The sequence below is a fragment of the Phoxinus phoxinus genome, assembly GCF_949152265.1.
Source record: "Phoxinus phoxinus genome assembly, chromosome: 3".
Classification (NCBI taxonomy): Eukaryota; Metazoa; Chordata; class Actinopteri; order Cypriniformes; family Leuciscidae; genus Phoxinus; species Phoxinus phoxinus.
Window position 1 is genome coordinate 16871236 of NC_136878.1, and position 70775 is coordinate 16942010.

Here is a 70775-nt window from a genome sequence, read left to right on the forward strand (position 1 = left end):
TGTGGTCATGTGTGATACAAAACAGAACTTATGACCATACAAGAGTGGAGAAAGAAGAGAACAGAAAAGACTTTATTTTAGATATCACTGAGGATTAAACCATAAACACAGAATGAATCACACAGAGGTTCCTTCCTTGGCACATCAACTACCACAATTTGCAGAAGAAACCCACAGTGCCTTCACAGTAACGTCTCTAGCTCTGTGAAACAGAATCAGGAAGATCAGTGGCACTGAGACACCATGAGAAAGGCATACAAAGTTACGTAGAAAGTTTGATTATTAAAGCAACCTCTATGAAATGCAACCTCGGAAATAAAAAGTATACAAATCTTAAGTCAGCTGAAAAAAAAAAATCAGTCCTGGATTCCATAAATTATTATTTATGTGAGTTTTAATCTCAACGGTATGCAAAAACTTAAAAAATAGCACATTTCTAGTGTAGTGTATGCTTATCCAAAAAAAGTCAGAGTCAGTTAACATGTTATTTCTTACAGATAAAGGGGGGAGGGGGAGCCTTACCCACGTAAGGTCAAGCATTTCCTATTCACCACTTCAGCGTATGAATATGAGCCCAGGTCGAGTGAATGCAAACGGTAGGTTTCACACTCAAGAACAGGAAGGACACTTGTATAATTGCACAACCTAAAATGTGTGCACTACTACTATTAAATCATGTGACAGCAACTCAAAATAATATGTTTGTTTTGCACAAATCGCAAAGAATATTATTAATATGATTTACAATACAACACCCTGGCCACATGCAATGTTACCTAAAGCTATGTATAGAGAACATTTGTATAGAAGCAGTTATGCTACAGAGGCACATCACACCTGCAGAACTATTCACACAAGTACTTTGAAATCTCATTGGGGCAAAAAGCAAGCTGGGAAATCTACGGCGGTGAGATTTATTCATGTCAGGTTCTTAAGAGAGAGAGAGAGAGAGAGAGAGTGGGAGAGAGAGAGAAAGAGAGAGTGGGAGAGAGAGAGAGAGCGAGAGAGGAAAAACCGGAAGATCTTTCAAAACTCACACCCTCAGAGGATGCTGCCAAAGTGAAGGAGAACTTACCAAAGCCACAAATGAGCCCAAACACATTTTGAAACCATCCCAACAGGAAATAGTACATTTATTATCTATATAAATCTATAATATATATATTTATGATTCATATTTGTTATATCCACAGCTACACCAGTCGTAAAACTGTGTACACTGTATAGTTTATCTATTTATACTTAAACAATATACCACACTCACATTTATAACTGTCATATACTGCATCTCAATCAACAGATAAAAAGGTAAAGCAATACAACTAAAATGTTGGTCTACAAAGTAAACCAATAATTTACAATATGTTTTTTTTCTTCTCTATCAAAACATCTCATGCACAGAGAGGTTTTGATATCTGTGGGAACTGGTTTGAAAATAGGCTGGGTCCAGGTGCTTTGTTAGCATAAAGGCATCTTTAAAAAGCAGACCAAAAAGCTCACATGGAAGACATACTGTATACTAAAAGCCCTTATGTAGGAGTTATGCATTGTATATGTTTAGTAATTCCTTCTCTGGTTGCAAATAAACCAAAAGAAACAAATCTCATGGACAAAATGCACTGAACTGTCTGTCTATTAAGGACTAAGGCTATTTTAAAATGGCATTACAAATCACATTCCTCATTTTCTAGCACATTTACAGAATGCAAACCCCACAGTCTTTTTAGGATAAAGACGACAGGAATCACTGACTACGAGTTCTCAAACACCTGCTTGGTTTATACTGATCGACATGGTCAGAAGCAAGTCATATAGTTTTAATGGCATCCATGTTTGCCCAAAGCAACACAATATCAACAGAACACCCAAAAACACAGGAAAACACCAAAATGCTAACAAACATCAGCCTTTCCACGTCACAATAAAGCACATAAGAGTATCTGTCCTACTTGCACTACCTTTAGGCTAAAGGCTGCACCTTTTATTTGTGTATAACCATGTCGGCTGATGAGGCATTTGAGGTCCAAAGGAAAACTGGATGATTATAACACCAGCGTGATTTAGTCTTCAACAGCGATTTTACAATGAAACTGCCTTCACTTCTCAGGCTCAGGGTGTAAACCTGCCCTGCTGCTAACTTGAATGTATCTTCCACAGATCCAACATGCAAACTAATACATCAAAGAACACCGAAAATGGAAACGAAGGCCAAAAAACAGGTCACACCTTCACACACACACACACACAGACACACTCCTCAACTCACAAGCAGGTTATCAAAACCCAAATTCTGCGCTTTGGACTTTGGAAATTCAAGCAATGTCCACCACTACAAAGAACCAATGAAAACGAGAAACATTTGAGGCACACAATGCTAAAAGGGAATGTCAGAAGACTGTCGATGCGTATACTCAGAGTATGAAGCTAGTTAACTATGCAGTTGCAAAACAAACGCATCGACATCATTCGTTAGTGTGACTCCATGTCTGTCTACGCATGAAACATTCACTTACAAGTAGCTCAAACACTAAGGAAAGGAAAAAGCACCCAAATAGGGAGCGCGACACAAGCTCAGCACTTGGAAATTAAATGATGTCTGTCTTGTGGAGAAAGTCTTCTCAATCTCTATAAAAAGGCAAGGTGCCACATCTATGGCACAGGCAAGTAGTTACGTTACAATCACAGCTGACAGCGATCCCACTACGAGAGAGTGAGAGGTTCCCAAAGGGCAACTATTTTACAGTAGAACTGCACAAACTCTGGGAACAATTTTGGTACATAATGCAGAGTGGCATCATTCACGCCCAGCGCAGTATTGCACTGGGCACCGTAGTCTCTTTGGGCTCAGCCGAGCACGGCAAGGAGCTCAGACTGAGGGAACATGCCTCAGGAAAAAAAGTACTGCACGAGAACCACTACAGGCTGGAGAAAAGAGCATGGCGGAGCAGGGACATCAGACGCCTTAAAGGCCTGTGAGGTCAACAATGGCCTTGATGAAGATAGTGTCATCTCGGATGTAGGAGTTCTTGGAGTCTAGTTTGGAGAGAGGGCAGAAGAGAGGGCAGCCGCTGGCAATGTTCATGTCACTCACAGGCCTCTGGAAGGAGGAAGAGGAAATGTCTGGGCGGAAGGCATCAATGATGTGCTCCCTGTTGTTCTGATCCAGCAACATGAGGGTGACCTAAGGACCAAGGTGTTGGATAAACCAAAAAGGCCTTTAGACAGATATGGATAGATGCAAAACTGAAGCCAGTCATTCATGATTCAGTGAAAGAAACAGTAGGAAGAAAAAAAAAACAAAGGGATGAAAAATGGCCACGTTCACACATTATATGACGGTGAATGATATACTGTCCACAACAAAGAAAAGGAAATAATGCCTTAATCTAGTTTGTGCCAAGTTCTTAGAAATGTACTTGGTTGTATTCATGTTGGTTCCGTAAAACGTTTATACCATTTTTTTCTAAGAAAATAAATCTTCAAAATGGCATAAAACAAATTTAATGACTGTAAAAATGTCATGTGGTGGTAACCATCAAGTGAAAAGCACACATTTACACAACCGCTCATTGTTTTTAATAGAATGATTTCAGAAGTGTCATGTGACACTGGAGACTGGAATAATGCTGCTGAAAAGTGTGCTTTGCCATCATAGGAATAAATTACATTTGAAAATATATTCAAATAGAATTGCTGTTTTTACTGCATTATTAATTAAATGCCGTTATATAAGCATTAGAGACTTCTTTCTAAAACAGAAGAAAAACTTTTAGATGGGTAGTACATTTTCACCAGGATAGTTGAAAATGAAAATTGTGTCATCATTTACTCACCCACCAGTAGTTCAAAACCTGTATTAATTTATTTATTTTGCTCTGCTGAATACAAAAGAATATATTTTGAAGAATATGGGTAACCAAAAAGATGAGCCCCATTGACTTTCATAATATGGAGAAGTAGAAAAAAGTACTATGAAAGTCAATGGGTCCCATCAACTGTTTGGTTACAGATATTCTTCAAAATATCTTCTTTTGTACTCAGCAGAAGAAAGAAATGCATACAGGTTTAGAGTAAATGATCATAGAATGTTCATTTTTGGTTGAACTATCCCTTTAACATCGTAATAATTTTTTTTTATGTAAAAAGTTTTTTTTTTTTTTTTTTTACACAAATATCATGAATTATTAATTCAGGAAAGTGATTACGTTTTTGAGGAGTCATACCACAAATTGCATTTTTTTAATGCATGTTATAATAATAACTAAATTAATAGTACAAAAAAAGAAGCAGCACTTCATTTACTTAAATATCAATAAAAGTCTGTCAGGATTTCAGGAAATAAAAATGGTCAGACACACAATGTTATAAGCTGATCAGACTGACCTTCTGATTGAAAGGCCACTTGAGCAAGGCATCACTGTGTCCCCTCATCACCACGAAGAACAGAGACAAGTGAGTACCACGTCCCGTCCCGTCCCCATTCAGATAGATGCGCAAACACATCTTATAGCCATATTTGCTTGTATAAAATGCTGTAAAACACAACAGGGAGCCTTGGAGTGAGACACCATATGTCACGATGTTCATATCAAAGCTCTTTGAGCGGAAATCCCTCACAATATTCTTGATAATTATGAAACCGTGAAGAAAAATATACAAAATAAAACTACCAGGTGAGAACATAGCAGGCGCCCGTCCAGCTACAGCATCCTGTCTCTTCTTCGAGAAGTCGGAGATCTTCCATACAAAGACGCCATCATAGGTGGCAGCGGACATCTCCCTCATCTTTGCCTCCATCTCCACGATGGAGAGATCCCTAAGGCCTACCGTCCTCTCCAACTGCCGTACCTGCACAAAAATATAGTATTGAAGAAAAGAATATGGCTATAAAAAATAAAATAAAAATCTACTTCACATCAGACAAACAGTTTACCTTGTTGTTGAGTATCTCAATCTTGTCCTGGTCAAGCCGGTGTTGGCGGTTATAGGCCTCCATGGTGGTAGCGGAGCGCTCCATCTCACGGTTAAGCACACAGACGATGTTCTCAAAGGTGCTCACCTTCAGCTCCAGCTCCTGACAGCGGCGGCTGAGCTCCACCACTTTGGTCTTCTCGCTGTGTATCTGCAGCTCCAAGGCTGCCCCGACGGCAGTAGGGAGGGGGGTGAAAGACGTACCCAGCGTTGGAGCCGGCAGTGGAGGAAGCGGTGCACAGGCCCCCTGCACGGGAGCCACTGCTCCACTCAGCTGGCCCATCTTCAGCTCCAGCTCCCGCAGAGACTGATGCAGCTCGTGGATCTTATGGCCGGCCAGCTCCAAACTCTGAGGCTGCAGACTCTCCAAGTTCACCTTGATGCCCATGATGAAGTGCAGTAAAAGGTTTAAGTGCTCATAGGAACAGGCTTGCTCATGGTCGTGGATCTTCTCCTTTTCCACCTACAGGAAATCAAAAAAACATTAATGGAACGAAATGAATATGTCTGATGGATGCATGAAAAGGGGGTTTACCTACCGTCATATCACAGCCTACAACATGAAATCTGCAAGGTGTTCTGAATTTGGTGCACAGTTTAATGTGGTCCACATACTGTATAGGGAAAATAACAGTAAAAAAAAGTATTTATGTCTCCGTATTAAAAAAACATCACTTAACCACATAAACTTAATACAAAAGACCTTTGTTCTAGTCGACACAACAGTATGTAAACAGCCTAAATACTATTTACTTACTTTCTCTCTTGGAATTTTTTTCTTGGCACAACCTTCACAAATCATGGGGTATTTAGGGCATATCTCATCATGAGCCTAAAAAAACATGTTCTTTAATAGTCACAAAATATCCCAAACTCTGCTTTAAATTAAATGAAAGCCATATGAATGAATATTGGATTATTTTCATACTTGATTAATTATTTTCAACCATCAATGTTATGGTAGTAGGACAGTTGGCACACTTTTTTATATATATATATATATAATTGTATAGAAATTATTCAGTTTAATATTTTTGCTTTACTAATGTTTTTTACACCAAGTTTTTTCAAGAGATCAACCTTAGCAAAAAGGGCAGTGACAAATATCAGGTTGAGAAAAATAGCTCTGTGATTATACTTTTTAATGTAAATAAGAAAAAGTCTTACCTTAATGTTTTTAAAATGAAAAGGCTCCTTGCAGTATTTACAATTAAGAGTCCTTTCTGGGCATTCTCTCTCATTGTGACGTTCGACTTCATTGGCTCTCAGAAGCTCTTTGCAAGATGGACAGGGAAGGATCCTGAAGTCACACTTTCCTTCATGGTTTGCCTTTGAGAGATGAAGAGCCGTTCAGATGGTGAAATAATTTTTTTTTTACTCAGTGCATGTGAAATGCAATACAACCTTGTTGAAAAAAGAACAACCACCTGTGATGGTTTGCTGGTCTTAAGCCGGGTGCACACTGTACGATTTATAATGGTCATTTACGACTGTAGCTTGACAGACTGTACAAACATCATCCCTATAAGCCATGTCTCACTGTAGGATCTCAGTTGTCATTCATGTCAGACTGTACGGCAGTCAAGACGTGTTAAAAATGCAAGAAGACTCGTCTGGAGATTTACATCATCAATCTGTGACACGTTCAGTGACGTGAGCTGCATTTACATGTTGGATAGAAATGGTGGCTACAAAACAAAAAACTGTCTTGAAGTGGTGATTTGTTGTTGTCTCACTATTTGTGTCATCAGGTTCTGCGCACCAATTAGTTTTTGATTTGACGGTTGTCAAGAGATGGCACACTGCCACACTGAATTTCGTTGGAGGTAAAATATGACTGTGATGGTCATTATTCGGCTGTTCCCGAACATGTCAAACTAGCGATCAAAGACTTCAGATTTGACCTAGGATCAGAGGAATCTTTAAGGATTCTCAACATTTGCATTGGCCTGGTAAAGTAGGATTGTTGGTGGAGCCATGGGCGTCAGTTTGGTTTGAAATGTGCTGGGAACAGAGAAGTGCATTTTCGGAAGTGCATTTTCAGAAGTGCTGGGTACAATGATGCATTCATTTTTTTCCCTCTTTCGAGCCTGTCATGTTTTGAAAGACGATGCCCTGTAGCTTACCAATGTAAATAAATAAAAAAGTATACAAAAATGTGATGATGTCAGACTCGTTTTATGAAGAAGAAAGCCTTAAGTTTTCAAAAAGCATTAGACATGATATGACCCACTATTAGTGGGTCATATGTCTAATGCTTTTTCCACTATTCTGTGGAAGAACTTTCACCAAGCGTGTCAGAAGTTCTGGGTTCTAATCCGCACTTGTCTAGGTTTTTTTTTTCTCATATAGTCTTTTTTTCTCATCAAAATCGAATATGTTGATCAGAGGTTGTATATCAAAGCAGGGACACGTTTGTGTTGAGAGTCTCCGCAACGGATTGAAGCGCGCGTCCGATTTGTTCCGCGTGTGTGCGAGCCACAAGGGAAAACTGTATCCGCGCCACTGATCGCAGCGGCAACGAGCACTTTGATCACTTGATTTAAAAAAACAACACATTTCAGCGCTAGATCGTCTCTTATTTAACAAACGAATGAAATGAATGCTCTGCTAGTAAATTGGAGATGTTTTGTTTATTTGTATCTGTACATTCGTGCCGCGAGATGTTTTAAAAAGTGGTGGGGACAATATCGACCCTGGTGGGGACCAGTGATGCGCGGGTGATGCCTGCGGTCACCCGCGGTTACGAGTCATCCAAAAATATTTTTAATGATATTCGGGTCGCGGTCGGTCAGGTCGTTTGAAATAAAGATGCCAATTAAATCTTTGTAATTTATATAGTACTAGACACAATTTTCTATGAAATACATAGGCCTACGCTTTATTGTCTGAATAACTGGCGTGAAGATGACGCACAAGCTCAGTCTGCAGGCAGAGATGCAAGTGGGAAATCCTTATTTACCTTTTGAATGTTGAGCGCGTTATTAACTTTTGAATAAAAGCTGACGCGGGACAAAATGCCCGATTTCCCAACACGTTGAACTGAGCAATGCCATTGTGCAATTTTAATAGGCTACTTTTAAACGCATATAGCTCAGTAATGTCAGTTTTATGTATTTTCTGAGAGGGGGCGGGATTTTTGTTGGGAAAGTCGGGGGAGAGACGCACACTTCGATTAGACTGGATAAACATGCAGCATCTTAATTGTTAAGAAAATGAAACGAAATAAATGAATAAATCAAGCCTTTATTACATAACACTAGGCAATATCATACAGCATTCAGAAAAATGCTGCACCCGCACCCCTAGTTCCTACGTATATGGCCCAATGACGCTACGATGAGCATTTACAAGCTATTTTTTAAAAATGCGGGTCAGGAAGCGGGTCGGTGCGGGTTGTTTATACATTGACCCGCGCATCACTGGTGGGGACACGTCCCACCCGCAAATTACGCCTATGGGTGGAGCACCTTTTTAAGCTGGTCAAGCATCTAACCACCAGCTTGGAAAGACTGGTTTAACCTGTTTTTAAGCAGTGAAGGAACACACAGTACCTCATATTCTTTGATGGTGCCTGTCCAGCAGCATTCCTCATTGATGCAAACAGCTTCAAGAGCTTCAACTTCTCTCTTAGCAGCATTATCAGGAAAAGCCTAAAAGAAATTGCACATATTGAAAGTGAGATCTCCTTTTAACTTGTGTGCTTATCAATACTAGCAGTGAAAAAGGGGTAAAGTTCCGTTCACACCAAGAACGATTACTATAAAAAAATAACCATTACAATAAGAATATTATTACACTGCAGTTAAGCCATCTGCCTCTTTAAAAGCTGAAGAACTTTCTGATTAGCTGTCAATGTTTTTATCATTCATCAGCTGGGAAAAAAAATCATGATATTGTTATTTTGTGTGGTTTGGACTTCTCTATTCTCCAAAAATTATTATTAAAACTCTTAAGTCATCGTCCTTGGTACTATGAACAGGCCTTTAGTCTCCAATGCATATAATCAGACTACTACACTATAGGCCTATGTGCTACTAGTAAAAATATAAACTGGATTTTCCCCATATTTTCAAACAACTCTGTATTAGCCACCACGGTCACAAAGAAGTCAGAATAATACAAAATGACAAAGATTTATTGTGGTTTTACAGTAGTAACAATAATTTAGCAGCTGTGGCATTTTGGTGGAAACTACAATATGGTATTTTTTATTATAATTTATAGTTTCTTTTTGAAAGGGTAATAAGCACCAATAATATATATACCTTTACATTTTCTATAATTTAATTCTTACCGAGTAATAAAGCAAATACTTACACAGCCCTGTTTCAAAATTGATGTTGGTTCTTCAAATATGTCTTCTTTTATGCAGGCACTGCATTTCTGTGGTCCGGAGCTGCGATGAAAAATCAAATGTTTCATACACACAAGCGCAAAGAAATCGCTGATAAATACAAAAGCCATATACAGGTATAATAGGAGTTGATTTTGACAATAGCTGCAACAGTCTGTCTATTGTAGTTTACAGCTCGCCCAGCGAAACAAGAAGCCGAACACAACCTGACAGCCTGCATTTATTTATGTTCCCCGATATGAAGTAACGTTTACTATTTGTATACTCGTAAAATATACCATAAAAATGGCCCGGGAGGCCTGACAGGTCGTGTTCATCTTTTGTAGTGTCGTGTCAGATGGGCCATCTGGATTGAATGATGACGCTTACCTCACTGCTTTAGTAAAACAATATGAACAGAAACGGTGTCCGCACTGCGCCTGAAAAGGTCTCCTAAGGATTTTCAGACAGATATTGCACAGATGCTTGTCCTCCAGCTTGTTGGCGAGTATTTTCTTGGGGAAGCCAGGTTTGTTGCCTTCTAATGAAGATGGTGGTGAGGGTTCCTGTGCAGCCATTATTCCCGAGCGCGCATGTGACCAGGCTCCGGAGAAGAGACACGGATCTTTCTACACATTTCACTGAAAGGGGTTGTAAACACATTACTTTTCATTGTATCACATAAAATATTAACTTAATATGTGTTAAAAACATCTAAATACACACATTGTTTAATGTTTACATGTAAGTTAAGTCTTTATAAAATAAGGCCATCTTAATAAAGTTTTATAGTTGCACGGTGCATTAATGATATTGGGATCTATAGTGCTAATTATTTTCAGAACAACAATAAATGCTGTTACGTTTTAAAATCACATATGTAACGTTACTCCTACCATATTATGGTCCAACGAACATTATAAAATCTCCTGCAGTGCCGTGAAACATTGTATCAAATGCATTCAGCGTTCTTGCCGTGTGCATTTATAAGTATAATCATAATTTATTGTTATTATTTATATTATATTTATGAGTAACGTTAACGGTAGGCGTCGTGCTCTCTCCAGCTGATCATGGATGGTGGCGTCCACTAGGGGGCTCTGACTAAATACGTGAAGCTGGAAACTTCATTGTACTTAAAAATATAGAATAAAAGTCTTTTACCACTTCATCATTGCCATATGTGTGGGCAGCATGGTGGGCAGTCCTTTACATCGTAGGATGCATATTCAAAAATATATATAATATAATTAAAAAACAATTCGAATTTTAGAGATAATAGCGACTGATAAAATGTCCTATAATTCCTATAATAAATTGCTTTTAAAAAACGTATTGACTTTTCTTAACGATGCATTCTTTCTTATTTAATGAAACAATAATTAACTAAACGCTATAATTGCCTACACGGTTTATTAACACCAAAGAAAATACATAACGTTACATCTCTGCTGGTTTCAGTTCTTTCTGCTTTTTCACTTTTAAGAAAAAAATAGAACAGACTAAATAAACCTTCAAACATAGATTAATCATAATTTTCAATAGAGATACTTTCCCTCATTGTTTATTTATCGTTATTTGCTTGTTAATCGTTATTAGGTTTGACGCGCTTTTTCGTCTTTTATTTTGAAAATCGTAATAATAATATCTCCGTCACCATCTGTCAGCGAGCGTTGCTGTTTTCACGGATACCACAGCCTCTTGTTGATACTGTGTCAAGAAACGAAAGCTAAACTGATCATTGCTGTAGTTGACAGATATCTACCTCAGAGCAATAACGTTAACGTTACTAGTTTATTACTTGTTTCTGTGTATGTAGATTTAGAGTTCAATGACTCGACACTCGAGGCTCATGACACAGTAACGTTACTATAGTGAGCATTATAGCTGATCACCAGCAATGGACACTCTCTTCGAGATGGCAGCCCAGACATTTAACGTTAGATTAAACTAGACGTTAAAGCAGCAAACACCCTTGTGCCTATTCGGATGTGTGGACAGAACACTTCATATCCTTGAATAATTACTATGAAACATAACGTTACTCGTTCTAGGACCGAGAACAAGGACGAAAAGTAACGTTACTAGCGAATATAGTTTACCTCTATACCCAAACTGCAGTTTACAAGCTTCAGCGAAAGATAAGGCAAGTAATGTTAGTAACTTATACGTTATGTCTAATTCTAGCAGTTACTTGTCTGTTGGTAAGGATAGAGAAATATAATACAGTCTGTTCAATGTTAACACTCACTGAACGAAGATGTAACGTTAGCGTAAAACAGTCTTCATGTACGCGCTTAATGAGCTTTCTGTTCCTTCACACAGACAATGGCCGAGGAAAATACCCAGTTCTGCAGTAATTGGTAAGACAATAAATAAAATGAAATTTTGTCGTCATTTACTTACCCACATGCTTTTTTTCCGTACAGCACAAAAGGGGATTTTGGGCGGAATGACAGTCTCAGTCACCATTCACTTTCATTTCATCTTTTCCCATGCAAATGAATGCGAATGGTTACTGTTTCTGTCATTCTGCCTAACATTATCTTTAGTGTTATGCGGAAGAAAGACAGTCATGTTTGGAAGTAAATGAAGACCCAGTTTTTATTTTGGGATAACCCTTCCCTTTGAATAGAGAATATTGTTTTGTAGTTGCGTTTTATTAGACAGATTTTTCCTTTCACTTACTGTAGGTGTGTTCCCAGTCCCTCCCAACAACCCTTCTGACTGTACTGCAGTCGGTGTCCTCTCTTCTGATTATTATGACTACTGAGGAATTAAGACACGCTTTCATAAAAAAACAACTCATGCTATGATTTTTACAGATACATGCGTTTATATTATGGTGTTTATAGATCACTACTTTGAACCTATACAGTGTGCCCTGCCAACCAACTAACCATGATATGTTATCTGTCTTTAGCAAGCATGACATTCCAGAAGCCAACTTTACAACACATGAGATTCACTGTCGGCGGAATATTGCTCTCTGCGAGGTGTGCCAGGAGCCTTTTCCGCATGCTGAGCTTGTGCAGCACAAAGAGATGGATCACGCAGAGGTATGATCCAGCCATGATGTATGATTAATTGACTGTATTATTTGGTAATAATCGTATCTGTAGACCTGAATAAAAAAAAAAAGACTTTGAAGGGTAAGTGCAGTATGTTTAATGGGTTCAGGGTTGAGTAACTTTCCACTAAAAATCCAGTCGACAAAAAAACTCACATGGGTTGAAAAAGTTTACTTTTCAGTGTACTACTCACCCTCATGTCATTTCAAACCTGTATTGCCTCCTTTCATAAAAAAAAAATATATATATATATCTTGAAGAATCTTCAAACTGTTTTGTTTGTTCGTACAATGAAAGTCAATGGGATCCAAACAGCAATGTATACCATTCACTTTCATAGTTTGTTACAAAAAAACACTTTGGTGAAGTAGAGTCCCTATGAAATCAAAATATTCTTTGAATTTAATCAATATTATTTAGTTTTAGAATATTGCAGTGTTTAATATAAATTATTTATTGATGCACATCAATATAAAATAAAAAAAATGATGTGCCCACATAGTCTTTAATAAAAAATATTACTTAAACCTCCCCCTCACACATACATCTCTTCTTTGAAGACATACACTGGTGTAAAAGTGGGACAATAATCCCTTGTCTCCTGAAACATGTCACTTACATGAGATTTTTGTTCGAGATACCTTTTTTTACTAGAATAGAGCACAAAGGACGATTGCAATTTCAGTTTTATGCAGTATTGGATGGACTGTATGTCTGTCCTCACAGCCTTGTTTTAAATAGCATAAAATGAAATACAGCCCATATTATGTATATTGCATGATTTAATCCTTTTCCTTCTCTCCAGGCTGCTAAATATAAGTTTGATTAAATCTAAAACTCTTTTCACAGGAACAGTGCAAATGTGGATTAAAGATAGAGAAAAGGTTCCTGGAGACCCATCAGGTAATGTTGTGCAAGATAAACAGTTATGCTGCTTGCATATTGCGGTTTTCATTGATGACTACTTCCTGCCCCTCAGAGATCAGAATGCAGTCATCGACTGGTCCCGTGCCAGTTCTGTGATCTGGAGCTGGCTTCCTATCAGGCTAAAGAGCATGAGGAGTACTGTGGGACCCGCACTGAGCCCTGCCCTGTCTGCAAGTGTAACGTTATGCTGAGAGAGCAACACATCCATCCAGCCCTGTGCGGAAGTCTGACTCCCCCTCAGGAGAGGCACAGCAGTAGGGCAGGGTCCCAGTCTCCTGGAGCATGGTTTGAGGCACACTCCATCCATAACCTGTTGAGGGCCCAGGAGAGGAGCCATAATAATAACAACACGGGGGCCGCAGACCGCAGGGGTCCACCACGACCCTTGGAGGACAGGCTGCATAACAGCTCCAGAGGAACAATTAGGGGAGGAACCAGGAGAAACACAGAAACAAGGAACAGTGAATTTGCTTATTGTACGTATCAGTCTGGCTGTTTTAGTCCTGTCCTTATTTCCATTTTTTTTTTTTACAGTACAATAATCTAGTGGTGCATGATATATCGGTACCATAACTATTATCTGCAGATAATAGACTATTTTTAATTGATCAAATCTGTTAATATTGGATATTTATTTGTGAATGCTCTAGGCCTATTTCTTTATTTTAACATTTATGCCACATTTACACTGCAAAGGACTTTATGAAGTGTCAATTAGGTGTCTTTACACAAACTGTGTAATTCTGCTCTGAGGTGGCATAAATGCATTTAAACAGCAATTTAAACTGTTTATTCTGATATTCTAGGAGCTGAGGTGGATCATAGAAGGAATCATTTAATATTTATAGTATTATATAATTTAATAATTTACTATAATGTTCACTTCAAGGGTTATTTCACCCAAAAATGAAAATTCTGTGATTAATTACTCACCCTCATGTCGTTTCAAACCCGTAAGACTTTTGTTCATCTTCAGAACACAAAAGTAGAACTTTTGGATGAAATCTGAGAGCTTTGTGTACTCTCCATAGATAGCTACGCAACTACCGCATTGACTTGATTGCTTTATATGGTGGACAGATTTAATTTAGGCTTTTATTCACATTTAAACATTGATCAGTGGACATAAACAGAAGCTCAACCAAACTTGCTTTGCGCGTGAGAACAAACCTCATTGGTTCTTGCGGAAGCTCAAATGTGCTGCGCAACACGAGAATTAACCTCATTGGTTCTCGCACGTCAAACTAACATGCTTGAGCTTCCGTTTACCACAACTGATGTGTGAATAAAAGCCTAAATTCAATCTGTTTATCAAACGATTGTGTATGTTCAGAAAATGTGGACTAAGCCACTCAATTCATATGGATTAATTTTACGATCTCTTTATGAACATTTTAAAGCGTCAAAGTGGTAGTTGCATAGCTGTCAATGGAGGGAGTGAAAGCTCTTCAATTTTATCAAAAAGATCTTCATTTGTGTTCCAAAGATGAACGAAAGTCTTATGGGTTTGGAACAACATGAGAGCGAGTGAGTAATTAATGAAAGCATTGTGATTTTTGGCTAAACTATCCCTTTAAACTTAATCTTTAAAAACACTAATAATTTAGTTATCACTGTTAACTGGCAAAAAAAAATGTTTATATACTGTACGTTATGTTGTTATGCCTAAATTCACTTGCAGCATTTAAAATGATAGGTTTCGATTTTTAGTATTTATTTCATAATTAATTAAGACAAAATCCTGTAGCTCAAACAGTTGAGCATGGCGCTAGCGATAGTAAGATCATGGGTTCGACTCTCAGGGAATGCATGAACTTAATAAAATGTGTACTACATAAATGTAAAATGTAATGGTGTGGAATTTGTATATTGGCAAATATATAACAAATATCTGGCTTATTGTATCAGGCAGAATTGTAATATCAGTTCAACCCTCAACCCTACAATAAACATAAAGGGTTTTAAACATGTTGTATATAATACGAAGGGAGTTTTCATCGGGTATTAACAGGATGCTGGGAAAAAAACTAACCTTCCACTCTGCTCATTTCCTCAGTGCTGGATCAGGAAGCAGAGCAGCATGGGAACAACAACAACAGCCTGCTGTGGTCTCTGGGACAACTGCCAGACTACGAGTCCTCCAGTCTGGACTACATGCTGGCCCTCAGCCTGCAGAGTGAAGGAGACTTGGAGGACCCCCGTCAGGAGGGCGTGTGGACTGATGTGTGGGACCGTAACCTGGGAAGGACACCGGCCCATAGCAATCTCACTTCCCAGCTCTCCTCCAGCACTAACAACAACTGCACTGCAGCTCCCCCTAAAACCAACCTGGCCCCGGCCCGCAGCCCCTCCTTAAACATCATGCTGCCTTGCGAGTTCTGTGAAGAGCTCTTTCCAGAGGAAGACCTTATCTTACACCAGGTAAGTGATCAGGCCTCAATCATCCCATCATGTTACACCCCCTCTTTGGCTTGATATTTAAGCCAAGCCTGTTATGTCTTGATAGAGCTGGCAAGTGTGAAGTTGCATCAGCCACAGTGGTACTTGGAGCCTCTCTAGAGACACCTCTTTTGAGTGCCTTTACATGTGTACGCTGACAGAGTACAACTTAAGCCATGTTTTCCATGGCAGCCTATTGTAATGTCAGCACTGATGTTGAATCTCCCACTCAATTCCTTCTTGCCAGGTCTCTATTGTTTCACGATGTGGTGTTTAGTTTCCATGGGAACCTCCTCGAATTTCAGCCCTGATCATACTCTTCTCCTCTTTCTGAGGCTATAGAGGAGGGGTGTGTTATTTGAGTTGCTTGTTTTCTATTTTTGCCTTTAGTGGCCAGCACAAAGTCAATATTCTGTTTTTGTCTTCTAGACCGGCTGCAGCCCGGCCTCTGCTATCGCTTCCTTCAGTAAACAAGCTCCTTCTCTTCAATATGAAGACATCATCACTCAAGGGGCTGGTCATGTCGTTCCTCCACGCACGCCCAGTCCGCCCACCCTGCCCCTCTCAGTTTCTCCGCTCTCCTACAGTTCCTCCCCCAGCCCAGTTGAGGGCGACGTGCTCATTCCTTGTGAGTTTTGTGGCGTTACTTTGGAAGAGAATGTGCTCTTTCACCATCAGGTATGACAACCTGTTTGTATTTTTCCAGAACATTACAGGCCTTACAAAAACAAAATGTAGAGATAAAGAAGCTGAAGAGCAACAATAAGTAATTCATATAAATTATAGAATAAGAAGAAATGTACGTACACGAGTGGGGAATCTTTAATAAGACTTTTAAGAACTGGCATAATTGTAGGAAATTGTTGTTGCACATATAGTTTAACGGTTTTAGAAACAAAAATAGGAGGGTTTTTAAAGATTTTTTGTATATAATGTTTAGTCAAAATCACAATTTTATTCACCACATTAAATTCACTTACAGTAAGAAAAAGCTTTTTCTGTTTTATACTTGTAATTCAGGTCAGTTATTGCATATTTAAACGTTCTAATTATGAATGTAATCACCAAATTGTTTTAAAAATGTGCATAAAATAAAGTACTCCAGTTATTCTCTGTCTGAGAAAACATATTTACATTGTTTCGTAAAGAGAGCAGTTTCATAAATGTTATGATAGATGCCTACAAACAAAAGAATACTATTTAATATTTAATTCAATTTCATTTGAATGGGAATCTTATTATATTACATAGCACAGTTCTAACTTCACAGCGCATGCAAAGCAAAAACCGTTTAGAAGTGTATTTTATAAAAATGTGTAAATTTGGCTCGCAAATGTATGGTAAATTGGAATACATTTGTATACACACAATTTCACTTGTTTCTATCCAGTTAGTATTGCATCAATCGTGATTTGTTTCTGCTAGAGGCCCACCATTTAGTTTTTGTTGATACCGTGTGATTTTATTATACTGTACAGGACAAGTGTGACTTCCGCCCCATGACAGCTTATTCAGTCGACGGAGTTTCTCCACGAAAACCAGCCCAGACCGTCAAAGAGTCCCAGGAGAGGAGATCTCCTGAGAAGCAGAGGAGGGTGAGACATCAAGGTGAGCCACCAATATAGACTTTGTAATTGTTTTCAATTTCAAAAGATACATGTGCTTGAAATCAGTATGTATTCATTTATCCCTTTATATCTTACTGCAGCTGAGCCAGGTGAGGAGCTCCTGCAACAGGCGGCTCAGGGGCGACAGAGAGGCACATCAGGTTTGGACCAATGGCCGCCCTCAGCTTACAGTTACTCTAAGAACACAAATGTTGAGCAGCAGGTGAAGAGCAGAAACCAAAGGCTCAAAGCCGTGGATGCAAACACGCATCTCAACGACAGCCTCAAGCCCCGTTCTACAACCGCTTCGGGGTATGCTTAGATATTTTACAGAAATAATTGCCATGTATGCACACATATGATGACAATAATTGTTTTTGAAAAGTTACATTGAAACTAAAACGTTTGTATGTTTCCTATGACAGAGGAAGACTGGAAGGTCGAACGAGTGAGAAAAACACGGAGACACCAAAGGTACGTATGTAAATTGTTACAGGAACGTGAAGACCTGCATGCAGGACATATTAGATGATGTTATCAGATATTTGATTCTACAAATACTATTTGACCTGTTATAAATTACATTTTTGTCTTCAGGTGCCTAAAAAGCATAATGTTGAAAAGGAAGAAGAGTAGAAAAAGAGGAAATAAACCAATCTTAGTCTCTGTGACTCAAAGCAGTGGCCTGTTATTACTGTTTATTGGCTATCATGTTTGTATCTGTAAAACATTTACATGTCCAGGTGAATTTATAAATTCTTTGGCTTGTAAATGTATTTCTTTGATTGCACTATTTTTTAAATCTCTTTATTGTATTTTTCCTATGGTGTTTGAATGTGATTTTACATGTTTGTTTTAAGCTTCGTTATGTTTTATTTGTTTCAAAGACATTCGAGAAATGCTTTGTATTTTATTTAAAACTACAGACAAGTTCTAGTATAAATATAGAAACTTCCATAACACTTTACTGTAATGTTGTATACTTTAGTTAATGCAATTGTGAACAGTGGACAATACTGCATTTATTAATTCTGGTTAATACTAATTTCTATTTATATTTTAAATATACAAATTGGTGTATGTTTATACTGTTAGTTCATAATGCATTGTGAACTAATTATTCAGTAATGACCAATAAAATATTTAGGAATTGATAACATAACAATGATTGATAAATGCTGTAAAATAATTGTACCGAATGCATTAACTAATTAATTAGTTAATGTCCTTCAACTTACAGAGCCGTATTGTAAAATGTATAAGAAATTATAAATTCTTATTTGATTCTGATTGTGAAATCATTTTACAATGTACATTTTAAAGCATCTCCTTGTGCAGCAACAACAACAAATCATAAACTTTGAATTTGTGGATATTTGAGAGCTTTTATTGTAAGACTGTCTGTATGGTGGCATAGTTGATTGTGTTGTTACTTGTTTATCTTCTCTTTGGTCATGTAACACATATTTTCAATTAAAAGATCTTGCTGCGACTGAAGGTGGGATGGTTGTCCCATTGGTTGTTCTTTTTGTCTTCTACGAAGGGATATTTGGGAATTTCAACAGTCAGAAGATCAATATGGACTCATCTTTATCATTTGTTTTTGCACTCTGTACTCTGCTTCTTGCATAAGAAATCCGTACAGGGGTTGTGAGCATTTATTGAAGACATAAGATACATTATAAGAACTGTGTTAGAAGCAGTGTTGGGGAAGTTGTTCTATAAATGGTTCTATAGTTTATACAGTATTTACATCAGAAGGAACTGTAATGAAATTACAGTATTTAATTACTTAGTAATGCATTACAGCTAACACTGGTTAGATTAACGGAGAGTGATTATCTTGTTTGATGTCATCACTTTAAAGTTTGCATCCCTGTTTACGACAAATTAAAAATAGCAGTTGCTTCATTGGGACCACTGCCATGTGGTCTACTTTAGTTAATAAAGCTTCTGTCGACTACTGTTTACTCTTTGTAGTTAATAATTGGAGCATTTTCTACAAATACAAAAAAGTAAACAGATTAAAGGTTGGTTTTCTGATCGTACTTAATGGCCAGTTTGGGGAAAGATACGGCGGCAGCCCGGACAGGTGGGAAATTTGTGTTCACACAATTTTATAGGATGTGAAATGGATGTATAAAGTTGACATTGTCTACTAATAAGGACAATGTCTTTAGTTTAACACTCATTTATTAATGTTTGGGGTATTTCCAGCATCTCTGTTACCATAATCTTGTAAAACTGCTGTTTCCTCAGGACCTAAATTGATCTATTGGCTCAACTTGAAACGGAATCATGGAAAGCAACATTGTATATTTGTGGATTTGTGCTTTTGCAATTGTTCACCCAGTCGTCCATGGACATCAAGAGACTTTACCTCAACCTACTGCCAGTGATAAACTCCCATTGTTGATAAAGATGAACAATGATTTTGCTTTTCACCTGTACAAGAGGCTTGTAGAAATGCCTGAGTATCAGTCCAAGAATATCTTCTTCTCTCCATTTAGTGTGTCCATGGTCCTTTCTGAACTGTCTTTGGGAGCCGGTGGTGAGACCAAACAGCAGCTTCTTGGTGGCATTGGCCATAATAGCTCGGACTTCAGCACTGAAGAAATGCACCAGATGTTCCACAGTCTCCTGGAAGAAATGGACCAGAGGACAGGGGTGGACATTGACGTCGGCACTGCACTTTATGTAGGCGATACATTTAAGGCCCTTCCTGACTTTTTGGAGAAGATGAAGAAGTTTTACCACTCTGAAGGCTTCACTGTGGATTTCAGCGTCAACGAAACATTAGATAAAATTAACATGTATGTGAAGGAAAAGACGCATGGGAAAATTAAACAAGCTGTTGATTATCTGGAACCTGATACTTTAATGTTCCTTCTCACGTACATATATTTCAAGGGTAAGCACGCACAGACACACAATAAAATGGCCATACTGTTGTAGTTCTGGTGATGTCATTGTCTCAGATCCCTTTAAATAATTCCAATCTTTCTTCCCAAGGAAAATGGGACATGCCATTTAACCCAAGCACGACCCGCAAGGTTAGGTTTCATGTGGATGCTGAGACCACCGTTCCAGTACAAATGATGCACCAATACAAATCTCTCAGAGTTTATTATGATGCTGAACTCACTTCTAAAGTCCTCTGTCTTGACTACAACGACTCTTACTCCATGTTTCTGGCTGTACCAGATATTGACAAAAGAACCATCAAAGATCTGGAGATGGCCATCTCTAGACAACACATTGAAAAGTGGAGAAGAGCTGTCCAAAAAAGGTTGATTGTCAAAACGTTTTACTGTAAATCATAATTAAGATTATCCTAACTGATTTATAAAAGCTTTTAGATGTTCAAATGCTTTTCAATCTCTCTCCGTGGACCGGACAATCATTGTTTTTTTGTGTTTTTTATCCTTCAGAAAAGTTGACATCTATGTACCCAAGCTGTCTCTGAAAACATCATATTCCCTGAATGACATTTTGAAAGGCATGGGAATGGCTGATATGTTTACAGATAAAGCCAACTTTTCAGGAATTTCTGAGGAAAGGATCTTCATTTCAAAGGTAAAGTCTCAAATCACTTTCTAAATTATTATTTAAAATGAACAGAAGATATTGTTTATATATACTATAAAAAATACTGCAATTTTTAAAGATAGCTCACTTTGAATTACTTTCAGGCTTTGCATAAAGCCACTCTGGATATAGATGAGGAGGGAACCACCGCAGCAGCTGTGACAACAGTTTCAATGAGACCAACGTCTTACAGCCCAATGCAGACTTTGAGGTTTGATCGTCCATTCATGATCTTCATCACTGACAAAAAAAATGACAACATCCTCTTCTTTGGAAAAGTTGTCAACCCGGCGGAAAAACAGTGATGTTGCATCCAAGATGTCATAACAACATTAGCCAGCAGGTGGACATGATTTAACAACTGTTGTGCCATTATTTTGCTGATTCTACAGCATGTTGATATACAGAGGTACTCTGTTCTTCTCAGTCCTAGAGATTCACCTTACTGTAGAGTTTTGTTCCAATGCATATAAACACCTGACCCAGCTTACCAAACTGTTCGGATTTAGTTGTTTGGAAATAAATTACAGGTATGCATTGCTAGATCTGGTAGGCTATACTTATCTGCCAAGTGGCAACTGTTATGTAATCCTTAATTGGAAAAATATGTTGAAAAATGTTAAGTAAAAAAATAAACAGTTGATGATACAGCCTTTGTCTTACATTACTTTCATACACCACACAGTTGCTGTAAAGATTAGAATTCTGTCAATTTTATTACCCAGCTCTGGATTGAAAAAAAAAGAAAGGAGCTAATAATTAGTTAAAGGAACACTCCGACTTTTTGGGACTTTATCCTATTCAACTTATCCCCCAGAGTTAGATAAATCCATACATACCTTTTTCATCTCCGTGCGTGCTATGAGTCTGTTTGACGCACCCACCGCTAGCCTAGCTTAGCACAAAGACTGGATGTAAATGGTTGCAGCTAGCATACTAATCCAAATAAGTGACAAAATAACGCAAACATTTTCCTATTTACATGTTGTGATTTGTATAGTCACAGAGTGTACAAAAAACAAAGTCAAATGAGACACAGACATATTTTAACCGTGTAAATACTGGGAACTATATTCTCTGAAGGCACTGCTACTTGGGCGGAGTGATAACCGCAGCACCTGAGAGAGTATGGGGAGGCTGCAGACCTGGAGCCGGTAGATATAGGACCCAAACAGTTTTACGCCCCTGGCAGTTTTACGCCCCTGTTGTTCCTGATGCGTCCAGTAGGGGGAGACTGTACAGCGACACGAATTGAGGTATATTTTAATCTTTTTTTAAATTAATTAATTTATTTATTTTGTATTGCAAATGAAAGGATACAGACATTAACAGTGAGAAGAGGGAAAAAAAACAAAAAAAAAAACAAAAAAAAACAAGGGGGGTATACGGACATCAAAAGAGATTGAATTAGGCTACACAAATCAATACAATATTACATTTTGTCAATAAAAAAATTAAAGGTTCTTTACAACAGATTCAAGGATATTATTTGTTTTAGAAACCTTTGAGTTTAAAGGTTTTGCCATTGGATGGTTCTGTCTTTATGCATATGAAACTTGCCCAGAATTTACCAAAAAGTTCAGGACGATCTGGCTTAAATTTCTTACCACGTATGTAGGACACTGTTTTGTAGCTGTATGACGACCAATAGAGAATAGTACAGCAGATATTAAATCGAGGATCCATATGATTACACGGTACTGTATGTCTAATGGTCTAAATATGGTTAATGTAACTTTATATAAATTCACAACAACATATTTCACTTAGTCTCCATATAAAAACATACAGTGAATAGGCCTATAACTGCAGTAGGTCATATCATTACTTGTCATAACACGCAGTTGATCCAACTATATGTATTTTTAATTTTTCAATTCACAAAAACAAAAGTCTTCTGTAGGCTGAGTGAAGAGAGTGAACACCGACTGAATATCTGCATCTATTTTTCTATTTTAATCCGTGCAGATCTACACTGCAGCGTTTATATTTAAATGAACAAAAAACACAAAATTGTCAAGTCTATGGACGGGTTATTAATGTGTAAGCGTCGATTTAATGATGTTATTTCGCAGTATATCTCCCTACTGGACGCATCAGGAACAACAGGGGCGTAAAACTGCCAGGGGCGTAAAACTGTTTGGGTCCTATATCTACCGGCTCCAGGTCTGCAGCCTCCCCATATAGATTGAGGGTGGGGGAACGGATTCCGACAGCTAGTTTTTTGCCGTCGGATTCTGCTCCCCCCCCCCCCCCCCCCCCCCTCTCTCATTTTTCTTAAAAGTGAGGTTCAAATACTCAACAAACTTTTGTTTTGCACTTGTCCCCTATAGCCTAGTGGTCTAAGCACTGACATTTAACACTTTGGGAATTTGATGACCAGAGTTCAAGTCCCGGGTCATCGTTTTTTTTTTTTTTTTTTTCATACTTTTGGGATTTTGACGACAGGTCCCAGGTCATCGTTTTTTTTTTTCTTTTTTTTTTTCATACTTTCCTATCATGGTTAAAAGGCAAAATATATTCTTTAAATTGATGGCAGTTAAGCTCCATCCACAAAAAAATGGAATCAGCCTTTTTTTAAGCCACTTCATCAAAACCTCTCATATTGAGGGTGGGGGAACGGATTCCGACAGCTAGTTTTTTGCCGTCGGATTCTGTTCCCCCCCCCCCCCCCCCCCCTCTCATTTTTCTTAAAGGTGAGGTTCAAATACTCAACAAACTTTTGTTTTGCACGTGTCCTCTATAGCCTAGTGGTCTAAGCACTGACATTTAACACTTTGGGAATTTGACGACCAGAGTTCAAGTCCCGGGTCATCGTTTTTTTTTTTTTTCATTTCATACTTTTGGGATTTTGACGACAGGTCCCGGGTCATCGTTTTTTTTTTTTTTTTTTTTTTTTTTTTCATACTTTCCTATCATGGTTAAAAGGCAAAAGATATTCTTTAAATTGATGGCAGTTAAGCTCCATCCACAAAAAAATTGAATCAGCCTTTTTTTAAGCCACTTCATCAAAACCTCTCATATTGAGGGTGGGGGAACGGATTCCGACAGCTAGTTTTTTGCCGTCGGATTCTGTTCCCAAGGGCGCCGTAAAGGGGTGGAAGGTTAGGACGATTCTAAGGGCCCAGGCTGATTTAGGGCCCAGAAGAGCAGACCCCCTTTTTCTTTTCTAATTTCTTTTCACTTTTTTTATACATACCTTAAAAGTGCTAGGGCCCCTCATGCACTAAATGTGTATTTTGTCCGTTTTGACCAGAGATTTAATATTTAAAAAACAAATAATGTATTTACTGTTTCAGATACACCCCTCCCTCTCACAATGGTTCATTCCACCTGCGCTGTCCAAGCTACGATCGCGCTAGTGTAGCGTCTTGCTTATTGCACTTGCTATGATGCAGCGCAGACAGTGACACACGCAGGCATGTCACTTCAAAAGTCAGGGCATTAAAAACGGAAAGAGAAGACAGAGAACGCCGAAGTCGACAGTAGGCAATGTATGTCACACAGTTTTTCAAAAAGAAAGGTAGCTTGCCCAGTTGCCCTATTCCTGTATTCCAAAACTTTCAGAGTTACTCATTTTTGTTACTACATGATGACCTGCTTGGCTGCTTTTATCTAGCTAGCTTAGTAAAATAATTACTGAATTATGATTTACATCCAACAATAATAACATATCTGCTGTCTCCGGGTTATCAAGTCTCGTAGACACAGATTCAGCGGCTGCTGCACACCCGCGTCCTCCTTTCCCCACGTCCCCCGAGCGCGAAACTTCACGAAGATTGAAGCCTCTAAACACGTCTTATCTACTGTGTTCGCCACATGATGATAACTTCACAAAATAAAAAGTAATCTACACGCTTCAAAAATTACAAAATCAGTTTGCCGTGTCGTGTGTTCTGTGAAGTGACAGACAGTGCTGCTGCTACGATCGATGCTGTCAGATTTGACGTTCTTAATATGAATAAAATGCCCCAGAAAAATAATATAAAATTTTATAAAACATGTCTGTAGTAACCATTGGCTATAAGGAGTTTACAAAATAGATATTTTAATATTATATAGCCTATTAAGAAAACTAAATAGGCCAATAAAAATAATTACGTGTGTGTGTGTGTGTGTGTGTGTCTGGTGTGTCTTGATTTTGAGCCCTTTTGGCCTAGCTTTATTCCTGGACTGATTTAATTATGGGTTAGTTCTAGCTGATGTTTCCTGATTGAGCAGTTTGACCCAGCTAAAGCTTGTTCATGTAAAGTATGTCAATATGTGTACATTATGTTCTGTTGTGCTTGCAATTGCAATTGAGATAATACATGTTCTCCCTTTTATGTAAACAAGTACATATTTCTATATTTTTTTTCTTGTTTTTGTAGGCTTTGTACTCATCTTTAGACATTTTAACTATGCAATGTGCTAAGTATCTTTTTAAAAGTATACAGGGCATGTTTATTGGGTTAAATTGTATCTGTAAAAAATGTAGGGGGCCCAGAAATTTTGGTTTCCATAGGGCCCAGAATTTCTGGCGGCACCCCTGTCTGTTCCCCCCCCCCCTCTCATTTTTCTTAAAAGTTAGGTTCAAATACTCAACAAACTTTTGTTTTGCAATTGTCCTCTATAGCCTAGTGGTCTGAGCACTGACATTTAACACTTTGGGAATTTGACGACCAGAGTTCAAGTCCCGGGTCATCGTTTTTTTTTTTTTTCTTTTTTTTTTTCATACTTTCCTATCATGGTTAAAAGGCAAAAGATATTCTTTAAATTGATGGCAGTTAAGCTCCATCCACAAAAAAATTGAATCAGCCTTTTTTTAAGCCACTTCATCAAAACCTCTCATATTGAGGGTGGGGGAACGGATTCCGACAGCTAGTTTTTTGCCGTCGGATTCTGTTCCCCCCCCCCCCTCTCATTTTTCTTAAAAGTGAGGTTCAAATACTCAACAAACTTTTGTTTTGCAATTGTCCTCTAGAGCCTAGTGGTCTAAGCACTGACATTTAACACTTTTGGAATTTGACGACCAGAGTTCAAGTCCCGGGTCATCGTTTTTTTTTTTTTTTTTTCATACTTTTGGGATTTGGACGACAGGTCCCGGGTCATCGTTTTTTTTTTTTTTTTTTTTTTTTTTTTTCATACTTTCCTATCATGGTTAAAAGGCAAAAGATATTCTTTAAACTGATGGCAGTTAAGCTCCATCCACAAAAAAATGGAATCAGCCTTTTTTTAAGCCACTTCATCAAAACCTCTCATATTGAGGGTGGGGGAACGGATTCCGACAGCTAGTTTTTTGCCGTCGGATTCTGTTCCCCCCCCCCCCCTCTCATTTTTCTTAAAGGTGAGGTTCAAATACTCAACAAACTTTTGTTTTGCACTTGTCCCCTATAGCCTAGTGGTCAAAGCACTGACATTTAACACTTTTGGGATTTTGACGACCAGAGTTCAAGTCCCGGGTCATCGTTTTTTTTTTTTTTTTTTTTTCATACTTTTGGGATTTTGACGACAGGTCCCGGGTCATCGTTTTTTTTTTTTCGTTTTTTTTTCATACTTTCCTATCATGGTTAAAAGGCAAAAGATATTCTTTAAACTGATGGCAGTTAAGCTCCATCCACAAAAAAATTGAATCAGCCTTTTTTTAAGCCACTTCATCAAAACCTCTCGTATTGAGGGTGGGGGAACGGATTCCGACAGCTAGTTTTTTGCCGTCGGATTCTGTTCCCCCCATCATTTTTCTTAAAAGTGAGGTTCAAATACTCAACAAACTTTTGTTTTGCACGTGTCCTCTATAGCCTAGTGGTCTAAGCACTGACATTTAACACTTTGGGAATTTGACGACCAGAGTTCAAGTCCCGGGTCATCGTTTTTTTTTTTTTTTCATTTCATACTTTTGGGATTTTGACGACAGGTCCCGGGTCATCGTTTTTTTTTTTTTTTTTTTTTTTTTTTTCATACTTTCCTATCATGGTTAAAAGGCAAAAGATATTCTTTAAATTGATGGCAGTTAAGCTCCATCCACAAAAAAATGGAATCAGCCTTTTTTTAAGCCACTTCATCAAAACCTCTCATATTGAGGGTGGGGGAACGGATTCCGACAGCTAGTTTTTTGCCGTCGGATTCTGTTCCCCCCCCCCCCCCCCTCTCATTTTTCTTAAAGGTGAGGTTCAAATACTCAACAAACTTTTGTTTTGCACTTGTCCCCTATAGCCTAGTGGTCAAAGCACTGACATTTAACACTTTTGGGATTTTGACGACCAGAGTTCAAGTCCCGGGTCATCGTTTTTTTTTTTTTTTTTTTTCATACTTTTGGGATTTTGACGACAGGTCCCGGGTCATCGTTTTTTTTTTTTCGTTTTTTTTTCATACTTTCCTATCATGGTTAAAAGGCAAAAGATATTCTTTAAACTGATGGCAGTTAAGCTCCATCCACAAAAAAATTGAATCAGCCTTTTTTTAAGCCACTTCATCAAAACCTCTCGTATTGAGGGTGGGGGAACGGATTCCGACAGCTAGTTTTTTGCCGTCGGATTCTGTTCCCCCCCCCCCCCCCCTCATTTTTCTTAAAAGTGAGGTTCAAATACTCAACAAACTTTTGTTTTGCACGTGTCCTCTATAGCCTAGTGGTCTAAGCACTGACATTTAACACTTTGGGAATTTGACGACCAGAGTTCAAGTCCCGGGTCATCGTTTTTTTTTTTTTTTCATTTCATACTTTTGGGATTTTGACGACAGGTCCCGGGTCATCGTTTTTTTTTTTTTTTTTTTTTTTTTTTTCATACTTTCCTATCATGGTTAAAAGGCAAAAGATATTCTTTAAATTGATGGCAGTTAAGCTCCATCCACAAAAAAATTGAATCAGCCTTTTTTTAAGCCACTTCATCAAAACCTCTCATATTGAGGGTGGGGGAACGGATTCCGACAGCTAGTTTTTTGCCGTCGGATTCTGTTCCCCCCCCCCCCTCTCATTTTTCTTAAAAGTGAGGTTCAAATACTCAACAAACTTTTGTTTTGCAATTGTCCTCTATAGCCTAGTGGTCTAAGCACTGACATTTAACACTTTGGGAATTTGATGACCAGAGTTCAAGTCCCGGGTCATCGTTTTTTTTTTTTTTCATTTTTTTTTTCATACTTTCCTATCATGGTTAAAAGGCAAAAGATATTCTTTAAACTGATGGCAGTTAAGCTCCATCCACAAAAAAATGGAATCAGCCTTTTTTTAAGCCACTTCATCAAAACCTCTCATATTGAGGGTGGGGGAACGGATTCCGACAGCTAGTTTTTTGCCGTCGGATTCTGTCCCGTCCCCCCCCCCCCCTCTCATTTTTCTTAAAAGTGAGGTTCAAATACTCAACAAACTTTTGTTTTGCAATTGTCCCCTATAGCCTAGTGGTCTAAGCACTGACATTTAACACTTTGGGAATTTGATGACCAGAGTTCAAGTCCCAGGTCATCGTTTTTTTTTTTTTTTTTTTCATACTTTTGGGATTTTGACGACAGGTCCCAGGTCATCGTTTTTTTTTTTTTCTTTTTTTTTTTCATACTTTCCTATCATGGTTAAAAGGCAAAAGATATTCTTTAAACTGATGGCAGTTAAGCTCCATCCACAAAAAAATGGAATCAGCCTTTTTTTAAGCCACTTCATCAAAACCTCTCATATTGAGGGTGGGGGAACGGATTCCGACAGCTAGTTTTTTGCCGTCGGATTCTGTTCCCCCCCCCCCCCCCCCCTCTCATTTTTCTTAAAGGTGAGGTTCAAATACTCAACAAACTTTTGTTTTGCACTTGTCCCCTATAGCCTAGTGGTCAAAGCACTGACATTTAACACTTTTGGGATTTTGACGACCAGAGTTCAAGTCCCGGGTCATCGTTTTTTTTTTTTTTTTTTTTCATACTTTTGGGATTTTGACGACAGGTCCCGGGTCATCGTTTTTTTTTTTTCGTTTTTTTTTCATACTTTCCTATCATGGTTAAAAGGCAAAAGATATTCTTTAAACTGATGGCAGTTAAGCTCCATCCACAAAAAAATTTAATCAGCCTTTTTTTAAGCCACTTCATCAAAACCTCTCGTATTGAGGGTGGGGGAACGGATTCCGACAGCTAGTTTTTTGCCGTCGGATTCTGTTCCCCCCCCCCCCCCCCCTCATTTTTCTTAAAAGTGAGGTTCAAATACTCAACAAACTTTTGTTTTGCACGTGTCCTCTATAGCCTAGTGGTCTAAGCACTGACATTTAACACTTTGGGAATTTGACGACCAGAGTTCAAGTCCCGGGTCATCGTTTTTTTTTTTTTTTCATTTCATACTTTTGGGATTTTGACGACAGGTCCCGGGTCATCGTTTTTTTTTTTTTTTTTTTTTTTTTTTTCATACTTTCCTATCATGGTTAAAAGGCAAAAGATATTCTTTAAATTGATGGCAGTTAAGCTCCATCCACAAAAAAATGGAATCAGCCTTTTTTTAAGCCACTTCATCAAAACCTCTCATATTGAGGGTGGGGGAACGGATTCCGACAGCTAGTTTTTTGCCGTCCGATTCTGTTCCCCCCCCCCCCCCTCTCATTTTTCTTAAAAGTGAGGTTCAAATACTCAACAAACTTTTGTTTTGCACTTGTCCCCTATAGCCTAGTGGTCTAAGCACTGACATTTAACACTTTGGGAATTTGATGACCAGAGTTCAAGTCCCGGGTCATCGTTTTTTTTTTTTTTTTTTTCATACTTTTGGGATTTTGACGACAGGTCCCGGGTCATCGTTTTTTTTTTTTCGTTATTTTTTCATACTTTCCTATCATGGTTAAAAGGCAAAAGATATTCTTTAAACTGATGGCAGTTAAGCTCCATCCACAAAAAAATGGAATCAGCCTTTTTTTAAGCCACTTCATCAAAACCTCTCATATTGAGGGTGGGGGAACGGATTCCGACAGCTAGTTTTTTGCCGTCGGATTCTGTTCCCCCCCCCCCCCCTCTCATTTTTCTTAAAAGTGAGGTTCAAATACTCAACAAACTTTTGTTTTGCACTTGTCCCCTATAGCCTAGTGGTCTAAGCACTGACATTTAACACTTTGGGAATTTGATGACCAGAATTCAAGTCCCGGGTCATCGTTTTTTTTTTTTTTTTTTTCATACTTTTGGGATTTTGACGACAGGTCCCGGGTCATCGTTTTTTTTTTTTCTTTTTTTTTTTCATACTTTCCTATCATGGTTAAAAGGCAACAGATATTCTTTAAACTGATGGCAGTTAAGCTCCATCCACAAAAAAATGGAATCAGCCTTTTTTTAAGCCACTTCATCAAAACCTCTCATATTGAGGGTGGGGGAACGGATTCCGACAGCTAGTTTTTTGCCGTCGGATTCTGTTCCCCCCCCCCCCCCCCCCTCTCATTTTTCTTAAAGATGAGGTTCAAATACTCAACAAACTTTTGTTTTACACTTGTCCCCTATAGCCTAGTGGTCAAAGCACTGACATTTAACACTTTTGGGATTTTGACGACCAGAGTTCAAGTCCCGGGTCATCGTTTTTTTTTTTTTTTTTTTCATACTTTTGGGATTTTGACGACAGGTCCCGGGTCATCGTTTTTTTTTTTTCGTTTTTTTTTCATACTTTCCTATCATGGTTAAAAGGCAAAAGATATTCTTTAAACTGATGGCAGTTAAGCTCCATCCACAAAAAAATGGAATCAGCCTTTTTTTAAGCCACTTCATCAAAACCTCTCATATTGAGGGTGGGGGAACGGATTCCGACAGCTAGTTTTTTGCCGTCGGATTCTGTTCCCCCCCCCCCTCTCATTTTTCTTAAAAGTGAGGTTCAAATACTCAACAAACTTTTGTTTTGCACTTGTCCCCTATAGCCTAGTGGTCTAAGCACTGACATTTAACACTTTGGGAATTTGATGACCAGAATTCAAGTCCCGGGTCATCGTTTTTTTTTTTTTTTTTTTCATACTTTTGGGATTTTGACGACAGGTCCCGGGTCATCGTTTTTTTTTTTTTCTTTTTTTTTTTCATACTTTCCTATCATGGTTAAAAGGCAACAGATATTCTTTAAACTGATGGCAGTTAAGCTCCATCCACAAAAAAATGGAATCAGCCTTTTTTTAAGCCACTTCATCAAAACCTCTCATATTGAGGGTGGGGGAACGGATTCCGACAGCTAGTTTTTTGCCGTCGGATTCTGTTCCCCCCCCCCCTCTCATTTTTCTTAAAAGTGAGGTTCAAATACTCAACAAACTTTTGTTTTGCACTTGTCCCCTATAGCCTAGTGGTCAAAGCACTGACATTTAACACTTTTGGGATTTTGACGACCAGAGTTCAAGTCCCGGGTCATCGTTTTTTTTTTTTTTTTTTTCATACTTTTGGGATTTTGACGACAGGTCCCGGGTCATCGTTTTTTTTTTTTCTTTTTTTTTCATACTTTCCTATCATGGTTAAAAGGCAAAAGATATTCTTTAAACTGATGGCAGTTAAGCTCCATCCACAAAAAAATTTAATCAGAATTTTTTTAAGCCACTTCATCAAAACCTCTCGTATTGAGGGTGGGGGAACGGATTCCGACAGCTAGTTTTTTGCCGTCGGATTCTGTTCCCCCCCCCCCTCTCATTTTTCTTAAAAGTGAGGTTCAAATACTCAACAAACTTTTGTTTTGCACTTGTCCCCTATAGCCTAGTGGTCTAAGCACTGACATTTAACACTTTGGGAATTTGATGACAAGAGTTCAAGTCCCGGGTCATCGTTTTTTTTTTTTTTTTTTTCATACTTTTGGGATTTTGACGACAGGTCCCGGGTCATCATTTTTTTTTTTTTCATTTTTTTTTTCATACTTTCCTATCATGGTTAAAAGGCAAAAGATATTCTTTAAACTGATGGCAGTTAAGCTCCATCCACAAAAAAATTGAATCAGCCTTTTTTTAAGCCACTTCATCAAAACCTCTCGTATTGAGGGTGGGGGAACGGATTCCGACAGCTAGTTTTTTGCCGTCGGATTCTGTCCACCCCCATCCCCCCCCCCCCCCCTCATTTTTCTTAAAAGTGAGGTTCAAATACTCAACAAACTTTTGTTTTGCACGTGTCCTCTACAACCTAGTGGTCTAAGCACTGACATTTAACACTTTGGGAATTTGACGACCAGAGTTCAAGTCCCGGGTCATCGTTTTTTTTTTATTTTATTTCATACTTTTGGGATTTTGACGACAGGTCCCGGGTCATCGTTTTTTTTTTTTTCATACTTTCCTATCATGGTTAAAAGGCAAAAGATATTCTTTAAACTGATGGCAGTTAAGCTCCATCCACAAAAAAATTGAATCAGCCTTTTTTTAAGCCACTTCATCAAAACCTCTCGTATTGAGGGTGGGGGAACGGATTCCGACAGCTAGTTTTTTGCCGTCGGATTCTGTCCACCCCCCCCCCCCCCCCCTCATTTTTCTTAAAAGTGAGGTTCAAATACTCAACAAACTTTTGTTTTGCACGTGTCCTCTACAACCTAGTGGTCTAAGCACTGACATTTAACACTTTGGGAATTTGACGACCAGAGTTCAAGTCCCGGGTCATCGTTTTTTTTTTATTTTATTTCATACTTTTGGGATTTTGACGACAGGTCCCGGGTCATCGTTTTTTTTTTTTTCATACTTTCCTATCATGGTTAAAAGGCAAAAGATATTCTTTAAATTGATGGCAGTTAAGCTCCATCCACAAAAAAATTGAATCAGCCTTTTTTTAAGCCACTTCATCAAAACCTCTCATATTGAGGGTGGGGGAACGGATTCCGACAGCTAGTTTTTTGCCGTCGGATTCTGTTCCCCCCCCCCCCCTCTCATTTTTCTTAAAAGTGAGGTTCAAATACTCAACAAACTTTTGTTTTGCAATTGTCCTCTATAGCCTAGTGGTCTAAGCACTGACATTTAACACTTTGGGAATTTGACGACCAGAGTTCAAGTCCCGGGTCATCGTTTTTTTTTTTTTTTTTTCATACTTTTGGGATTTTGACGACAGGTCCCGGGTCATCGTTTTTTTTTTTTTTTTTTTTTTCATACTTTCCTATCATGGTTAAAAGGCAAAAGATATTCTTTAAACTGATGGCAGTTAAGCTCCATCCACAAAAAAATTGAATCAGCCTTTTTTTAAGCCACTTCATCAAAACCTCTCATATTGAGGGTGGGGGAACGGATTCCGACAGCTAGTTTTTTGCCGTCGGATTCTGTTCCCCCCCCCCCCCTCTCATTTTTCTTAAAAGTGAGGTTCAAATACTCAACAAACTTTTGTTTTGCATTTGTCCCCTATAGCCTAGTGGTCTAAGCACTGACATTTAACACTTTGGGAATTTTGACGACCAGAGTTCAAGTCCCGGGTCATCGTTTTTTTTTTTTTTTTTACATACTTTTGGGATTTTGACGACAGGTCCCGGGTCATCGTTTTTTTTTTTTTCGTTTTTTTTTTCATACTTTCCTATCATGGTTAAAAGGCAAAAGATATTCTTTAAACTGATGGCAGTTAAGCTCCATCCACAAAAAAATTGAATCAGAATTTTTTTAAGCCACTTCATCAAAACCTCTCATATTGAGGGTGGGGGAACGGATTCCGACAGCTAGTTTTTTGCCGTCGGATTCTGTTCCCCCCCCTCTCATTTTTCTCAGCAGTGAGGTTCAAATACTCAACAAACTTTTGTTTTGCACTTGTCCCCTATAGCCTAGTGGTCTAAGCACTGACATTTAACACTTTGGGAATTTGACGACCAGAGTTCAAGTCCCGGGTCATCGTTTTTTTTTTTTTTTTTTCATACTTTTGGGATTTTGACGACAGGTCCCGGGTCATCGTTTTTTTTTTTTTCGTTTTTTTTTCATACTTTCCTATCATGGTTAAAAGGCAAAAGATATTCTTTAAACTGATGGCAGTTAAGCTCCATCCACAAAAAAATTGAATCAGCCTTTTTTTAAGCCACTTCATCAAAACCTCTCATATTGAGGGTGGGGGAACGGATTCCGACAGCTAGTTTTTTGCCGTCGGATTCTGTCCCCCCCCTCTCATTTTTCTTAAAGGTGAGGTTCAAATACTCAACAAACTTTTGTTTTGCACTTGTCCCCTATAGCCTAGTGGTCAAAGCACTGACATTTAACACTTTTGGGATTTTGACGACCAGAGTTCAAGTCCCGGGTCATCGTTTTTTTTTTTTTTTTTTCATACTTTTGGGATTTTGACGACAGGTCCCGGGTCATCGTTTTTTTTTTTTCTTTTTTTTTTCATACTTTCCTATCATGGTTAAAAGGCAAAAGATATTCTTTAAACTGATGGCAGTTAAGCTCCATCCACAAAAAAATTGAATCAGCCTTTTTTTAAGCCACTTCATCAAAACCTCTCGTATTGAGGGTGGGGGAACGGATTCCGACAGCTAGTTTTTTGCCGTCGGATTCCGTTCCCCCCCCCCCCCCCCCCCCTCATTTTTCTTAAAAGTGAGGTTCAAATACTCAACAAACTTTTGTTTTGCACGTGTCCTCTATAGCCTAGTGGTCTAAGCACTGACATTTAACACTTTGGGAATTTGACGACCAGAGTTCAAGTCCCGGGTCATCGTTTTTTTTTTTTTTTCATTTCATACTTTTGGGATTTTGACGACAGGTCCCGGGTCATCGTTTTTTTTTTTTTTTTTTTTTTTTTTTTCATACTTTCCTATCATGGTTAAAAGGCAAAAGATATTCTTTAAATTGATGGCAGTTAAGCTCCATCCACAAAAAAATTGAATCAGCCTTTTTTTAAGCCACTTCATCAAAACCTCTCATATTGAGGGTGGGGGAACGGATTCCGACAGCTAGTTTTTTGCCGTCGGATTCTGTTCCCCCCCCTCTCATTTTTCTCAGCAGTGAGGTTCAAATACTCAACAAACTTTTGTTTTGCACTTGTCCCCTATAGCCTAGTGGTCTAAGCACTGACATTTAACACTTTGGGAATTTGACGACCAGAGTTCAAGTCCCGGGTCATCGTTTTTTTTTTTTTTTTTTCATACTTTTGGGATTTTGACGACAGGTCCCGGGTCATCGTTTTTTTTTTTTTCGTTTTTTTTTCATACTTTCCTATCATGGTTAAAAGGCAAAAGATATTCTTTAAACTGATGGCAGTTAAGCTCCATCCACAAAAAAATTGAATCAGCCTTTTTTTAAGCCACTTCATCAAAACCTCTCATATTGAGGGTGGGGGAACGGATTCCGACAGCTAGTTTTTTGCCGTCGGATTCTGTCCCCCCCTCTCATTTTTCTTAAAGGTGAGGTTCAAATACTCAACAAACTTTTGTTTTGCACTTGTCCCCTATAGCCTAGTGGTCAAAGCACTGACATTTAACACTTTTGGGATTTTGACGACCAGAGTTCAAGTCCCGGGTCATCGTTTTTTTTTTTTTTTTTTCATACTTTTGGGATTTTGACGACAGGTCCCGGGTCATCGTTTTTTTTTTTTCTTTTTTTTTTCATACTTTCCTATCATGGTTAAAAGGCAAAAGATATTCTTTAAACTGATGGCAGTTAAGCTCCATCCACAAAAAAATTGAATCAGCCTTTTTTTAAGCCACTTCATCAAAACCTCTCGTATTGAGGGTGGGGGAACGGATTCCGACAGCTAGTTTTTTGCCGTCGGATTCCGTTCCCCCCCCCCCCCCCCCCCCCTCATTTTTCTTAAAAGTGAGGTTCAAATACTCAACAAACTTTTGTTTTGCACGTGTCCTCTATAGCCTAGTGGTCTAAGCACTGACATTTAACACTTTGGGAATTTGACGACCAGAGTTCAAGTCCCGGGTCATCGTTTTTTTTTTTTTTTCATTTCATACTTTTGGGATTTTGACGACAGGTCCCGGGTCATCGTTTTTTTTTTTTTTTTTTTTTTTTTTTTCATACTTTCCTATCATGGTTAAAAGGCAAAAGATATTCTTTAAATTGATGGCAGTTAAGCTCCATCCACAAAAAAATTGAATCAGCCTTTTTTTAAGCCACTTCATCAAAACCTCTCATATTGAGGGTGGGGGAACGGATTCCGACAGCTAGTTTTTTGCCGTCGGATTCTGTTCCCCCCCCCTCTCATTTTTCTCAGCAGTGAGGTTCAAATACTCAACAAACTTTTGTTTTGCACTTGTCCCCTATAGCCTAGTGGTCTAAGCACTGACATTTAACACTTTGGGAATTTGACGACCAGAGTTCAAGTCCCGGGTCATCGTTTTTTTTTTTTTTTTTTCATACTTTTGGGATTTTGACGACAGGTCCCGGGTCATCGTTTTTTTTTTTTTCGTTTTTTTTTTCATACTTTCCTATCATGGTTAAAAGGCAAAAGATATTCTTTAAACTGATGGCAGTTAAGCTCCATCCACAAAAAAATTGAATCAGCCTTTTTTTAAGCCACTTCATCAAAACCTCTCATATTGAGGGTGGGGGAACGGATTCCGACAGCTAGTTTTTTGCCGTCGGATTCTGTCCCCCCCTCTCATTTTTCTTAAAGGTGAGGTTCAAATACTCAACAAACTTTTGTTTTGCACTTGTCCCCTATAGCCTAGTGGTCAAAGCACTGACATTTAACACTTTTGGGATTTTGACGACCAGAGTTCAAGTCCCGGGTCATCGTTTTTTTTTTTTTTTTTTTCATACTTTTGGGATTTTGACGACAGGTCCCGGGTCATCGTTTTTTTTTTTTCTTTTTTTTTTCATACTTTCCTATCATGGTTAAAAGGCAAAAGATATTCTTTAAACTGATGGCAGTTAAGCTCCATCCACAAAAAAATTGAATCAGCCTTTTTTTAAGCCACTTCATCAAAACCTCTCGTATTGAGGGTGGGGGAACGGATTCCGACAGCTATTTTTTTGCCGTCGGATTCTGTTCCCCCCCCGAATTTTTTTTAAAAGTGAGGTTCAAATACTCAACAAACTTTTTTGTACGTGTCCTCTATAGCCTAGTGGTCTAAGCACTGACATTTAACACTTTGGGAATTTGACGACCAGAGTTCAAGTCCCGGGTCATCGTTTTTTTTTTTTTTTCATTTCATACTTTTGGGATTTTGACGACAGGTCCCGGGTCATCGTTTTTTTTTTGTTTTTTGTTTTTTTTTTCATACTTTCCTATCATGGTTAAAAGGCAAAAGATATTCTTTAAACTGATGGCAGTTAAGCTCCATCCACAAAAAAATGGAATCAGCCTTTTTTTAAGCCACTTCATCAAAACCTCTCATATTGAGGGTGGGGGAACGGATTCCGACAGCTAGTTTTTTGCCGTCGGATTCTGTTCCCCCCCCCCCCCCCCCTCTCATTTTTCTTAAAGGTGAGGTTCAAATACTCAACAAACTTTTGTTTTGCACTTGTCCCCTATAGCCTAGTGGTCAAAGCACTGACATTTAACACTTTTGGGATTTTGACGACCAGAGTTCAAGTCCCGGGTCATCGTTTTTTTTTTTTTTTTTTTTCATACTTTTGGGATTTTGACGACAGGTCCCGGGTCATCGTTTTTTTTTTTTTTTTTTTTTTTTTTTTCATACTTTCCTATCATGGTTAAAAGGCAAAAGATATTCTTTAAATTGATGGCAGTTAAGCTCCATCCACAAAAAAATTGAATCAGCCTTTTTTTAAGCCACTTCATCAAAACCTCTCATATTGAGGGTGGGAGAACGGATTCCGACAGCTAGTTTTTTGCCGTCGGATTCTGCCCCCCCCCCCCCCCCTCTCATTTTTCTTAAAAGTGAGGTTCAAATACTCAACAAACTTTTGTTTTGCAATTGTCATCTATAGCCTAGTGGTCTAAGCACTGACATTTAACACTTTGGGAATTTGACGACCAGAGTTCAAGTCCCGGGTCATTGTTTTTTTTTATTTTTTATTTTTTTATTTTTTTTTTATACTTTCCTATCATGGTTAAAAGGCAAAAGATATTCTTTAAACTGATGGCAGTTAAGCTCCATCCACAAAAAAATTGAATCAGCCTTTTTTTAAGCCACTTCATCAAAACCTCTCATATTGAGGGTGGGAGAACGGATTCCGACAGCTAGTTTTTTGCCGTCGGATTCTGTTCCCCCCCCCCCCCTCTCATTTTTCTTAAAAGTGAGGTTCAAATACTCAACAAACTTTTGTTTTGCACTTGTCCCCTATAGCCTAGTGGTCTAAGCACTGACATTTAACACTTTGGGAATTTGATGACCAGAGTTCAAGTCCTGGGTCATCGTTTTTTTTTTTTTTTCTTTTTTTTTTTCATACTTTCCTATCATGGTTAAAAGGCAAAAGATATTCTTTAAACTGATGGCAGTTAAGCTCCATCCACAAAAAAATTGAATCAGCCTTTTTTTAAGCCACTTCATCAAAACCTCTCATATTGAGGGTGGGAGAACGGATTCCGACAGCTAGTTTTTTGCCGTCGGATTCTGTTCCCCCCCCCACCTCTCATTTTTCTTAAAAGTGAGGTTCAAATACTCAACAAACTTTTGTTTTGCACTTGTCCCCTATAGCCTAGTGGTCTAAGCACTGACATTTAACACTTTGGGAATTTGATGACCAGAGTTCAAGTCCTGGGTCATCGTTTTTTTTTTTTTTTCTTTTTTTTTTTCATACTTTCCTATCATGGTTAAAAGGCAAAAGATATTCTTTAAACTGATGGCAGTTAAGCTCCATCCACAAAAAAATTTAATCAGCCTTTTTTTAAGCCACTTCATCAAAACCTCTCATATTGAGGGTGGGGGAACGGATTCCGACAGCTAGTTTTTTGCCGTCGGATTCTGTCCCCCCCCCCCCCCCCCCCTCTCATTTTTCTTAAAAGTGAGGTTCAAATACTCAACAAACTTTTGTTTTGCAATTGTCATCTATAGCCTAGTGGTCTAAGCACTGACATTTAACACTTTGGGAATTTGACAACCAGAGTTCAAGTCCCGGGTCATCGTTTTTTTTTTTTTTTTTTCATACTTTTGGGATTTTGACGACAGGTCCCGGGGTCATCGTTTTTTTTTTTTTTTTTTTTTTCATACTTTCCTATCATGGTTAAAAGGCAAAAGATATTCTTTAAACTGATGGCAGTTAAGCTCCATCCACCAAAAAATTGAATCAGCCTTTTTTTAAGCCACTTCATCAAAACCTCTCATATTGAGGGTGGGGGAACGGATTCCGACAGCTAGTTTTTTGCCGTCGGATTCTGTTCCCCCCCCCCCCTCTCATTTTTCTTAAAGGTGAGGTTCAAATACTCAACAAACTTTTGTTTTGCAATTGTCCTCTATAGCCTAGTGGTCTAAGCACTGACATTTAACACTTTGTCAATTTGACGACCAGAGTTCAAGTCCCGGGTCATCGTTTTTTTTTTTTTTTTTTCATACTGTTGGGATTTTGACGACAGGTCCCGGGTCATCGTTTTTTTTTTTGTTTTTTTTTTCATACTTTCCTATCATGGTTAAAAGGCAAAAGATATTCTTTAAACTGATGGCAGTTAAGCTCCATCCACAAAAAAATTGAATCAGCCTTTTTTTAAGCCACTTCATCAAAACCTCTCATATTGAGGGTGGGGGAACGGATTCCGACAGCTAGTTTTTTGCCGTCGGATTCTGTTCCCCCCCCCCCCTCTCATTTTTCTTAAAAGTGAGGTTCAAATACTCAACAAACTTTTGTTTTGCACTTGTCCCCTATAGCCTAGTGGTCAAAGCACTGACATTTAACACTTTTGGGATTTTGACGACCAGAGTTCAAGTCCCGGGTCATCGTTTTTTTTTTTTTTTTTTTTTCATACTTTTGGGATTTTGACGACAGGTCCCGGGTCATCGTTTTTTTTTTTTCTTTTTTTTTTCATACTTTCCTATCATGGTTAAAAGGCAAAAGATATTCTTTAAACTGATGGCAGTTAAGCTCCATCCACAAAAAAATGGAATCAGCCTTTTTTTAAGCCACTTCATCAAAACCTCTCATATTGAGGGTGGGGGAACGGATTCCGACAGCTAGTTTTTTGCCGTCGGATTCTGTTCCCCCCCCCCCCCTCTCATTTTTCTTAAAAGTGAGGTTCAAATACTCAACAAACTTTTGTTTTGCACTTGTCCCCTATAGCCTAGTGGTCTAAGCACTGACATTTAACACTTTGGGAATTTGATGACCAGAATTCAAGTCCCGGGTCATCGTTTTTTTTTTTTTTTTTTTCATACTTTTGGGATTTTGACGACAGGTCCCGGGTCATCGTTTTTTTTTTTTCTTTTTTTTTTTCATACTTTCCTATCATGGTTAAAAGGCAAAAGATATTCTTTAAACTGATGGCAGTTAAGCTCCATCAACAAAAAAATTGAATCAGCCTTTTTTTAAGCCACTTCATCAAAACCTCTCGTATTGAGGGTGGGGGAACGGATTCCGACAGCTAGTTTTTTGCCGTCGGATTCTGTTCCCCCCCCCCCCCCCTCATTTTTCTTAAAAGTGAGGTTCAAATACTCAACAAACTTTTGTTTTGCACGTGTCCTCTACAACCTAGTGGTCTAAGCACTGACATTTAACACTTTGGGAATTTGACGACCAGAGTTCAAGTCCCGGGTCATCGTTTTTTATTTTATTTTATTTCATACTTTTGGGATTTTGACGACAGGTCCCGGGTCATCGTTTTTTTTTTTTCATACTTTCCTATCATGGTTAAAAGGCAAAAGATATTCTTTAAATTGATGGCAGTTAAGCTCCATCCACAAAAAAATTGAATCAGCCTTTTTTTAAGCCACTTCATCAAAACCTCTCATATTGAGGGTGGGGGAACGGATTCCGACAGCTAGTTTTTTGCCGTCGGATTCTGTTCCCCCCCCCCCCTCTCATTTTTCTTAAAAGTGAGGTTCAAATACTCAACAAACTTTTGTTTTGCAATTGTCCTCTATAGCCTAGTGGTCAAAGCACTGACATTTAACACTTTTGGGATTTTGACGACCAGAGTTCAAGTCCCGGGTCATCGTTTTTTTTTTTTTTTTTTCATACTTTTGGGATTTTGACGACAGGTCCCGGGTCATCGTTTTTTTTTTTTTCGTTTTTTTTTTCATACTTTCCTATCATGGTTAAAAGGCAAAAGATATTCTTTAAACTGATGGCAGTTAAGCTCCATCCACAAAAAAATTGAATCAGAATTTTTTTAAGCCACTTCATCAAAACCTCTCATATTGAGGGTGGGGGAACGGATTCCGACAGCTAGTTTTTTGCCGTCGGATTCTGTTCCCCCCCCTCTCATTTTTCTCAGCAGTGAGGTTCAAATACTCAACAAACTTTTGTTTTGCACTTGTCCCCTATAGCCTAGTGGTCTAAGCACTGACATTTAACACTTTGGGAATTTGACGACCAGAGTTCAAGTCCCGGGTCATCGTTTTTTTTTTTTTTTTTCATACTTTTGGGATTTTGACGACAGGTCCCGGGTCATCGTTTTTTTTTTTTTCGTTTTTTTTTTCATACTTTCCTATCATGGTTAAAAGGCAAAAGATATTCTTTAAACTGATGGCAGTTAAGCTCCATCCACAAAAAAATTGAATCAGCCTTTTTTTAAGCCACTTCATCAAAACCTCTCATATTGAGGGTGGGGGAACGGATTCCGACAGCTAGTTTTTTGCCGTCGGATTCTGCCCCCCCCCCCCCCCCCCCCCTCTCATTTTTCTTAAAGGTGAGGTTCAAATACTCAACAAACTTTTGTTTTGCACTTGTCCCCTATAGCCTAGTGGTCAAAGCACTGACATTTAACACTTTTGGGATTTTGACGACCAGAGTTCAAGTCCCGGGTCATCGTTTTTTTTTTTTTTTTTTTCATACTTTTGGGATTTTGACGACAGGTCCCGGGTCATCGTTTTTTTTTTTTCTTTTTTTTTTCATACTTTCCTATCATGGTTAAAAGGCAAAAGATATTCTTTAAACTGATGGCAGTTAAGCTCCATCCACAAAAAAATTGAATCAGCCTTTTTTTAAGCCACTTCATCAAAACCTCTCGTATTGAGGGTGGGGGAACGGATTCCGACAGCTATTTTTTTGCCGTCGGATTCTGTTCCCCCCCCGAATTTTTTTTAAAAGTGAGGTTCAAATACTCAACAAACTTTTGTTTTGTACGTGTCCTCTATAGCCTAGTGGTCTAAGCACTGACATTTAACACTTTGGGAATTTGACGACCAGAGTTCAAGTCCCGGGTCATCGTTTTTTTTTTTTTTTCATTTCATACTTTTGGGATTTTGACGACAGGTCCCGCCCGGGTCATCGTTTTTTTTTTGTTTTTTTTTTTTTTTTTCATACTTTCCTATCATGGTTAAAAGGCAAAAGATATTCTTTAAACTGATGGCAGTTAAGCTCCATCCACAAAAAAATGGAATCAGCCTTTTTTTAAGCCACTTCATCAAAACCTCTCATATTGAGGGTGGGGGAACGGATTCCGACAGCTAGTTTTTTGCCGTCGGATTCTGTTCCCCCCCCCCCCCCCCCTCTCATTTTTCTTAAAGGTGAGGTTCAAATACTCAACAAACTTTTGTTTTGCACTTGTCCCCTATAGCCTAGTGGTCAAAGCACTGACATTTAACACTTTTGGGATTTTGACGACCAGAGTTCAAGTCCCGGGTCATCGTTTTTTTTTTTTTTTTTTTTCATACTTTTGGGATTTTGACGACAGGTCCCGGGTCATCGTTTTTTTTTTTTTTTTTTTTTTTTTTTTCATACTTTCCTATCATGGTTAAAAGGCAAAAGATATTCTTTAAATTGATGGCAGTTAAGCTCCATCCACAAAAAAATTGAATCAGCCTTTTTTTAAGCCACTTCATCAAAACCTCTCATATTGAGGGTGGGGGAACGGATTCCGACAGCTAGTTTTTTGCCGTCGGATTCTGCCCCCCCCCCCCCCCCCCCTCTCATTTTTCTTAAAAGTGAGGTTCAAATACTCAACAAACTTTTGTTTTGCAATTGTCATCTATAGCCTAGTGGTCTAAGCACTGACATTTAACACTTTGGGAATTTGACGACCAGAGTTCAAGTCCCGGGTCATCGTTTTTTTTTTTTGTTTTTTTTTATTTATTTTTTTTATACTTTCCTATCATGGTTAAAAGGCAAAAGATATTCTTTAAACTGATGGCAGTTAAGCTCCATCCACAAAAAAATTGAATCAGCCTTTTTTTAAGCCACTTCATCAAAACCTCTCATATTGAGGGTGGGAGAACGGATTCCGACAGCTAGTTTTTTGCCGTCGGATTCTGTTCCCCCCCCCCCCCCTCTCATTTTTCTTAAAAGTGAGGTTCAAATACTCAACAAACTTTTGTTTTGCACTTGTCCCCTATAGCCTAGTGGTCTAAGCACTGACATTTAACACTTTGGGAATTTGATGACCAGAGTTCAAGTCCTGGGTCATCGTTTTTTTTTTTTTTCTTTTTTTTTTTCATACTTTCCTATCATGGTTAAAAGGCAAAAGATATTCTTTAAACTGATGGCAGTTAAGCTCCATCCACAAAAAAATTGAATCAGCCTTTTTTTAAGCCACTTCATCAAAACCTCTCATATTGAGGGTGGGAGAACGGATTCCGACAGCTAGTTTTTTGCCGTCGGATTCTGTTCCCCCCCCCACCTCTCATTTTTCTTAAAAGTGAGGTTCAAATACTCAACAAACTTTGGTTTTGCACTTGTCCCCTATAGCCTAGTGGTCTAAGCACTGACATTTAACACTTTGGGAATTTGATGACCAGAGTTCAAGTCCTGGGTCATCGTTTTTTTTTTTTTTCTTTTTTTTTTTCATACTTTCCTATCATGGTTAAAAGGCAAAAGATATTCTTTAAACTGATGGCAGTTAAGCTCCATCCACAAAAAAATGGAATCAGCCTTTTTTTAAGCCACTTCATCAAAACCTCTCATATTGAGGGTGGGGGAACGGATTCCGACAGCTAGTTTTTTGCCGTCGGATTCTGTTCCCCCCCCCCCCCCCCCTCTCATTTTTCTTAAAGGTGAGGTTCAAATACTCAACAAACTTTTGTTTTGCACTTGTCCCCTATAGCCTAGTGGTCAAAGCACTGACATTTAACACTTTTGGGATTTTGACGACCAGAGTTCAAGTCCCGGGTCATCGTTTTTTTTTTTTTTTTTTTTCATACTTTTGGGATTTTGACGACAGGTCCCGGGTCATCGTTTTTTTTTTTTTTTTTTTTTTTTTTTTCATACTTTCCTATCATGGTTAAAAGGCAAAAGATATTCTTTAAATTGATGGCAGTTAAGCTCCATCCACAAAAAAATTGAATCAGCCTTTTTTTAAGCCACTTCATCAAAACCTCTCATATTGAGGGTGGGGGAACGGATTCCGACAGCTAGTTTTTTGCCGTCGGATTCTGCCCCCCCCCCCCCCCCCCCTCTCATTTTTCTTAAAAGTGAGGTTCAAATACTCAACAAACTTTTGTTTTGCAATTGTCATCTATAGCCTAGTGGTCTAAGCACTGACATTTAACACTTTGGGAATTTGACGACCAGAGTTCAAGTCCCGGGTAATCGTTTTTTTTTTTTGTTTTTTTTTATTTTTTTTTTTTATACTTTCCTATCATGGTTAAAAGGCAAAAGATATTCTTTAAACTGATGGCAGTTAAGCTCCATCCACAAAAAAATTGAATCAGCCTTTTTTTAAGCCACTTCATCAAAACCTCTCATATTGAGGGTGGGAGAACGGATTCCGACAGCTAGTTTTTTGCCGTCGGATTCTGTTCCCCCCCCCCCCCCTCTCATTTTTCTTAAAGGTGAGGTTCAAATACTCAACAAACTTTTGTTTTGCACTTGTCCCCTATAGCCTAGTGGTCAAAGCACTGACATTTAACACTTTTGGGATTTTGACGACCAGAGTTCAAGTCCCGGGTCATCGTTTTTTTTTTTTTTTTTTTTCATACTTTTGGGATTTTGACGACAGGTCCCGGGTCATCGTTTTTTTTTTTTCTTTTTTTTTTTTTTCATACTTTCCTATCATGGTTAAAAGGCAAAAGATATTCTTTAAACTGATGGCAGTTAAGCTCCATCCACAAAAAAATTGAATCAGCCTTTTTTTAAGCCACTTCATCAAAACCTCTCGTATTGAGGGTGGGGGAACGGATTCCGACAGCTAGTTTTTTGCCGTCGGATTCTGTTCCCCCCCCCCCCCCCCCCCCTCTCATTTTTCTTAAAATTGAGGTTCAAATACTCAACAAACTTTTGTTTTGCAATTGTCCTCTATAGCCTAGTGGTCTAAGCACTGACATTTAACACTTTGGGAATTTGACGACCAGAGTTCAAGTCCCGGGTCATCGTTTTTTTTTTTTTTTTTTCATACTTTTGGGATTTTGACGACAGGTCCCGGGTCATCGTTTTTTTTTTTTTTTTTTTTTTCATACTTTCCTATCATGGTTAAAAGGCAAAAGATATTCTTTAAACTGATGGCAGTTAAGCTCCATCCACAAAAAAATTGAATCAGCCTTTTTTTAAGCCACTTCATCAAAACCTCTCATATTGAGGGTGGGGGAACGGATTCCGACAGCTAGTTTTTTGCCGTCGGATTCTGTTCCCCCCCCCCCCCTCTCATTTTTCTTAAAAGTGAGGTTCAAATACTCAACAAACTTTTGTTTTGCATTTGTCCCCTATAGCCTAGTGGTCTAAGCACTGACATTTAACACTTTGGGAATTTTGACGACCAGAGTTCAAGTCCCGGGTCATCGTTTTTTTTTTTTTTTTTACATACTTTTGGGATTTTGACGACAGGTCCCGGGTCATCGTTTTTTTTTTTTTCGTTTTTTTTTTCATACTTTCCTATCATGGTTAAAAGGCAAAAGATATTCTTTAAACTGATGGCAGTTAAGCTCCATCCACAAAAAAATTGAATCAGAATTTTTTTAAGCCACTTCATCAAAACCTCTCATATTGAGGGTGGGGGAACGGATTCCGACAGCTAGTTTTTTGCCGTCGGATTCTGTTCCCCCCCCTCTCATTTTTCTCAGCAGTGAGGTTCAAATACTCAACAAACTTTTGTTTTGCACTTGTCCCCTATAGCCTAGTGGTCTAAGCACTGACATTTAACACTTTGGGAATTTGACGACCAGAGTTCAAGTCCCGGGTCATCGTTTTTTTTTTTTTTTTTTCATACTTTTGGGATTTTGACGACAGGTCCCGGGTCATCGTTTTTTTTTTTTTCGTTTTTTTTTCATACTTTCCTATCATGGTTAAAAGGCAAAAGATATTCTTTAAACTGATGGCAGTTAAGCTCCATCCACAAAAAAATTGAATCAGCCTTTTTTTAAGCCACTTCATCAAAACCTCTCATATTGAGGGTGGGGGAACGGATTCCGACAGCTAGTTTTTTGCCGTCGGATTCTGTCCCCCCCTCTCATTTTTCTTAAAGGTGAGGTTCAAATACTCAACAAACTTTTGTTTTGCACTTGTCCCCTATAGCCTAGTGGTCAAAGCACTGACATTTAACACTTTTGGGATTTTGACGACCAGAGTTCAAGTCCCGGGTCATCGTTTTTTTTTTTTTTTTTTCATACTTTTGGGATTTTGACGACAGGTCCCGGGTCATCGTTTTTTTTTTTTCTTTTTTTTTTCATACTTTCCTATCATGGTTAAAAGGCAAAAGATATTCTTTAAACTGATGGCAGTTAAGCTCCATCCACAAAAAAATTGAATCAGCCTTTTTTTAAGCCACTTCATCAAAACCTCTCGTATTGAGGGTGGGGGAACGGATTCCGACAGCTAGTTTTTTGCCGTCGGATTCCGTTCCCCCCCCCCCCCCCCCCCTCATTTTTCTTAAAAGTGAGGTTCAAATACTCAACAAACTTTTGTTTTGCACGTGTCCTCTATAGCCTAGTGGTCTAAGCACTGACATTTAACACTTTGGGAATTTGACGACCAGAGTTCAAGTCCCGGGTCATCGTTTTTTTTTTTTTTTCATTTCATACTTTTGGGATTTTGACGACAGGTCCCGGGTCATCGTTTTTTTTTTTTTTTGTTTTTTTTTTTTCATACTTTCCTATCATGGTTAAAAGGCAAAAGATATTCTTTAAATTGATGGCAGTTAAGCTCCATCCACAAAAAAATTGAATCAGCCTTTTTTTAAGCCACTTCATCAAAACCTCTCATATTGAGGGTGGGGGAACGGATTCCGACAGCTAGTTTTTTGCCGTCGGATTCTGTTCCCCCCCCCTCTCATTTTTCTCAGCAGTGAGGTTCAAATACTCAACAAACTTTTGTTTTGCACTTGTCCCCTATAGCCTAGTGGTCTAAGCACTGACATTTAACACTTTGGGAATTTGACGACCAGAGTTCAAGTCCCGGGTCATCGTTTTTTTTTTTTTTTTTCCATACTTTTGGGATTTTGACGACAGGTCCCGGGTCATCGTTTTTTTTTTTTTCGTTTTTTTTTTCATACTTTCCTATCATGGTTAAAAGGCAAAAGATATTCTTTAAACTGATGGCAGTTAAGCTCCATCCACAAAAAAATTGAATCAGCCTTTTTTTAAGCCACTTCATCAAAACCTCTCATATTGAGGGTGGGGGAACGGATTCCGACAGCTAGTTTTTTGCCGTCGGATTCTGTCCCCCCCTCTCATTTTTCTTAAAGGTGAGGTTCAAATACTCAACAAACTTTTGTTTTGCACTTGTCCCCTATAGCCTAGTGGTCAAAGCACTGACATTTAACACTTTTGGGATTTTGACGACCAGAGTTCAAGTCCCGGGTCATCGTTTTTTTTTTTTTTTTTTTCATACTTTTGGGATTTTGACGACAGGTCCCGGGTCATCGTTTTTTTTTTTTCTTTTTTTTTTCATACTTTCCTATCATGGTTAAAAGGCAAAAGATATTCTTTAAACTGATGGCAGTTAAGCTCCATCCACAAAAAAATTGAATCAGCCTTTTTTTAAGCCACTTCATCAAAACCTCTCGTATTGAGGGTGGGGGAACGGATTCCGACAGCTATTTTTTTGCCGTCGGATTCTGTTCCCCCCCCGAATTTTTTTTAAAAGTGAGGTTCAAATACTCAACAAACTTTTGTTTTGTACGTGTCCTCTATAGCCTAGTGGTCTAAGCACTGACATTTAACACTTTGGGAATTTGACGACCAGAGTTCAAGTCCCGGGTCATCGTTTTTTTTTTTTTTTCATTTCATACTTTTGGGATTTTGACGACAGGTCCCGGGTCATCGTTTTTTTTTTTTTTTTTTTTTTTTTTTTCATACTTTCCTATCATGGTTAAAAGGCAAAAGATATTCTTTAAACTGATGGCAGTTAAGCTCCATCCACAAAAAAATGGAATCAGCCTTTTTTTAAGCCACTTCATCAAAACCTCTCATATTGAGGGTGGGGGAACGGATTCCGACAGCTAGTTTTTTGCCGTCGGATTCTGTTCCCCCCCCCCCCCCCCCCTCTCATTTTTCTTAAAGGTGAGGTTCAAATACTCAACAAACTTTTGTTTTGCACTTGTCCCCTATAGCCTAGTGGTCAAAGCACTGACATTTAACACTTTTGGGATTTTGACGACCAGAGTTCAAGTCCCGGGTCATCGTTTTTTTTTTTTTTTTTTTTCATACTTTTGGGATTTTGACGACAGGTCCCGGGTCATCGTTTTTTTTTTTTTTTTTTTTTTTTTTTTCATACTTTCCTATCATGGTTAAAAGGCAAAAGATATTCTTTAAATTGATGGCAGTTAAGCTCCATCCACAAAAAAATTGAATCAGCCTTTTTTTAAGCCACTTCATCAAAACCTCTCATATTGAGGGTGGGGGAACGGATTCCGACAGCTAGTTTTTTGCCGTCGGATTCTGCCCCCCCCCCCCCCCCTCTCATTTTTCTTAAAAGTGAGGTTCAAATACTCAACAAACTTTTGTTTTGCAATTGTCATCTATAGCCTAGTGGTCTAAGCACTGACATTTAACACTTTGGGAATTTGACGACCAGAGTTCAAGTCCCGGGTCATTGTTTTTTTTTATTTTTTTTTTTTTTATTTTTTTTTTATACTTTCCTATCATGGTTAAAAGGCAAAAGATATTCTTTAAACTGATGGCAGTTAAGCTCCATCCACAAAAAAATTGAATCAGCCTTTTTTTAAGCCACTTCATCAAAACCTCTCATATTGAGGGTGGGAGAACGGATTCCGACAGCTAGTTTTTTGCCGTCGGATTCTGTTCCCCCCCCCCCCTCTCATTTTTCTTAAAAGTGAGGTTCAAATACTCAACAAACTTTTGTTTTGCACTTGTCCCCTATAGCCTAGTGGTCTAAGCACTGACATTTAACACTTTGGGAATTTGATGACCAGAGTTCAAGTCCTGGGTCATCGTTTTTTTTTTTTTTTCTTTTTTTTTTTCATACTTTCCTATCATGGTTAAAAGGCAAAAGATATTCTTTAAACTGATGGCAGTTAAGCTCCATCCACAAAAAAATTGAATCAGCCTTTTTTTAAGCCACTTCATCAAAACCTCTCATATTGAGGGTGGGAGAACGGATTCCGACAGCTAGTTTTTTGCCGTCGGATTCTGTTCCCCCCCCCACCTCTCATTTTTCTTAAAAGTGAGGTTCAAATACTCAACAAACTTTTGTTTTGCACTTGTCCCCTATAGCCTAGTGGTCTAAGCACTGACATTTAACACTTTGGGAATTTGATGACCAGAGTTCAAGTCCTGGGTCATCGTTTTTTTTTTTTTTCTTTTTTTTTTTCATACTTTCCTATCATGGTTAAAAGGCAAAAGATATTCTTTAAACTGATGGCAGTTAAGCTCCATCCACAAAAAAATTTAATCAGCCTTTTTTTAAGCCACTTCATCAAAACCTCTCATATTGAGGGTGGGGGAACGGATTCCGACAGCTAGTTTTTTGCCGTCGGATTCTGTCCCCCCCCCCCCCCCCCTCTCATTTTTCTTAAAAGTGAGGTTCAAATACTCAACAAACTTTTGTTTTGCAATTGTCATCTATAGCCTAGTGGTCTAAGCACTGACATTTAACACTTTGGGAATTTGACAACCAGAGTTCAAGTCCCGGGTCATCGTTTTTTTTTTTTTTTTTTCATACTTTTGGGATTTTGACGACAGGTCCCGGGGTCATCGTTTTTTTTTTTTTTTTTTTTTTCATACTTTCCTATCATGGTTAAAAGGCAAAAGATATTCTTTAAACTGATGGCAGTTAAGCTCCATCCACCAAAAAATTGAATCAGCCTTTTTTTAAGCCACTTCATCAAAACCTCTCATATTGAGGGTGGGGGAACGGATTCCGACAGCTAGTTTTTTGCCGTCGGATTCTGTTCCCCCCCCCCCCCTCTCATTTTTCTTAAAGGTGAGGTTCAAATACTCAACAAACTTTTGTTTTGCACTTGTCCCCTATAGCCTAGTGGTCAAAGCACTGTCATTTAACACTTTTGGGATTTTGACGACCAGAGTTCAAGTCCCGGGTCATCGTTTTTTTTTTTTTTTTTTTTCATACTTTTGGGATTTTGACGACAGGTCCCGGGTCATCGTTTTTTTTTTTTCTTTTTTTTTTTTTTCATACTTTCCTATCATGGTTAAAAGGCAAAAGATATTCTTTAAACTGATGGCAGTTAAGCTCCATCCACAAAAAAATTGAATCAGCCTTTTTTTAAGCCACTTCATCAAAACCTCTCGTATTGAGGGTGGGGGAACGGATTCCGACAGCTAGTTTTTTGCCGTCGGATTCTGTTCCCCCCCCCCCCCCCCCTCTCCTTTTTCTTAAAATTGAGGTTCAAATACTCAACAAACTTTTGTTTTGCAATTGTCCTCTATAGCCTAGTGGTCTAAGCACTGACATTTAACACTTTGTGAATTTGACGACCAGAGTTCAAGTCCCGGGTCATCGTTTTTTTTTTTTTTTTTTCATACTGTTGGGATTTTGACGACAGGTCCCGGGTCATCGTTTTTTTTTTTGTTTTTTTTTTCATACTTTTGGGATTTTGACGACAGGTCCCGGGTCATCGTTTTTTTTTTTTCATACTTTCCTATCATGGTTAAAAGGCAAAAGATATTCTTTAAATTGATGGCAGTTAAGCTCCATCCACAAAAAAATTGAATCAGCCTTTTTTTAAGCCACTTCATCAAAACCTCTCATATTGAGGGTGGGGGAACGGATTCCGACAGCTAGTTTTTTGCCGTCGGATTCTGTTCCCCCCCCCCCCCTCTCATTTTTCTTAAAAGTGAGGTTCAAATACTCAACAAACTTTTGTTTTGCAATTGTCCTCTATAGCCTAGTGGTCAAAGCACTGACATTTAACACTTTTGGGATTTTGACGACCAGAGTTCAAGTCCCGGGTCATCGTTTTTTTTTTTTTTTTTTCATACTTTTGGGATTTTGACGACAGGTCCCGGGTCATCGTTTTTTTTTTTTTCGTTTTTTTTTTCATACTTTCCTATCATGGTTAAAAGGCAAAAGATATTCTTTAAACTGATGGCAGTTAAGCTCCATCCACAAAAAAATTGAATCAGAATTTTTTTAAGCCACTTCATCAAAACCTCTCATATTGAGGGTGGGGGAACGGATTCCGACAGCTAGTTTTTTGCCGTCGGATTCTGTTCCCCCCCCTCTCATTTTTCTCAGCAGTGAGGTTCAAATACTCAACAAACTTTTGTTTTGCACTTGTCCCCTATAGCCTAGTGGTCTAAGCACTGACATTTAACACTTTGGGAATTTGACGACCAGAGTTCAAGTCCCGGGTCATCGTTTTTTTTTTTTTTTTTCATACTTCTGGGATTTTGACGACAGGTCCCGGGTCATCGTTTTTTTTTTTTTCATTTTTTTTTTCATACTTTCCTATCATGGTTAAAAGGCAAAAGATATTCTTTAAACTGATGGCAGTTAAGCTCCATCCACAAAAAAATTGAATCAGCCTTTTTTTAAGCCACTTCATCAAAACCTCTCATATTGAGGGTGGGGGAACGGATTCCGACAGCTAGTTTTTTGCCGTCGGATTCTGTCCCCCCCCCCCCCCCCCCTCTCATTTTTCTTAAAGGTGAGGTTCAAATACTCAACAAACTTTTGTTTTGCACTTGTCCCCTATAGCCTAGTGGTCTAAGCACTGACATTTAACACTTTTGGGATTTTGACGACCAGAGTTCAAGTCCCGGGTCATCGTTTTTTTTTTTTTTTTTTTCATACTTTTGGGATTTTGACGACAGGTCCCGGGTCATCGTTTTTTTTTTTTCTTTTTTTTTTCATACTTTCCTATCATGGTTAAAAGGCAAAAGATATTCTTTAAACTGATGGCAGTTAAGCTCCATCCACAAAAAAATTGAATCAGCCTTTTTTTAAGCCACTTCATCAAAACCTCTCGTATTGAGGGTGGGGGAACGGATTCCGACAGCTATTTTTTTGCCGTCGGATTCTGTTCCCCCCCCGAATTTTTTTTAAAAGTGAGGTTCAAATACTCAACAAACTTTTGTTTTGTACGTGTCCTCTATAGCCTAGTGGTCTAAGCACTGACATTTAACACTTTGGGAATTTGACGACCAGAGTTCAAGTCCCGGGTCATCGTTTTTTTTTTTTTTTCATTTCATACTTTTGGGATTTTGACGACAGGTCCCGGGTCATCGTTTTTTTTTTGTTTTTTGTTTTTTTTTTCATACTTTCCTATCATGGTTAAAAGGCAAAAGATATTCTTTAAACTGATGGCAGTTAAGCTCCATCCACAAAAAAATGGAATCAGCCTTTTTTTAAGCCACTTCATCAAAACCTCTCATATTGAGGGTGGGGGAACGGATTCCGACAGCTAGTTTTTTGCCGTCGGATTCTGTTCCCCCCCCCCCCCCCCCCTCTCATTTTTCTTAAAGGTGAGGTTCAAATACTCAACAAACTTTTGTTTTGCACTTGTCCCCTATAGCCTAGTGGTCAAAGCACTGACATTTAACACTTTTGGGATTTTGACGACCAGAGTTCAAGTCCCGGGTCATCGTTTTTTTTTTTTTTTTTTTTCATACTTTTGGGATTTTGACGACAGGTCCCGGGTCATCGTTTTTTTTTTTTTTTTTTTTTTTTTTTTCATACTTTCCTATCATGGTTAAAAGGCAAAAGATATTCTTTAAATTGATGGCAGTTAAGCTCCATCCACAAAAAAATTGAATCAGCCTTTTTTTAAGCCACTTCATCAAAACCTCTCATATTGAGGGTGGGGGAACGGATTCCGACAGCTAGTTTTTTGCCGTCGGATTCTGCCCCCCCCCCCCCCCCCCCCCTCTCATTTTTCTTAAAAGTGAGGTTCAAATACTCAACAAACTTTTGTTTTGCAATTGTCATCTATAGCCTAGTGGTCTAAGCACTGACATTTAACACTTTGGGAATTTGACGACCAGAGTTCAAGTCCCGGGTCATCGTTTTTTTTTTTTATTTTTTTTTATTTTTTTTTTTTATACTTTCCTATCATGGTTAAAAGGCAAAAGATATTCTTTAAACTGATGGCAGTTAAGCTCCATCCACAAAAAAATTTAATCAGCCTTTTTTTAAGCCACTTCATCAAAACCTCTCATATTGAGGGTGGGAGAACGGATTCCGACAGCTAGTTTTTTGCCGTCGGATTCTGTTCCCCCCCCCCCCTCTCATTTTTCTTAAAAGTGAGGTTCAAATACTCAACAAACTTTTGTTTTGCACTTGTCCCCTATAGCCTAGTGGTCTAAGCACTGACATTTAACACTTTGGGAATTTGATGACCAGAGTTCAAGTCCTGGGTCATCGTTTTTTTTTTTTTTCTTTTTTTTTTTCATACTTTCCTATCATGGTTAAAAGGCAAAAGATATTCTTTAAACTGATGGCAGTTAAGCTCCATCCACAAAAAAATTGAATCAGCCTTTTTTTAAGCCACTTCATCAAAACCTCTCATATTGAGGGTGGGAGAACGGATTCCGACAGCTAGTTTTTTGCCGTCGGATTCTGTTCCCCCCCCCACCTCTCATTTTTCTTAAAAGTGAGGTTCAAATACTCAACAAACTTTGGTTTTGCACTTGTCCCCTATAGCCTAGTGGTCTAAGCACTGACATTTAACACTTTGGGAATTTGATGACCAGAGTTCAAGTCCTGGGTCATCGTTTTTTTTTTTTTTCTTTTTTTTTTTCATACTTTCCTATCATGGTTAAAAGGCAAAAGATATTCTTTAAACTGATGGCAGTTAAGCTCCATCCACAAAAAAATTTAATCAGCCTTTTTTTAAGCCACTTCATCAAAACCTCTCATATTGAGGGTGGGGGAACGGATTCCGACAGCTAGTTTTTTGCCGTCGGATTCTGTCCCCCCCCCCCCCCCCCTCTCATTTTTCTTAAAAGTGAGGTTCAAATACTCAACAAACTTTTGTTTTGCAATTGTCATCTATAGCCTAGTGGTCTAAGCACTGACATTTAACACTTTGGGAATTTGACAACCAGAGTTCAAGTCCCGGGTCATCGTTTTTTTTTTTTTTTTTTCATACTTTTGGGATTTTGACGACAGGTCCCGGGGTCATCGTTTTTTTTTTTTTTTTTTTTTTCATACTTTCCTATCATGGTTAAAAGGCAAAAGATATTCTTTAAACTGATGGCAGTTAAGCTCCATCCACCAAAAAATTGAATCAGCCTTTTTTTAAGCCACTTCATCAAAACCTCTCATATTGAGGGTGGGGGAACGGATTCCGACAGCTAGTTTTTTGCCGTCGGATTCTGTTCCCCCCCCCCCCCTCTCATTTTTCTTAAAGGTGAGGTTCAAATACTCAACAAACTTTTGTTTTGCACTTGTCCCCTATAGCCTAGTGGTCAAAGCACTGACATTTAACACTTTTGGGATTTTGACGACCAGAGTTCAAGTCCCGGGTCATCGTTTTTTTTTTTTTTTTTTTTCATACTTTTGGGATTTTGACGACAGGTCCCGGGTCATCGTTTTTTTTTTTTCTTTTTTTTTTTTTTCATACTTTCCTATCATGGTTAAAAGGCAAAAGATATTCTTTAAACTGATGGCAGTTAAGCTCCATCCACAAAAAAATTGAATCAGCCTTTTTTTAAGCCACTTCATCAAAACCTCTCGTATTGAGGGTGGGGGAACGGATTCCGACAGCTAGTTTTTTGCCGTCGGATTCTGTTCCCCCCCCCCCCCCCCCTCTCATTTTTCTTAAAATTGAGGTTCAAATACTCAACAAACTTTTGTTTTGCAATTGTCCTCTATAGCCTAGTGGTCTAAGCACTGACATTTAACACTTTGTGAATTTGACGACCAGAGTTCAAGTCCCGGGTCATCGTTTTTTTTTTTTTTTTTTCATACTGTTGGGATTTTGACGACAGGTCCCGGGTCATCGTTTTTTTTTTTTTTTTTTTTTTCATACTTTCCTATCATGGTTAAAAGGCAAAAGATATTCTTTAAACTGATGGCAGTTAAGCTCCATCCACAAAAAAATTGAATCAGCCTTTTTTTAAGCCACTTCATCAAAACCTCTCATATTGAGGGTGGGGGAACGGATTCCGACAGCTAGTTTTTTGCCGTCGGATTCTGTTCCCCCCCCCCCCCTCTCATTTTTCTTAAAAGTGAGGTTCAAATACTCAACAAACTTTTGTTTTGCACTTGTCCCCTATAGCCTAGTGGTCAAAGCACTGACATTTAACACTTTTGGGATTTTGACGACCAGAGTTCAAGTCCCGGGTCATCGTTTTTTTTTTTTTTTTTTTCATACTTTTGGGATTTTGACGACAGGTCCCGGGTCATCGTTTTTTTTTTTTCTTTTTTTTTTCATACTTTCCTATCATGGTTAAAAGGCAAAAGATATTCTTTAAACTGATGGCAGTTAAGCTCCATCCACAAAAAAATGGAATCAGCCTTTTTTTAAGCCACTTCATCAAAACCTCTCATATTGAGGGTGGGGGAACGGATTCCGACAGCTAGTTTTTTGCCGTCGGATTCTGTTCCCCCCCCCCCCCCTCTCATTTTTCTTAAAAGTGAGGTTCAAATACTCAACAAACTTTTGTTTTGCACTTGTCCCCTATAGCCTAGTGGTCTAAGCACTGACATTTAACACTTTGGGAATTTGATGACCAGAATTCAAGTCCCGGGTCATCGTTTTTTTTTTTTTTTTTTTCATACTTTTGGGATTTTGACGACAGGTCCCGGGTCATCGTTTTTTTTTTTTTCTTTTTTTTTTTCATACTTTCCTATCATGGTTAAAAGGCAACAGATATTCTTTGAACTGATGGCAGTTAAGCTCCATCCACAAAAAAATGGAATCAGCCTTTTTTTAAGCCACTTCATCAAAACCTCTCATATTGAGGGTGGGGGAACGGATTCCGACAGCTAGTTTTTTGCCGTCGGATTCTGTTCCCCCCCCCCCCCCCCTCTCATTTTTCTTAAAGATGAGGTTCAAATACTCAACAAACTTTTGTTTTGCACTTGTCCCCTATAGCCTAGTGGTCAAAGCACTGACATTTAACACTTTTGGGATTTTGACGACCAGAGTTCAAGTCCCGGGTCATCGTTTTTTTTTTTTTTTTTTTCATACTTTTGGGATTTTGACGACAGGTCCCGGGTCATCGTTTTTTTTTTTTTTTTTTTTTTTTTCATACTTTCCTATCATGGTTAAAAGGCAAAAGATATTCTTTAAACTGATGGCAGTTAAGCTCCATCCACAAAAAAATTTAATCAGAATTTTTTTAAGCCACTTCATCAAAACCTCTCATATTGAGGGTGGGGGAACGGATTCCGACAGCTAGTTTTTTGCCGTCGGATTCTGTTTTTCTTTTTTTCATACTTTTGGGATTTTGACGACAGGTCCCGGGTCATCGTTTTTTTTTTTTTTTTTTTTTTTTTTTCATACTTTCCTATCATGGTTAAAAGGCAAAAGATATTCTTTAAACTGATGGCAGTTAAGCTCCATCCACAAAAAAATTGAATCAGCCTTTTTTTAAGCCACTTCATCAAAACCTCTCATATTGAGGGTGGGGGAACGGATTCCGACAGCTAGTTTTTTGCCGTCGGATTCTGTTCCCCCCCCCCCCCCCCTCTCATTTTTCTTAAAGATGAGGTTCAAATACTCAACAAACTTTTGTTTTGCACTTGTCCCCTATAGCCTAGTGGTCAAAGCACTGACATTTAACACTTTTGGGATTTTGACGACCAGAGTTCAAGTCCCGGGTCATCGTTTTTTTTTTTTTTTTTTTCATACTTTTGGGATTTTGACGACAGGTCCCGGGTCATCGTTTTTTTTTTTTTTTTTTTTTTTTTCATACTTTCCTATCATGGTTAAAAGGCAAAAGATATTCTTTAAACTGATGGCAGTTAAGCTCCATCCACAAAAAAATTTAATCAGAATTTTTTTAAGCCACTTCATCAAAACCTCTCATATTGAGGGTGGGGGAACGGATTCCGACAGCTAGTTTTTTGCCGTCGGATTCTGTTCCCCCCCCCCCCCTCTCATTTTTCTTAAAAGTGAGGTTCAAATACTCAACAAACTTTTGTTTTGCACTTGTCCCCTATAGCCTAGTGGTCTAAGCACTGACATTTAACACTTTGGGAATTTGATGACCAGAGTTCAAGTCCCGGGTCATCGTTTTTTTTTTTTTTTTTTTCATACTTTTGGGATTTTGACGACAGGTCCCGGGTCATCGTTTTTTTTTTTTTCAGTTTTTTTTTCATACTTTCCTATCATGGTTAAAAGGCAAAAGATATTCTTTAAACTGATGGCAGTTAAGCTCCATCCACAAAAAAATTGAATCAGCCTTTTTTTAAGCCACTTCATCAAAACCTCTCGTATTGAGGGTGGGGGAACGGATTCCGACAGCTAGTTTTTTGCCGTCGGATTCTGTTCCCCCCCCCCCCCCCCCTCATTTTTCTTAAAAGTGAGGTTCAAATACTCAACAAACTTTTGTTTTGCACGTGTCCTCTACAACCTAGTGGTCTAAGCACTGACATTTAACACTTTGGGAATTTGACGACCAGAGTTCAAGTCCCGGGTCATCGTTTTTTATTTTATTTTATTTCATACTTTTGGGATTTTGACGACAGGTCCCGGGTCATCGTTTTTTTTTTTTCATACTTTCCTATCATGGTTAAAAGGCAAAAGATATTCTTTAAATTGATGGCAGTTAAGCTCCATCCACAAAAAAATTGAATCAGCCTTTTTTTAAGCCACTTCATCAAAACCTCTCATATTGAGGGTGGGGGAACGGATTCCGACAGCTAGTTTTTTGCCGTCGGATTCTGTTCCCCCCCCCCCCCCTCTCATTTTTCTTAAAAGTGAGGTTCAAATACTCAACAAACTTTTGTTTTGCAATTGTCCTCTATAGCCTAGTGGTCAAAGCACTGACATTTAACACTTTTGGGATTTTGACGACCAGAGTTCAAGTCCCGGGTCATCGTTTTTTTTTTTTTTTTTTCATACTTTTGGGATTTTGACGACAGGTCCCGGGTCATCGTTTTTTTTTTTTTCGTTTTTTTTTTCATACTTTCCTATCATGGTTAAAAGGCAAAAGATATTCTTTAAACTGATGGCAGTTAAGCTCCATCCACAAAAAAATTGAATCAGAATTTTTTTAAGCCACTTCATCAAAACCTCTCATATTGAGGGTGGGGGAACGGATTCCGACAGCTAGTTTTTTGCCGTCGGATTCTGTTCCCCCCCCTCTCATTTTTCTCAGCAGTGAGGTTCAAATACTCAACAAACTTTTGTTTTGCACTTGTCCCCTATAGCCTAGTGGTCTAAGCACTGACATTTAACACTTTGGGAATTTGACGACCAGAGTTCAAGTCCCGGGTCATCGTTTTTTTTTTTTTTTTTCATACTTTTGGGATTTTGACGACAGGTCCCGGGTCATCGTTTTTTTTTTTTTCGTTTTTTTTTTCATACTTTCCTATCATGGTTAAAAGGCAAAAGATATTCTTTAAACTGATGGCAGTTAAGCTCCATCCACAAAAAAATTGAATCAGCCTTTTTTTAAGCCACTTCATCAAAACCTCTCATATTGAGGGTGGGGGAACGGATTCCGACAGCTAGTTTTTTGCCTTCGGATTCTGTCCCCCCCCCCCCCCCCCCCCTCTCATTTTTCTTAAAGGTGAGGTTCAAATACTCAACAAACTTTTGTTTTGCACTTGTCCCCTATAGCCTAGTGGTCAAAGCACTGACATTTAACACTTTTGGGATTTTGACGACCAGAGTTCAAGTCCCGGGTCATCGTTTTTTTTTTTTTTTTTTTTCATACTTTTGGGATTTTGACGACAGGTCCCGGGTCATCGTTTTTTTTTTTTCTTTTTTTTTTCATACTTTCCTATCATGGTTAAAAGGCAAAAGATATTCTTTAAACTGATGGCAGTTAAGCTCCATCCACAAAAAAATTGAATCAGCCTTTTTTTAAGCCACTTCATCAAAACCTCTCGTATTGAGGGTGGGGGAACGGATTCCGACAGCTAGTTTTTTGCCGTCGGATTCTGTTCCCCCCCCCCCCCCCCTCATTTTTCTTAAAAGTGAGGTTCAAATACTCAACAAACTTTTGTTTTGCACGTGTCCTCTATAGCCTAGTGGTCTAAGCACTGACATTTAACACTTTGGGAATTTGACGACCAGAGTTCAAGTCCCGGGTCATCGTTTTTTTTTTTTTTTCATTTCATACTTTTGGGATTTTGACGACAGGTCCCGGGTCATCGTTTTTTTTTTTTTTTTTTTTTTTTTTTCATACTTTCCTATCATGGTTAAAAGGCAAAAGATATTCTTTAAATTGATGGCAGTTAAGCTCCATCCACAAAAAAATTGAATCAGCCTTTTTTTAAGCCACTTCATCAAAACCTCTCATATTGAGGGTGGGGGAACGGATTCCGACAGCTAGTTTTTTGCCGTCGGATTCTGTTCCCCCCCCCTCTCATTTTTCTCAGCAGTGAGGTTCAAATACTCAACAAACTTTTGTTTTGCACTTGTCCCCTATAGCCTAGTGGTCTAAGCACTGACATTTAACACTTTGGGAATTTGACGACCAGAGTTCAAGTCCCGGGTCATCGTTTTTTTTTTTTTTTTTTTATACTTTTGGGATTTTGACGACAGGTCCCGGGTCATCGTTTTTTTTTTTTTCTTTTTTTTTTTTTCATACTTTCCTATCATGGTTAAAAGGCAAAAGATATTCTTTAAACTGATGGCAGTTAAGCTCCATCCACAAAAAAATGGAATCAGCCTTTTTTTAAGCCACTTCATCAAAACCTCTCATATTGAGGGTGGGGGAACGGATTCCGACAGCTAGTTTTTTGCCGTCGGATTCTGTCCCCCCCCCCTTCCCCCCCCCCTCTCATTTTTCTTAAAGGTGAGGTTCAAATACTCAACAAACTTTTGTTTTGCACTTGTCTCCTATAGCCTAGTGGTCTAAGCACTGACATTTACACTTTGGGAATTTGATGACCAGAGTTCAAGTCCCGGGTCATCGTTTTTTTTTTTTTTTTTTCATACTTTTGGGATTTTGACGACAGGTCCCGGGTCATCGTTTTTTTTTTTTTTTTTTTTTCATACTTTCCTATCATGGTTAAAAGGCAAAAGATATTCTTTAAACTGATGGCAGTTAAGCTCCATCCACAAAAAAATTGAATCAGCCTTTTTTTAAGCCACTTCATCAAAACCTCTCGTATTGAGGGTGGGGGAACGGATTCCGACAGCTAGTTTTTTGCCGTCGGATTCTGTTTCCCCCCCCCCCCCCCCCTCTCATTTTTCTTAAAATTGAGGTTCAAATACTCAACAAACTTTTGTTTTGCAATTGTCCTCTATAGCCTAGTGGTCTAAGCACTGACATTTAACACTTTGTGAATTTGACGACCAGAGTTCAAGTCCCGGGTCATCGTTTTTTTTTTTTTTTTTTCATACTGTTGGGATTTTGACGACAGGTCCCGGGTCATCGTTTTTTTTTTTTTTTTTTTTTTCATACTTTCCTATCATGGTTAAAAGGCAAAAGATATTCTTTAAACTGATGGCAGTTAAGCTCCATCCACAAAAAAATTGAATCAGCCTTTTTTTAAGCCACTTCATCAAAACCTCTCATATTGAGGGTGGGGGAACGGATTCCGACAGCTAGTTTTTTGCCGTCGGATTCTGTTCCCCCCCCCCCTCTCATTTTTCTTAAAAGTGAGGTTCAAATACTCAACAAACTTTTGTTTTGCACTTGTCCCCTATAGCCTAGTGGTCAAAGCACTGACATTTAACACTTTTGGGATTTTGACGACCAGAGTTCAAGTCCCGGGTCATCGTTTTTTTTTTTTTTTTTTTCATACTTTTGGGATTTTGACGACAGGTCCCGGGTCATCGTTTTTTTTTTTTCTTTTTTTTTTCATACTTTCCTATCATGGTTAAAAGGCAAAAGATATTCTTTAAACTGATGGCAGTTAAGCTCCATCCACAAAAAAATGGAATCAGCCTTTTTTTAAGCCACTTCATCAAAACCTCTCATATTGAGGGTGGGGGAACGGATTCCGACAGCTAGTTTTTTGCCGTCGGATTCTGTTCCCCCCCCCCCTCTCATTTTTCTTAAAAGTGAGGTTCAAATACTCAACAAACTTTTGTTTTGCACTTGTCCCCTATAGCCTAGTGGTCTAAGCACTGACATTTAACACTTTGGGAATTTGATGACCAGAATTCAAGTCCCGGGTCATCGTTTTTTTTTTTTTTTTTTTCATACTTTTGGGATTTTGACGACAGGTCCCGGGTCATCGTTTTTTTTTTTTTCTTTTTTTTTTTCATACTTTCCTATCATGGTTAAAAGGCAACAGATATTCTTTAAACTGATGGCAGTTAAGCTCCATCCACAAAAAAATGGAATCAGCCTTTTTTTAAGCCACTTCATCAAAACCTCTCATATTGAGGGTGGGGGAACGGATTCCGACAGCTAGTTTTTTGCCGTCGGATTCTGTTCCCCCCCCCCCCCCCCTCTCATTTTTCTTAAAGATGAGGTTCAAATACTCAACAAACTTTTGTTTTGCACTTGTCCCCTATAGCCTAGTGGTCAAAGCACTGACATTTAACACTTTTGGGATTTTGACGACCAGAGTTCAAGTCCCGGGTCATCGTTTTTTTTTTTTTTTTTTTCATACTTTTGGGATTTTGACGACAGGTCCCGGGTCATCGTTTTTTTTTTTTTTTTTTTTTTTTTCATACTTTCCTATCATGGTTAAAAGGCAAAAGATATTCTTTAAACTGATGGCAGTTAAGCTCCATCCACAAAAAAATTTAATCAGAATTTTTTTAAGCCACTTCATCAAAACCTCTCATATTGAGGGTGGGGGAACGGATTCCGACAGCTAGTTTTTTGCCGTCGGATTCTGTTTTTCTTTTTTTCATACTTTTGGGATTTTGACGACAGGTCCCGGGTCATCGTTTTTTTTTTTTTTTTTTTTTTTTTTTTCATACTTTCCTATCATGGTTAAAAGGCAAAAGATATTCTTTAAACTGATGGCAGTTAAGCTCCATCCACAAAAAAATTGAATCAGCCTTTTTTTAAGCCACTTCATCAAAACCTCTCATATTGAGGGTGGGGGAACGGATTCCGACAGCTAGTTTTTTGCCGTCGGATTCTGTTCCCCCCCCCCCCCCCCCTCTCATTTTTCTTAAAGATGAGGTTCAAATACTCAACAAACTTTTGTTTTGCACTTGTCCCCTATAGCCTAGTGGTCAAAGCACTGACATTTAACACTTTTGGGATTTTGACGACCAGAGTTCAAGTCCCGGGTCATCGTTTTTTTTTTTTTTTTCATACTTTTGGGATTTTGACGACAGGTCCCGGGTCATCGTTTTTTTTTTTTCTTTTTTTTTTCATACTTTCCTATCATGGTTAAAAGGCAAAAGATATTCTTTAAACTGATGGCAGTTAAGCTCCATCCACAAAAAAATGGAATCAGCCTTTTTTTAAGCCACTTCATCAAAACCTCTCATATTGAGGGTGGGGGAACGGATTCCGACAGCTAGTTTTTTGCCGTCGGATTCTGTTCCCCCCCCCCCCCCTCTCATTTTTCTTAAAAGTGAGGTTCAAATACTCAACAAACTTTTATTTTGCACTTGTCCCCTATAGCCTAGTGGTCTAAGCACTGACATTTAACACTTTGGGAATTTGATGACCAGAATTCAAGTCCCGGGTCATCGTTTTTTTTTTTTTTTTTTTCATACTTTTGGGATTTTGACGACAGGTCCCGGGTCATCGTTTTTTTTTTTTCTTTTTTTTTTTCATACTTTCCTATCATGGTTAAAAGGCAAAAGATATTCTTTAAACTGATGGCAGTTAAGCTCCATCAACAAAAAAATTGAATCAGCCTTTTTTTAAGCCACTTCATCAAAACCTCTCGTATTGAGGGTGGGGGAACGGATTCCGACAGCTAGTTTTTTGCCGTCGGATTCTGTTCCCCCCCCCCCCCCCTCATTTTTCTTAAAAGTGAGGTTCAAATACTCAACAAACTTTTGTTTTGCACGTGTCCTCTACAACCTAGTGGTCTAAGCACTGACATTTAACACTTTGGGAATTTGACGACCAGAGTTCAAGTCCCGGGTCATCGTTTTTTATTTTATTTTATTTCATACTTTTGGGATTTTGACGACAGGTCCCGGGTCATCGTTTTTTTTTTTTCATACTTTCCTATCATGGTTAAAAGGCAAAAGATATTCTTTAAATTGATGGCAGTTAAGCTCCATCCACAAAAAAATTGAATCAGCCTTTTTTTAAGCCACTTCATCAAAACCTCTCATATTGAGGGTGGGGGAACGGATTCCGACAGCTAGTTTTTTGCCGTCGGATTCTGTTCCCCCCCCCCCCTCTCATTTTTCTTAAAAGTGAGGTTCAAATACTCAACAAACTTTTGTTTTGCAATTGTCCTCTATAGCCTAGTGGTCAAAGCACTGACATTTAACACTTTTGGGATTTTGACGACCAGAGTTCAAGTCCCGGGTCATCGTTTTTTTTTTTTTTTTTTCATACTTTTGGGATTTTGACGACAGGTCCCGGGTCATCGTTTTTTTTTTTTTCGTTTTTTTTTTCATACTTTCCTATCATGGTTAAAAGGCAAAAGATATTCTTTAAACTGATGGCAGTTAAGCTCCATCCACAAAAAAATTGAATCAGAATTTTTTTAAGCCACTTCATCAAAACCTCTCATATTGAGGGTGGGGGAACGGATTCCGACAGCTAGTTTTTTGCCGTCGGATTCTGTTCCCCCCCCTCTCATTTTTCTCAGCAGTGAGGTTCAAATACTCAACAAACTTTTGTTTTGCACTTGTCCCCTATAGCCTAGTGGTCTAAGCACTGACATTTAACACTTTGGGAATTTGACGACCAGAGTTCAAGTCCCGGGTCATCGTTTTTTTTTTTTTTTTTCATACTTTTGGGATTTTGACGACAGGTCCCGGGTCATCGTTTTTTTTTTTTTCGTTTTTTTTTTCATACTTTCCTATCATGGTTAAAAGGCAAAAGATATTCTTTAAACTGATGGCAGTTAAGCTCCATCCACAAAAAAATTGAATCAGCCTTTTTTTAAGCCACTTCATCAAAACCTCTCATATTGAGGGTGGGGGAACGGATTCCGACAGCTAGTTTTTTGCCGTCGGATTCTGTCCCCCCCCCCCCCCCCCTCTCATTTTTCTTAAAGGTGAGGTTCAAATACTCAACAAACTTTTGTTTTGCACTTGTCCCCTATAGCCTAGTGGTCAAAGCACTGACATTTAACACTTTTGGGATTTTGACGACCAGAGTTCAAGTCCCGGGTCATCGTTTTTTTTTTTTTTTTTTTCATACTTTTGGGATTTTGACGACAGGTCCCGGGTCATCGTTTTTTTTTTTTCTTTTTTTTTTCATACTTTCCTATCATGGTTAAAAGGCAAAAGATATTCTTTAAACTGATGGCAGTTAAGCTCCATCCACAAAAAAATTGAATCAGCCTTTTTTTAAGCCACTTCATCAAAACCTCTCGTATTGAGGGTGGGGGAACGGATTCCGACAGCTATTTTTTTGCCGTCGGATTCTGTTCCCCCCCCGAATTTTTTTTAAAAGTGAGGTTCAAATACTCAACAAACTTTTGTTTTGTACGTGTCCTCTATAGCCTAGTGGTCTAAGCACTGACATTTAACACTTTGGGAATTTGACGACCAGAGTTCAAGTCCCGGGTCATCGTTTTTTTTTTTTTTTCATTTCATACTTTTGGGATTTTGACGACAGGTCCCGGGTCATCGTTTTTTTTTTGTTTTTTGTTTTTTTTTTCATACTTTCCTATCATGGTTAAAAGGCAAAAGATATTCTTTAAACTGATGGCAGTTAAGCTCCATCCACAAAAAAATGGAATCAGCCTTTTTTTAAGCCACTTCATCAAAACCTCTCATATTGAGGGTGGGGGAACGGATTCCGACAGCTAGTTTTTTGCCGTCGGATTCTGTTCCCCCCCCCCCCCCCCCCCTCTCATTTTTCTTAAAGGTGAGGTTCAAATACTCAACAAACTTTTGTTTTGCACTTGTCCCCTATAGCCTAGTGGTCAAAGCACTGACATTTAACACTTTTGGGATTTTGACGACCAGAGTTCAAGTCCCGGGTCATCGTTTTTTTTTTTTTTTTTTTTCATACTTTTGGGATTTTGACGACAGGTCCCGGGTCATCGTTTTTTTTTTTTTTTTTTTTTTTTTTTTCATACTTTCCTATCATGGTTAAAAGGCAAAAGATATTCTTTAAATTGATGGCAGTTAAGCTCCATCCACAAAAAAATTGAATCAGCCTTTTTTTAAGCCACTTCATCAAAACCTCTCATATTGAGGGTGGGGGAACGGATTCCGACAGCTAGTTTTTTGCCGTCGGATTCTGCCCCCCCCCCCCCCCCCCCCTCTCATTTTTCTTAAAAGTGAGGTTCAAATACTCAACAAACTTTTGTTTTGCAATTGTCATCTATAGCCTAGTGGTCTAAGCACTGACATTTAACACTTTGGGAATTTGACGACCAGAGTTCAAGTCCCGGGTCATCGTTTTTTTTTTATTTTTTTTTTTATTTTTTTTTTTTATACTTTCCTATCATGGTTAAAAGGCAAAAGATATTCTTTAAACTGATGGCAGTTAAGCTCCATCCACAAAAAAATTGAATCAGCCTTTTTTTAAGCCACTTCATCAAAACCTCTCATATTGAGGGTGGGAGAACGGATTCCGACAGCTAGTTTTTTGCCGTCGGATTCTGTTCCCCCCCCCCCCCCTCTCATTTTTCTTAAAAGTGAGGTTCAAATACTCAACAAACTTTTGTTTTGCACTTGTCCCCTATAGCCTAGTGGTCTAAGCACTGACATTTAACACTTTGGGAATTTGATGACCAGAGTTCAAGTCCTGGGTCATCGTTTTTTTTTTTTTTCTTTTTTTTTTTCATACTTTCCTATCATGGTTAAAAGGCAAAAGATATTCTTTAAACTGATGGCAGTTAAGCTCCATCCACAAAAAAATTGAATCAGCCTTTTTTTAAGCCACTTCATCAAAACCTCTCATATTGAGGGTGGGAGAACGGATTCCGACAGCTAGTTTTTTGCCGTCGGATTCTGTTCCCCCCCCCACCTCTCATTTTTCTTAAAAGTGAGGTTCAAATACTCAACAAACTTTTGTTTTGCACTTGTCCCCTATAGCCTAGTGGTCTAAGCACTGACATTTAACACTTTGGGAATTTGATGACCAGAGTTCAAGTCCTGGGTCATCGTTTTTTTTTTTTTTCTTTTTTTTTTTCATACTTTCCTATCATGGTTAAAAGGCAAAAGATATTCTTTAAACTGATGGCAGTTAAGCTCCATCCACAAAAAAATTGAATCAGCCTTTTTTTAAGCCACTTCATCAAAACCTCTCATATTGAGGGTGGGGGAACGGATTCCGACAGCTAGTTTTTTGCCGTCGGATTCTGTCCCCCCCCCCCCCCCCCCCTCTCATTTTTCTTAAAAGTGAGGTTCAAATACTCAACAAACTTTTGTTTTGCAATTGTCATCTATAGCCTAGTGGTCTAAGCACTGACATTTAACACTTTGTGAATTTGACGACCAGAGTTCAAGTCCCGGGTCATCGTTTTTTTTTTTTTTTTTTCATACTGTTGGGATTTTGACGACAGGTCCCGGGTCATCGTTTTTTTTTTTGTTTTTTTTTTCATACTTTCCTATCATGGTTAAAAGGCAAAAGATATTCTTTAAACTGATGGCAGTTAAGCTCCATCCACAAAAAAATTGAATCAGCCTTTTTTTAAGCCACTTCATCAAAACCTCTCATATTGAGGGTGGGGGAACGGATTCCGACAGCTAGTTTTTTGCCGTCGGATTCTGTTCCCCCCCCCCCCTCTCATTTTTCTTAAAAGTGAGGTTCAAATACTCAACAAACTTTTGTTTTGCACTTGTCCCCTATAGCCTAGTGGTCAAAGCACTGACATTTAACACTTTTGGGATTTTGACGACCAGAGTTCAAGTCCCGGGTCATCGTTTTTTTTTTTTTTTTTTTCATACTTTTGGGATTTTGACGACAGGTCCCGGGTCATCGTTTTTTTTTTTTCTTTTTTTTTTCATACTTTCCTATCATGGTTAAAAGGCAAAAGATATTCTTTAAACTGATGGCAGTTAAGCTCCATCCACAAAAAAATGGAATCAGCCTTTTTTTAAGCCACTTCATCAAAACCTCTCATATTGAGGGTGGGGGAACGGATTCCGACAGCTAGTTTTTTGCCGTCGGATTCTGTTCCCCCCCCCCCCCCTCTCATTTTTCTTAAAAGTGAGGTTCAAATACTCAACAAACTTTTGTTTTGCACTTGTCCCCTATAGCCTAGTGGTCTAAGCACTGACATTTAACACTTTGGGAATTTGATGACCAGAATTCAAGTCCCGGGTCATCGTTTTTTTTTTTTTTTTTTTCATACTTTTGGGATTTTGACGACAGGTCCCGGGTCATCGTTTTTTTTTTTTTCTTTTTTTTTTTCATACTTTCCTATCATGGTTAAAAGGCAACAGATATTCTTTAAACTGATGGCAGTTAAGCTCCATCCACAAAAAAATGGAATCAGCCTTTTTTTAAGCCACTTCATCAAAACCTCTCATATTGAGGGTGGGGGAACGGATTCCGACAGCTAGTTTTTTGCCGTCGGATTCTGTTCCCCCCCCCCCCCCCCTCTCATTTTTCTTAAAGATGAGGTTCAAATACTCAACAAACTTTTGTTTTGCACTTGTCCCCTATAGCCTAGTGGTCAAAGCACTGACATTTAACACTTTTGGGATTTTGACGACCAGAGTTCAAGTCCCGGGTCATCGTTTTTTTTTTTTTTTTTTTCATACTTTTGGGATTTTGACGACAGGTCCCGGGTCATCGTTTTTTTTTTTTTTTTTTTTTTTTTCATACTTTCCTATCATGGTTAAAAGGCAAAAGATATTCTTTAAACTGATGGCAGTTAAGCTCCATCCACAAAAAAATTTAATCAGAATTTTTTTAAGCCACTTCATCAAAACCTCTCATATTGAGGGTGGGGGAACGGATTCCGACAGCTAGTTTTTTGCCGTCGGATTCTGTTTTTCTTTTTTTCATACTTTTGGGATTTTGACGACAGGTCCCGGGTCATCGTTTTTTTTTTTTTTTTTTTGTTTTTTTTCATACTTTCCTATCATGGTTAAAAGGCAAAAGATATTCTTTAAACTGATGGCAGTTAAGCTCCATCCACAAAAAAATTGAATCAGCCTTTTTTTAAGCCACTTCATCAAAACCTCTCATATTGAGGGTGGGGGAACGGATTCCGACAGCTAGTTTTTTGCCGTCGGATTCTGTTCCCCCCCCCCCCCCCCCCTCTCATTTTTCTTAAAGATGAGGTTCAAATACTCAACAAACTTTTGTTTTGCACTTGTCCCCTATAGCCTAGTGGTCAAAGCACTGACATTTAACACTTTTGGGATTTTGACGACCAGAGTTCAAGTCCCGGGTCATCGTTTTTTTTTTTTTTTTTTTCATACTTTTGGGATTTTGACGACAGGTCCCGGGTCATCGTTTTTTTTTTTTTTTTTTTTTTTTTCATACTTTCCTATCATGGTTAAAAGGCAAAAGATATTCTTTAAACTGATGGCAGTTAAGCTCCATCCACAAAAAAATTTAATCAGAATTTTTTTAAGCCACTTCATCAAAACCTCTCATATTGAGGGTGGGGGAACGGATTCCGACAGCTAGTTTTTTGCCGTCGGATTCTGTTCCCCCCCCCCCCCCTCTCATTTTTCTTAAAAGTGAGGTTCAAATACTCAACAAACTTTTGTTTTGCACTTGTCCCCTATAGCCTAGTGGTCTAAGCACTGACATTTAACACTTTGGGAATTTGATGACCAGAGTTCAAGTCCCGGGTCATCGTTTTTTTTTTTTTTTTTTTCATACTTTTGGGATTTTGACGACAGGTCCCGGGTCATCGTTTTTTTTTTTTTCAGTTTTTTTTTCATACTTTCCTATCATGGTTAAAAGGCAAAAGATATTCTTTAAACTGATGGCAGTTAAGCTCCATCCACAAAAAAATTGAATCAGCCTTTTTTTAAGCCACTTCATCAAAACCTCTCGTATTGAGGGTGGGGGAACGGATTCCGACAGCTAGTTTTTTGCCGTCGGATTCTGTTCCCCCCCCCCCCCCCCTCATTTTTCTTAAAAGTGAGGTTCAAATACTCAACAAACTTTTGTTTTGCACGTGTCCTCTACAACCTAGTGGTCTAAGCACTGACATTTAACACTTTGGGAATTTGACGACCAGAGTTCAAGTCCCGGGTCATCGTTTTTTATTTTATTTTATTTCATACTTTTGGGATTTTGACGACAGGTCCCGGGTCATCGTTTTTTTTTTTTCATACTTTCCTATCATGGTTAAAAGGCAAAAGATATTCTTTAAATTGATGGCAGTTAAGCTCCATCCACAAAAAAATTGAATCAGCCTTTTTTTAAGCCACTTCATCAAAACCTCTCATATTGAGGGTGGGGGAACGGATTCCGACAGCTAGTTTTTTGCCGTCGGATTCTGTTCCCCCCCCCCCCTCTCATTTTTCTTAAAAGTGAGGTTCAAATACTCAACAAACTTTTGTTTTGCAATTGTCCTCTATAGCCTAGTGGTCAAAGCACTGACATTTAACACTTTTGGGATTTTGACGACCAGAGTTCAAGTCCCGGGTCATCGTTTTTTTTTTTTTTTTTTCATACTTTTGGGATTTTGACGACAGGTCCCGGGTCATCGTTTTTTTTTTTTTCGTTTTTTTTTTCATACTTTCCTATCATGGTTAAAAGGCAAAAGATATTCTTTAAACTGATGGCAGTTAAGCTCCATCCACAAAAAAATTGAATCAGAATTTTTTTAAGCCACTTCATCAAAACCTCTCATATTGAGGGTGGGGGAACGGATTCCGACAGCTAGTTTTTTGCCGTCGGATTCTGTTCCCCCCCCTCTCATTTTTCTCAGCAGTGAGGTTCAAATACTCAACAAACTTTTGTTTTGCACTTGTCCCCTATAGCCTAGTGGTCTAAGCACTGACATTTAACACTTTGGGAATTTGACGACCAGAGTTCAAGTCCCGGGTCATCGTTTTTTTTTTTTTTTTTCATACTTTTGGGATTTTGACGACAGGTCCCGGGTCATCGTTTTTTTTTTTTTCGTTTTTTTTTTCATACTTTCCTATCATGGTTAAAAGGCAAAAGATATTCTTTAAACTGATGGCAGTTAAGCTCCATCCACAAAAAAATTGAATCAGCCTTTTTTTAAGCCACTTCATCAAAACCTCTCATATTGAGGGTGGGGGAACGGATTCCGACAGCTAGTTTTTTGCCGTCGGATTCTGTCCCCCCCCCCCCCCCCCTCTCATTTTTCTTAAAGGTGAGGTTCAAATACTCAACAAACTTTTGTTTTGCACTTGTCCCCTATAGCCTAGTGGTCAAAGCACTGACATTTAACACTTTTGGGATTTTGACGACCAGAGTTCAAGTCCCGGGTCATCGTTTTTTTTTTTTTTTTTTTTCATACTTTTGGGATTTTGACGACA

General features: G+C 38.5%; 3 protein-coding genes across 6 annotated transcripts; 2 read left to right on the forward strand and 1 right to left on the reverse strand.

Annotated features, from left to right (window-relative positions):
* Positions 1–1754: 1754 nt before the first annotated feature.
* traf2a (Tnf receptor-associated factor 2a) lies at positions 1755–11791 on the reverse strand. Of its 3 annotated transcripts, none has more exons than XM_079608427.1 (11): positions 11714–11791; positions 9698–9948; positions 9292–9370; positions 8526–8624; positions 6139–6300; positions 5729–5803; positions 5511–5585; positions 4934–5434; positions 4671–4848; positions 4384–4532; positions 1755–3181 (listed from the first exon to the last, which is right to left on the reverse strand). In XM_079608427.1, the coding sequence occupies exons 2-11, from the start codon at positions 9883–9885 to the stop codon at positions 2963–2965; spliced, it is 1725 nt and encodes a 574-aa protein (XP_079464553.1). In that variant the 5' UTR covers positions 9886–9948; positions 11714–11791; the 3' UTR covers positions 1755–2962. The 3 variants fall into 3 exon arrangements, with proteins under 3 accessions (XP_079464553.1, XP_079464551.1, XP_079464552.1); XM_079608425.1 differs by lacking the exon at positions 11714–11791 and adding an exon at positions 10204–10409; XM_079608426.1 differs by lacking the exon at positions 11714–11791 and having other exon boundaries at positions 9698–10031.
* Positions 10973–18911, forward strand: trafd1 (TRAF-type zinc finger domain containing 1). Its single transcript, XM_079608428.1, has 11 exons — positions 10973–11453; positions 11633–11670; positions 12231–12366; positions 13228–13281; positions 13358–13781; positions 15362–15726; positions 16174–16422; positions 17223–17352; positions 17453–17663; positions 17777–17825; positions 17949–18911. The coding sequence occupies exons 2-11, from the start codon at positions 11636–11638 to the stop codon at positions 17985–17987; spliced, it is 1692 nt and encodes a 563-aa protein (XP_079464554.1). The 5' UTR covers positions 10973–11453; positions 11633–11635; the 3' UTR covers positions 17988–18911.
* A 470-nt stretch (positions 18912–19381) lies between these two features.
* LOC306996185 (corticosteroid-binding globulin-like) lies at positions 19382–21587 on the forward strand. Of its 2 annotated transcripts, XM_079608429.1 has the most exons (5): positions 19382–19443; positions 19611–20262; positions 20364–20640; positions 20783–20927; positions 21044–21587. In XM_079608429.1, exons 2-5 carry the CDS (start codon positions 19650–19652, stop codon positions 21242–21244), a joined length of 1236 nt encoding a protein of 411 aa, XP_079464555.1. In that variant the 5' UTR covers positions 19382–19443; positions 19611–19649; the 3' UTR covers positions 21245–21587. The 2 variants fall into 2 exon arrangements, with proteins under 2 accessions (XP_079464555.1, XP_079464556.1); XM_079608430.1 differs by lacking the exon at positions 19382–19443 and having other exon boundaries at positions 19527–20262; positions 20556–20640.
* Positions 21588–70775: the final 49188 nt, after the last annotated feature.

What these genes read in the sequence shown, in the direction of transcription:
- traf2a (XM_079608427.1), bottom strand. Translation starts at nt 9,885, where the DNA reads ATGGCTGCACAGGAACCCTCACCACCATCTTCATTAGAAGGCAACAAA. An exon ending in AAAAAATTCCAAGAGAGAAA is followed by an intron (nt 5,586 to 5,728) that starts GTAAGTAAATAG and finishes TTCCCTATACAG; the next exon opens with TATGTGGACCACATTAAACT. An exon ending in GCCTGCTATGTTCTCACCTG is followed by an intron (nt 4,533 to 4,670) that starts GTAGTTTTATTT and finishes TGTGTTTTACAG; the next exon opens with CATTTTATACAAGCAAATAT.
- LOC306996185 (XM_079608429.1), top strand. Translation starts at nt 19,650, where the DNA reads ATGGAAAGCAACATTGTATATTTGTGGATTTGTGCTTTTGCAATTGTT. An exon ending in CACGTACATATATTTCAAGG is followed by an intron (nt 20,263 to 20,363) that starts GTAAGCACGCAC and finishes TTTCTTCCCAAG; the next exon opens with GAAAATGGGACATGCCATTT. An exon ending in AAAGGATCTTCATTTCAAAG is followed by an intron (nt 20,928 to 21,043) that starts GTAAAGTCTCAA and finishes AATTACTTTCAG; the next exon opens with GCTTTGCATAAAGCCACTCT.
- trafd1 (XM_079608428.1), top strand. Translation starts at nt 11,636, where the DNA reads ATGGCCGAGGAAAATACCCAGTTCTGCAGTAATTG. An exon ending in AAGAGATGGATCACGCAGAG is followed by an intron (nt 12,367 to 13,227) that starts GTATGATCCAGC and finishes CTCTTTTCACAG; the next exon opens with GAACAGTGCAAATGTGGATT. An exon ending in AAAACACGGAGACACCAAAG is followed by an intron (nt 17,826 to 17,948) that starts GTACGTATGTAA and finishes TTTTGTCTTCAG; the next exon opens with GTGCCTAAAAAGCATAATGT.